General features: G+C 46.8%; 3 protein-coding genes across 4 annotated transcripts; all 3 read right to left on the bottom strand.

The window, feature by feature from the left end:
• Positions 1–716: 716 nt before the first annotated feature.
• On the bottom strand, positions 717–13451 carry TMEM275 (transmembrane protein 275). 2 transcript variants are annotated; one of them, XM_049775093.1, is made up of 2 exons: positions 13103–13451; positions 717–1789 (listed from the first exon to the last, which is right to left on the bottom strand). In XM_049775093.1, the coding sequence occupies exon 2, from the start codon at positions 1714–1716 to the stop codon at positions 1246–1248; it is 471 nt and encodes a 156-aa protein (XP_049631050.1). In that variant the 5' UTR covers positions 1717–1789; positions 13103–13451; the 3' UTR covers positions 717–1245. The 2 variants fall into 2 exon arrangements, with proteins under 2 accessions (XP_049631050.1, XP_049631049.1); XM_049775092.1 differs by lacking the exon at positions 13103–13451 and adding an exon at positions 12590–13066.
• A 3068-nt stretch (positions 13452–16519) lies between these two features.
• KNCN (kinocilin) lies at positions 16520–19387 on the bottom strand. Its single transcript, XM_049775127.1, has 4 exons — positions 19237–19387; positions 18443–18511; positions 17187–17261; positions 16520–16599 (listed from the first exon to the last, which is right to left on the bottom strand). Exons 1-4 carry the CDS (start codon positions 19385–19387, stop codon positions 16520–16522), a joined length of 375 nt encoding a protein of 124 aa, XP_049631084.1.
• Positions 19388–29470: 10083 nt separating this feature from the next.
• Positions 29471–61417, bottom strand: MKNK1 (MAPK interacting serine/threonine kinase 1). The gene is made up of 11 exons (XM_049774871.1): positions 61088–61417; positions 58996–59093; positions 53566–53645; positions 51705–51778; positions 47189–47293; positions 41536–41591; positions 35618–35713; positions 33009–33203; positions 32292–32456; positions 31142–31185; positions 29471–29783 (listed from the first exon to the last, which is right to left on the bottom strand). The coding sequence occupies exons 1-11, from the start codon at positions 61185–61187 to the stop codon at positions 29549–29551; spliced, it is 1248 nt and encodes a 415-aa protein (XP_049630828.1). The 5' UTR covers positions 61188–61417; the 3' UTR covers positions 29471–29548.
• Positions 61418–70541: the final 9124 nt, after the last annotated feature.

Here is a 70541-nt window from a genome sequence, read left to right as displayed (position 1 = left end):
TAAGATCCTCCCTCAGGACCAGGATTCCAGGGCTGGAGCTTAATATCCCTCTGGGGGAAGAAGGAGGAGAAGCTGGTGAACTTATTGTAGAGGAGCAGGAGCTGGGCTGGGCCTCACTCTCCACTGCTACAATTTGGGGGTGTCTCCTGAGGAGAGGGTGGTCATGCCCCTGCTCACCTCCTCCTCAGCCAGGTTAGCAGGTGATCTGAAGCTGCAGACCTATAACCCAGAAGAGGGAGCTGGGAAAAGGAGCTGCCTTTCTCACATACACATGTACACACACATTAATACACATGTATACACATATAAAATGGATGCACAAACATGCATACATGCAGGTACATGCATTTACACCACATGGATCAGAAAAGGGACCCAGTCTTGATTCTCCTTGCAAGGCAACTGCCTGGCCTACTTGGCCAGACCCAGGTAGAGTTCAGGCTCCACCAGTCGGGCCAGTCCAGTAGAAAGAATGGTCCAGGCTTCACATGGGCCTGGAGAGCATCCCCTCACCTTCCTTCTCCTCACTTCCACATCAGGCATGAAGGCAGACACAAAGGAAGACATGAAGGGAGCATTCCAGTGCCCCCCCTCCCAGTCCAACCCACAGGCACCCCCACCTCTGTCAAAGGTCTCATCTAGCATGATCCACTGGGCCACAAGTTGGTGCTTCCAGAAGGAGAATATTGAGCCCCCAACACCACTGCAGAGACTTCACTTTATTGAAGAGCACAACGGGGTATACGAAGAGGGTCACAGCAGAGAGACATCAGGGCTGGAGAAGCCCCCTTGCCAGCACTCACCCCTCCAGGGGTCCCACTTCAGTTCCACTGTTCACACTTTCTAAAGGTCACCATGGGATGTAGAAGGGGTTGGGGGCGGTGTGGAGGACAGAAGAAGAACTGGTGAACTGATGATCTTTCCTGGGATTTGTAGTGCCTTTTTTTTTCACCCTGCCTTTCCTCCCATTCTGGGAGTGCAGCCTCGCTGGACTTAAGACTGAGGGTTTTCAGAGCCCCATAAAGGTGAGGCGCTTGGGCTGCAACTTCAGGGCCCAATTTCATCAGGTTTGAAGTAAAGGTAGGGTGAACTTCTGTACTGTCACCTCACCCACCTACCAATATTCCCCAGAGGCAACCTAGGAGGGGTCCTACTACTAGTCCTTCTTTTCTCCTCCACCACCTTTGTCCCCCAGACTCCAGGTAGTGGGAGTGTCCGGAGTAGTGGCAGCTGGGATTGCTGAGTCTAGGGGGTTCTCTGTTCCTGGGGCAGATGGAGTGGGGGCCCTGGGGCGCTTGGAGCAAAGCCCTGAGCAGGCGCTGGGACGTCCAGGATGAAGGGGCTGGGGCTGGAGGCGGGGCTGAGCTGCAGGGCCATGGTGTCCTGCGCTGTGGCTGTGCGTTCGGGGCTCTCCAGCTCCAGCGCCACTGGCCCTGAGCTGCCGCCCTGGTCCGCTTCAGCCGCTGCCCTGCGTCGGGCCGCAGAGTTTTGGTTACACAGGCACCAGCCGGTGAGGAAGCCCAGGGACACCATCACCATCGATGGCCCCACGACGAGCGACGCACTGAGCCCGGGCAGGAAAGGCCAGAAGGTGCCCGCCAGAGTCAGGTTCACGCCCGCCACCAGCACGCACAGGCCGAAGGCGCAGCACAGAACCCGCGGAGTCAGGCAGGACGCCTTAGCCGCGGGGACTCCGGGCTTCTCCAGGGCCTCCATGATTTGGCCACCAACGCTGGTCACCCCGCTTGCTCCTGCCGCCGGCCCAGCGCATCCCCCTTGCCCAGGTTTCCTGTGAGCACAGAAGAGTGGAAGAGGTGAGTGGGCCCCAGTCCCACCCATATCTTCAGTGTCCCCCAGGCTGGTCTTGGCCAGTCTCGCTTTTCCAATAGGGAACCAGCTACCCTGGTTCCCACCCAGATCCCCAAGTTCCTGATCAGATCAGGGATTGATTTTGCCATGTCCTTCCCCACTTCCTCTCAGCCTGTAGCCCCTCTCCTCCAGGAAGCCTTCTTGGGCTTGTAAAATGGAGAAAATGGCTGTAATGTGTGTCTGGATGCCAATGAAATGATCTTCATCGTTATTTGAAGTCCTTTCAGAGAGCAGTAGTAGGGGAGGAATTTAGAGAGTTCCTAGTTCTCCAAGTGGGAGAGAGGCCTGGACCCTGTCCCTTCTTCTTCTTCTTCTTTTTTTTTTTTTGGGGGGGGGGCCACACCCGGCAGTGCTCAGGTGTTACTCCTGGCTGTCTGCTCAGAAATAGCTCCTGGCAGGCACGGGGGACCATATGGGACACCGGGATTCGAACCAACTACCTTAGGTTCTGGATCGGCTGCTTGCAAGGCAAGCACCACTGTGCTATCTCTCTGGGCCCCCTTCTTTTTTTTTATGGGGGACACACCCGGAGGTGCTCAGGGGTTTCTCCTGGCTCTGTGCTCAGAAATCATTCCTGACAGGCTCAGGGGACCATATGGGATGCCGGGGATTGAACCTGGCTCCTTCCCAGGTCAGAAGCATGCACAACGAACACCCTACTGTTGTGCTATAGCTCCAGCCCCATGTCCCTTCTTGTTTAGAGGAAGAACACTCCAAAAAGGTTTAGTGGATTTGGGGCTGGAATGATAGCTCAGCAGGTAGGGTGTTTGCCTTGCATGTGGCCAACCCAGGTTCAATCCTCAGTATCCTATACAGTCCTCCGAGACTGTCAGGAGTAACTTTTGAGCACAGAATCAGGAGTAACCCCTGAGTGCTGCCAGTTGTGGCCCCAAAACAAAACGAACAAACAACAACAAAAGGCAAAAAGGTTTAGTGGATTCACAAAGTGGAAACAAATCAAATGTCTGAGAACAGATGAGGAAATAAAGAAACACTGGCACATCTACACAATGGAATACTACACGGCTGTTAGAAAAGATGAAGTCATGAAATTTACTTATACATGGATGGATATGGAGGGTATCATGCTGAGTGAAATGAGTCAGAGGGAGAGGGAAAGGGACAGACATGATCATACTCATTTGTGAGATATATATAAAAAATACCCAACACAGTATGAGAATAATACCCAAAGACAATAAAAATGAGGGAGTACAGTTAGGGCAAAGAAGGAACCACAATACAATGATGGTTGGAAATGATCACTCTGGACATGAGCTGAGAACTAAAAGGATGTAAAGGGATAATATGCATGATAATCCTTCAACAACAGTATAGCAAACCAAGGTTCCTAAAAGAAAGAAGAGAGGCAGGAAAGAGAGAGAGAGAGAGACAGACAGACAGACAGACAGACAGACAGAGAGAGACAGACAGAGACAGAGACAGAGACAGACAGAGACAGAGACAGACAAAGAGAGAAGAAAAGTGTCTGCCAGAGAGGCAGGTTGGGGCGGTGTTGAGAAGGAAACTGGGGAAACTGATGGTGGGAAATGAACACTGGTGAAGGGATAGGTGTTGGAACATTGTATGAGTGAAATTCAACCATCAACAACTTAAAGTTCTTTTTTGTTTTGTTTTTGGGTCACACTCAGTGGTGCTCAGGTGTTACTCCTGGCTCTGTCCTCAGAAACCACTCCAGGTAGGCACGGGGACCATATGGGATGCTGGGATTTGAACCATCATCCATTCTGGATTGGCTGCGGGCAAGGCAAACACCCCACTGCTGTGCTATCTCTCTGGCCCTTAAAAAAGATATTTTAATTAAATTACTGTGAGATACAGAGTTAAATTTTGTTGATAGTTGAGTATTAAAAAACTGGAGAAGGGGGAAGCAAAAAAAAAAAAAAACAAACTGGAGAAGGGGCCAGAGCAATAGCATAGCTGTAGGGCATTTGCCTTGCATGCGGCCAACACAGGACAGACCCCGGTTTGAATCCCAGCATCCCATATGATCTCCTCCCTTCTCTGCCCGCCCCCCATGCCTGCCAGGAGCAATTTCTGAGCACAGAGCCAGGAGTAACCTGAGCGCTGCCGGGTGTGACTCAAAAACCAAAAATAAATAAATAAATAAATAAAAATAAAATAAAACAATCCAATCCCCTCAAAAAAACTGAAGAAACAAGCTTCCCTCTCTTTGAAGCCCTACATTCCTGTTTTAGTTTCCTAACTATGCCCGTTGCCCCTTGCCAACTGGAAAATGTCTTTTTTTTTTCCAAAGATTTTTTTGGGGGCCACACCTGGCGGCACTCAGGGGTTACTCCCATCGCTGTGCTCAGAAATCACTCCTGGCAGACTCGGGGGGACCATATGGGATACCGAGAATCAAACTTAGGTCTGCCCCAGTGCAAGGCAAACGCCCTACTACTGCGTTATCTCTCTGGCCCCTGGAAAAAGTCTTAAGAGGGAAATGAAAGAAATACTACTTCTCTCCAAAAACCTGATTCCTCTTACATAAGTATTGCTTTGGATCTCCCCCAATCCTTTAAGCATATTTGTTAATTTTGGGGAGAAGCGATGCCAAGGATTGAACTCAGGACTTCACACATGCCAGGCAAGTGTTCTGCTGAGTTCCATCCCTCTCCCCTTAATCTCCTTACATATTTAATCCACTCTTTTCAGCTCTCCAAAGTGAGTTGGTCTGAAATAAATTACCCTGTTTCAGCTAGGAAAAAAAATCTAGGTGAGAATTTGAATTAGCACTTTGAATGCTAGATTAACCTGTACTTCTTGATACTCTGCAATAGTATCTAGTTGAATTTTCGCAAGAGATTAAGTATTACTGTTAGTATCCCTATTTTTCAGATGAGAATGCTGAGGCACATGGACTGGTAAAATGTAGTTTAATGGGCTGAGCATTGTTTTGCATGTGGGAGGCCCAGATTTGTTTTCCCACAACATGGTCCCCTCCTCACCCATGTATTTCTGCAAAAGATTGAATGTGGGAAAGAAGAAAGAAAGAAAGAAAGGAAGGAAGGAAGGAAGGAAGGAAGGAAGGAAGGAAGGAAGGAAGGAAGGAAGGAAGGAAGGAAGGAAGGAAGGAAGGAAGGAAGGAAGGAAGGAAGGAAGGAAGGAAGGAAAGAAGAAAGAAGAAAAAAGAAAAGAAAAAAGAGAGATAAAGAAATGAGAGAGGGAGGGAGAGTAGAGAAGAGAGAGAGAAAGTGAGAGAGAGAGAGAGAGAGAGAGAGAGATTGAGTTGAGATAGTGAAGACAAGACCACTGAGTGCAGTTGTGGGCCTATAATTTTCAGCTCAGTGTCCTGCTGAGCCTGGCCCAGTGTCTGGTGGACAGAGCAGAGCGCAGGCCAGGCCCTACAGGTGCAGGTTTCCTTCAAGCCCTGTGTAAGATCCTGTAATTAGCAGATAAACTAGGGTGTGTGTTCGTGTCTTTCAAGGAAGGCAACTGGAGTCTTGGCTCAGCTCACCTCATTTTAACAGCAGTAAATCTCTGCCCAAGGGCTGAGCTTCCTTCCCAGTGCTAATTGCCAATAAGATTCTATCTGCTGCTGCAGGTAAAACTACTAGACATTTCCACCCTGATAAAAGCAGGGCAAAGTGCAGCTAGGGTGCCAGACTGTTTCTAGAAACTCCTCTACCTTGGTTCATTGGGATAAGGGGCACATCTGAGTGTTTTGTCAGTGGTACCACTGCCACCTGGTGAGAATGTCACAGTACCAGCTCCTGTTGTGTTGTGGCTGCTCAGCTGGCTCTGTTAGGGGTGTCACTGGTGCTGTTCACAACATTTTTCCATTTTATCCACTTTTTGGGAACACATTAAAATTGCATTTCCTGGCCAACCTGTGATTAGGGTTCAGTAATAAACTGTCTAGTAATGAATCCTGCTATTCTGTGTTCTAGGTTGGGGCATTTGCTTTTGAAAGCAGGACTCTCCATATATATATATATATATATATATATATATTTGGGTCACACCAGGCAGCACTCAGGGATTACTCCTGAGATTACTCCTGCTCTATGCTCAGAAATCACTCCTGGCAGGCTCAGGGGATGTCTGGATTCGAACCATCGTCCTTCTGCATGCAAGGCAAACAAATGCCTTACCTCCATACTATCTCTCCACCCCCACCCCTATTGATGGCATTGTTCTCCCAACTTCTTGTTTTTGTTTTTGTTTTTTGGGCCACACCTGGCGATGCTCAGGGGTTACTCCTGACTATCTGCTCAGAAATAGCTCCTGGCAGGCACGGGGGACCATATGGGACACCGGGATTTGAACCAACCACCTTTGGTCCTGGATCGGCTGCTTGCAAGGCAAACACCGCTGTGCTATCTCTCCGGGCCCAGTTCTCCCAACTTCTTTAAGCCCTTTATCTTTCATGCCTGAATTCACTGCCTGAGAAGGAGCAAAGGCTCAGAGCTCTTGACTGCATTGTGGGGCTGGAGCTGACCTTCTCTTTAGTGAAGAGAAGAAGCCTAGAGCAGAAGAGACTCCATTTTGTCAAACCAATGTTAATTTTCCATTTAAGGCTAATAAGGTGAAGTTTCTATTTAAGGGCTAAGTTTCTATCTCAACAGTAATGACATAGATCCTATGACCCTATAAACCACAATATATCACCCTAGACATTTAGCCATAAAAGAACACGATGTAAAAAAAAAAAAAAAAAAGAACATGATGAAACACTCTAACAACAGTCAATCAACTTAAAAGTCAAGACTTCCTGCTTCAAGCCCTATTTAATCTGGTTTGTGACTCCTGAGCCCTGACCAGTCAGTTTGTAGCTTGTTGGCTCACAGAATAAAGCTTTGCTTTTGCTTTGCTTTATTTTAACTGTGTGGCCTTGTCCTTTGCCCTAACTTTGGCACTCCAAGCCTCTGGGATGTGACGATGTGAAGATAACCTGGTTCAATCCACCAGATGGAGGAAACTGAGGGTGGGGAAAGGTCATGAAGGGAGGCGGCCAGCCCAGCCCAGAACCAGGCCAGGCCTTTGCTCCTGCAGCAATGCTCTATGCATTGCTGTGCAGACATGCAGGTACCCTTTCTTCCTGTCTTTGGCCAGAGAGGGCTCTGGTTTCTATTTGAGGAGTTGACCAGTAGCATCTGGCCACCAGGCTTCAGAGGACAGAGACCCCTAGTTTGGTCCTTTTGAGTAATATGGGGGGCCAGAGGCCCTCTCTGAGTCCCCACAGTCTATTGGGCAGCTGGAATGTATCAGGAAGGTTTATCTGAGTCATTGTCTTTGAATGTGTCCACTTATGTCTCCACCTTCACCGTGAACCTATTCTGAAAATATTATTAAGAAATTATTGATTCTCGGGGCCGGTGAGATGGCGCTAGAGGTAAGATGTCTGCCTTGCAAGCACTAGGCAAGGATCAGGACCGCGGTTCAATCCCCTGGCGTCCCCTATGGTCCCCCCAAGCCAGGGGCAATTTCTGAGCCTTAGCCAGGAGTAATCCCTGAGCATCAAACGGGTGTGGCCCGAAAAACCAAAAAAAAAAAAAAAAAGAAATCATTGACTCTCATGAAAGTGGGACATTTTTCTGTTCTATTTTTGTTTTCTTTATTTCAGGGCCCAGTTGTTTTCAGGGGTTCTGTGCTCAGGAATCACTCCTGGCAGGATTGGGGAACCATATGGGATGCCCAGAATTTAACGAGGGTTGGACCCATGCAAGGCAAGAGTCCTCCCTCTCCGCAGTACTATCTCTCTGGCCCTGAAAAATGTACTTTTTTTCCCTGTGACATGCTGCTCTTGGCATTGACAGAGGGTTAAGTCATTTTCCTAAGAAGTCATTTGCACTGACTGTGAGGTGAGGATCCCCACTGTATCTATACCTCTTGCTCAACACGTTCCTTTTTTAGTTGGGCTGTCACTAAGCCATGCTATAGGAAGGGAAGTTCAGAGGTGAAACAGGCTCAGAGGTGAAGGTGTTGTGTGTCCAGTTGTGAAAGGTATGCCCAGTTGTGAAAGTGTGCCACCAACATAGATGCAAGGCACACACACACACACACACACACACACACACACACACACAGAGATAGGCAGGACATCAGAAGACTTCTCCCTGCCAGGGGTGCCTCAGAGTACTTTGAGGAAGAGGGAAGGAAGCCATGGGAGAGGTGATGAATGGTAAGTGGAGGTGATTGAGGGATCTGTGGGTTTCTTGGAAGTTCGGACAAGGCGGGTCAGACTGGAAAGCCCACGTGGCTTTTGCAACACCTGAATTTCCACTTCCTGGAAAGGAAGGTGCTGATGCTCGGCTACTTCTCAAAAGCATGTACTTGACCCTTCTATCCAGTCAACCATGGCTGCACTTTGGGCTCAGAGACCAGCACTCAGAGGTGGGGGTCAACTGAAACCCCTTCCAGCCGCCTTGCCCACCCCCAGGCAGCCCTATCCTGGAATGTCGGTGCTTACAAGATGCTTCCTGTTCCCCAGGCCCAAGAGTTTGAGGCCATGCAGGCGCTAGCTCTGACCCAAGTCCTAGCTCCAGGACACGGGGCATAGATCCCACATTGGCATGCTTGTGTCTCACCAGGACTCCTGAGCCTCTCTGGTCCCCTTCAGGATTCTGCTCCTGGAGTTCAGGTCAGCCTTGCCCCTGTCCCTGCCTGCCTGCAGGGCTCTGCCCCTTCCTGCTCCATTCCACCCCATTCCCAGGGAACCACCCACATCACTCTTACTCACTGCTGCTGTTTGCTACCCTGGAAGTTCTTGGCTCTGCCAACTAAACATCTCCCCGGGGCCATAAGAATCAATCACACACAGACACACACAGATACACACAGATTCACAAATAAACATACAGATACAGGCACACAAAGACAAACACACACAGATACACAAGCAGACAGACACACAACACAGACACAAGGCACAGGCAGACAGGACAGACAGACAGACAGACAGACAGGGGGGACTTCTATAGACTTCTCCCTGCCAGGAGTGCTACAGAGTACTTTGAGAAGGAGGAAAGGAAGATGTGGGAGAGGTGATGGATGGTAAGTGGAGGTGGTTGAGGTTTTTGTGGGTTTCATGTCCCTGGAGGCAGGCACCATGGTTCTCTTGACTGGGTTTTGCTCCTGGTAATATGGGAAATGGTGTCTGTGAGCTTGTGGGTTTTGACTTCCTGAACTCCTGACCTAGATGCCCAGCCTCACTTCAACTTCTGCTGCCATGCCTGATGCAGGGGTGCCAGTGGGGACGGGCTGCCATGAGCAGCTACAGAAGTTATAGCATGCTTGGTTTAACATTGTCCCCACCCCAGTGCCTCCTGCTGGCGCCTTACCTCCTGTACCAGGTCCTCTGCCCTCGCAACCTAGGCAGGGACCCCATAACCCCATAACCTTTGGCACAGACTTCCTCCTGAAAAAGCCTACTGTCCACTCTGGCCTGTGGTTTCTAAACTAGAAACTTTCCAAGAGCAGCTACTAATGCTCAACACTGTGCAGAGCTCCGTGTTTTTAGTGTGTGTGTGTGTGTGTGTGTGTGTGTCACTTGGGACCACTGCTCAGGGCTTATTCTTTTTTTTGTTTTGTTTTGTTTTGTTTTTGGGCCACACCCGGTGGTGTTCAGGGGTTATTCCTGGCTATCTGCTCAGAAATAGCTCCTGGGGGACCGGAGAGATAGCATGGAGGTAAGGTGTTTGTCTTTCATGCAGAAGGTCATTGGTTCGAATCCCCGCATCCCATATGATCCCCCGAGCCTGCCAGGAGCGATTTCTGAGCGTGGAGCCAGGAGTAACCCCTGAGCGCTGCCAGGTGTGACCCAAAAACCAAAAAAAAAGAAAAGAAAAGAAAAGAAAAGAAAAGAAAAGAAAAGAAAAGAAAGAAATAGCTCCTGGCAGGCACGGGGGACCATATGGGATGCTGGGATTTCAACCAACCACCTTAGGTCCTCGGTCGGCTGCTTGCAAGGCAAACGTCACTCTACTATCTCTCCGGCCCCATCAGGGCTTATTCTTGGCTCTGTGCCCAGGGATCACTCCATATGCAGTGCCAGATGTAATGCCACTCTGAATCAATACTTAGCGTAAGTTCCTCCATCTTAAGATATTAGCCATGGGCCCGGAGAGATAGCACAGCGGCATTTGCCTTGCAAGCAGCCGATCCAGGACCTAAGGTGGTTGGTTCGAATCCCGGTGTCCCATATGGGCCCCATGCCTGCCAGGAGCTATTTCTGAGCAGATAGCCAGGAGTAACCCCTGAGCACCGCTGGGTGTGGCCCAAAAACCAAAAAAAAAAAAAAAAAAAAAAAAAAGATATTATCCATTTTCTGATACCAACAATAGCTAAAGTGCGAAAAAGTTTCACCAGGACCACGGAGAATGACTTGGGTTGGACAGACTGGTATGCCTGGAATCCAGAGTTTGTCTTATGCCAATAAACTTCTGGGGTGAGGCCCTTTTGTAATCAGGTCAAGAATTTTGTTTTCCATTTTTCCCATTTTTCTGGGTCTATGCAAACAACGGCGATTGCCACTACTATCACACCTTTACTATGTTTTTTACTCTTATCCTTTAAGGAAAAAAAATACAATTTACTGAACTTAAAAACAAGTAACTGTAGTAGAATGCCTGTCTCGAATACAGGCAGGGGATGGGTAGGGGGGAGGGGGTAACGTTACACTGGTGAAGGGGGTTGTTCTGTTTATGACTGTAACCCAACTATGATCATGTTACTTAAATAAAAAATATATTAAAAAAAGATATTAGCCATTTTATACATACTGGCTGACCTCTCAATCACCTCCCTACCATGTCCTGTGTTGTGTATGTAAATATTTTGGGGGATTACTATGTTACTTACCCTAAACTGATTGGTGATTGTGCCCTACCCTAGGGTGTGACCTGGCATTCTGCCCCCACCCTAGGGTAGGACCTGATTCTGCTTTCACCATTGGTTGGTATCTGATCCCACCATTGGGTGGTACCTGACTCTGGAGTATAAAAACAGGGGTCTGTGGAAGGCCGGGGCTTTTGGCTGGCTGGAACTGAATCTGAGTCTTTGGACTTCAGTTTTGTCCATCCGAATAAAGCAAATATCTCCACGAGCCTGACTGTCTGCGAGCTGTTTACCCGCCGTTTCACCTCAGAACCGTGGGCTAGACAGGGTGGCAGACGTGTGCTCCGAGCTGGAAGAAAAAGGCCTCATTCTCCATCCCACCATCAGTCAACCTCTTCAGGGGCTGATTTGCTACAGTCCTGCAACCCTCCCCTCTCTGGAATGAGGCCCTGTGCAAGCAGACAGGGTGAGCTGACCTAACAGTTACCTCCCAACCAAGTCTAGAACCTCCCAACCATTTCCTGGACAAAGTGCCATCCATCAAAAAGAAGGAGGATACTGGTGGTCTGACAGTTCCCAAGGATATGTGGACACTATACTCTCTAAGGAATCTAAGCAATCATTGTGAAGGACATAAGGAAATTGTGAGTTGTGGTTTTAGAGCATAAAAAAAAGCCCCTTATCCAAGGTCAGTGTCATTTCCCTAAAGGGAAATGCCCTGACAGGTCAGCTTCAGAACTCAACACTTGCTTGACTTGTGATTTGTGCATAATAAAATCCTTTACTACAAAGCTCATTGCTGGGGCTTGAGCAATAGCACAGCGGTGGGGTGTTTGCCATGCATGTGGCAGATCCAGGATGAACCTGGTTCGATCCCTGGCATCCCATATGGTCCCCCAAGCCAGGAGTGATTTCTGAGCGCATAGCCAGGAATAACCCCTGATTGTCACAGGGTGTGGCCCCCCTCAACCCCCCCAAAAAAAAAAAACAAAGATCATTGCTTTGTATTAGGGTCTTTCGGATACCAGACCCTAATCCCAGGGATACAGCCAGGGTTTGCCCCATAGAAGGTCAGTCAATGTTTGACCACTCTAAGACCCCTCTGGCCTATGCCCTCATGGATGTAGGAGATCCACTGCTGTCACCTGTGGGCAGGACACTGGCTCAGAGATCTTGACTGAGAAACATGGAATAGGTTGGGCCTTGATCTGGGGTGGAGGGCTCCTTTAAGGCCCTGGTTCCCGGAGGGCTGAGACCTGACACAATCCTGGAATTCTCCATGTTTACCCAGAGAGCAGGGGAGCCTCTGTGACTCCACCACATTAAGTAGAAGACTTCAGTCTTCTCCAGCAATTCACAACAGGCACCACCAACTGTTGCTCTGTCTTCTGCAGAGCAAGCTTCAGCCTCCTCAGAAAGCCTCCCACCTCCCCACCCCAGTTCCCTCCCTACTCTGCTCACTGAGCCCCCTAGGAAAACCTTCCATTAGCCCTGATTGCCTCCTTCCAGCTTTCTTCCTTTGGTCCAGTCTACATTGCTACTTCACCTTCAATCCACGTCAGCCTGGCCTCTATCCACAGCCATCTGGGGTGACAGCTCACTCCAGCCAGTCTCCCGGATGCTGAGAGCACCCTGAGGTCCCGCCTTCTCTTCCCCCTCCTTCCATCTTCCCCTCACTATTCTCCTTCTACCTCCGTCCCCCCACTCCCACTCCTTTTCCCTCCCCTTTCATCTTTCCCTTCCCCCACACTCCAACTCCCACCCCGGCAGGCCCTGCTCCCTTCTCCTCCCTTGGGGTCTCCCCCACTCCCAGCCCAGTCATCTTCTCTTCAGGCTCTCTGCGCTCACCCTCTACCTCCTGGTGCACCCCCAACCCTGCTCCCCACGCCCCATCCTCCACCATGGGAGCTGAACTCACCTGGCCTGGCTCCTGAGCTCAAACCTGACCTTGGCTTGCTGCAGCCAGTGCAGTCAATGTCGGGGCTGTCAGCTTCCAGTGAATTCAATAAGGCTCCAGTCAGCCCCTGACCCTGGTGTCCAGGCCTGATGCCCCAAGAGGCTTCTTGAGAACCAGGACAACTGTCAGGGGAGCCTGGGAGTCCAGCACTCCCCCCCACCCCCAATTTGTGGGGAGCTGAGTCCAGGGGCAGAGGTGTGGAGGTCTGGAGCACAGGGTCCAGGAACAACCCCTGGATGCAGTGTGTCCTCTTCTCTCCGTCCCTCCTCTGGACTCCCCCGTTAGAGCCACAAGTCCCCCTTCTCAGAGCCACAGGTGTGGCCTCCGGTCAGCTTACTCGGCCTGGGGGGGGGGAGCAGCACCCCCTTATTCTGAAGACCAGCCTTCCCATCCCTGCTCTGTGCTCACGCCTCCTTCCACCCCAACCCCAGCGCAGGGCTGGTCCAGCCCCCACCCCATCCGCCCCTCACTCACCGCTGGGCAGGGGAGTCTAGGCCTGGTTGTGTGGGTGCCAGAGCCCCCCTCTCGCGGCCCTCTGCTCCCGACAATCCCCGGGAGCAGCGTGGTTCTCTCCAGTGCGCCCACTCCCCTTCCTCCTGCTGCTTGGCGTTTCCAGCTCCACTGAACCCCTCTCCGCCCACTCCGTGGTGTGTGTGTGGGGGCTCTCAGGAGACCGGATGGAAGCTTTGCTCCCCACTGCCGGAAGGACCCCCAATTTCGCTGGTAGGGGGCGGGGGGAGTTGCTGTCCTTGGCCCTTCCCCAGGCTGCCCCCTCCTGTCCGCAGCACTGAGGAAGGGGCGGAGGAAGGGGCAGGAGGGCTGAGGACTGAGGGTAGAGCTTTGCAGTGGGGAATGCTCCCCCCTTCCCTGTTGGGGTGATGAGTGGGGAGCAAGCCTGGGCTCACGCTTGTCTTGTGGCCCCACCCCCTTCATGCAGTGGGGCTCCTCTTAGCCCCCATTCTCCAGGTCTCAGCCCTCCTGCAGGGGGGCATAAATTGGGGTCCCTAGCATTAAGGTGGGGGCACTGCCTGGAAGGGTGTCTGAACAGGGTGGGGACACAGAGCCCCCTCTACGTTGGAACCTGCTCTAGGTTTGACTGGTCCAGCACCTGCTCTGACTGCTTAGCCCAAGCCCCTGCCTCCAAATCATAATTGGTGTCACCCTGGTGATGGGGGTGTAGGATGGGGTGCATTGGGGTGTTGTATCCAAATACCACAATCAGCTATCTTCTGGATTGGGGTAAAGGCCACCTCCGAAGCACAAGACCAAGGAGATAAACCGAGATACTGAGAATACTCACCAGTTTCAATGGTCTTTGGACCTGTGCCTCTTTCTTCCCCATCACCCCAGCATTTGCCTTTTGGTGGACTCATTAATTCATTTATTTTTCTCTAGTCCTCCCAGCCCCTCTGGGACAGGCCCTGCCCAGAACCACGGGCTTCATGTGGGTGGGATGAATGAGGGAGAGGGGCTTGACCTCTCTGGCTTTGGGAAATCCTGTCCACACCTCCAGGAAACAACCCCATGGAAACATTGGGCACTGAGCTTGCTCCAGATGTGATCCCTGTGGTCTGAGGAGTGTGGAGAGAGAGGTCCCCAGTTCTTTCCCCTCATACAGTTGAATGGTCTCCCCCATTTTCAGCTAGTTTTCCAATACCTGGGGGGTACTTTGTGACTTCTGGCCCTCTGCCATACTTTTTTGGGGGGCCACACCCAGCGAAGTTCAGGGGTTACTCCTGGCTCTGTGCTTAGAAATCGCTCCTGGCTGGCTTGGGGGACCATATGGAATGCTGGGATTCAAACCACCATCCTGGATCCGCTGTGTGCTAGGCAGACACCCTACCTGAGCTATATCTTTGGCTCTTTTTTTTGGTTTATTTTTGAGCCACACCAATGGTGCTTAGGCTTTACTCCCAGCTCTCTGCTCAAGGAGGTGCTCAGGACACCATATGTGGCATCGGGGATTGAATCCAAGTTGACTGTGTCCAAGACAAATGCTCTACTCAAATTATTTATTATTATTATTATTATTATTATTATTATTATTATTATTTATTATTGGTCTTTTGGATCACACCTGGCAGCGCTCAGGGTTTACTCCTAGATCTACACTCAGAAATCACTTGTGGCAGGCTTGGGGGACCATATTGGATGCCGGGATTCGAACCACCATCTTTCTGCATATAAGGCAAATGCCCTACCTCCATGCTATCTCTCTGGCCCCATCTACCCAATTTCTTTTTTCTTTCTTTCTTTTTTTTTTTTTTTTTTTGGTGTTTGGTCATACTCGGCAGGGCTCAGGGGTTACTCCTGGCTCTACGCTCAGAAATTGCCCCCGGCAGGCTTGGGGAACCACATGGGATGCTGGGATTTGAACCACCATCCTTTTGCATGCAAGGCAAAAACGTCTTACCTCCATGCTATCTCTCCCACCCCTCTACCCAAATTCTTGATGGGGGATGGATACATCTCCCTGAGTGATGGGAGCAGTGATAGACAAAAATCAACAAAACACAGAGAATTCCAGGGAGGTGTCTAGGATGAGGTGTCATATGATCAGAGGACGATACTCTTCCTGGCTGACCTTCTGCTTCCGGAACCAGGAAGTAGATTTTGTTTTTTTTTTTTTTTTTTTTTGGTTTTTGGGCCACACCCGTTTGACGCTCAGGGGTTACTCCTGGCTATGTGCTCAGAAATCGCCCCTGGCTTGGGGGGACCATATGGGACGCCGGGGGATCGAACCTCGGTCCTTCCTTGGCTAGCGCTTGCAAGGCAGACACCTTACCTCCAGCGCCACCTACCCGGCCCCAGGAAGTAGATTTTCAAGTAGACTTAGACCTTTAACATGATTGAGCACCCACTGTGTGCCTGATCACATTGAGGCCAGAAAGACTGAAACTGCCTAAGCTGTTCAATAAAGATGAACCTACCCCTTGTAACAGAGCTGTGGTAGGGAGCATGTGTTATGTAGAGGAGATGAATTTTCTGAGCCCTAAAATCAGGAAGTTGTTTTTGCTTTATTATTTTTTTTACAGTGCCAGGAATTGAACCCAGGGCTTCACACAGACAAGCCAAGCACTTTCGTGCCGAGCCAATCCCTTGGCCCAAAGGCAGGTGTTTTGATAGGTTGAAGGGAGAGGGGCCACCAGGAGACATGAAATACGTCAGATAAGATGGTGTTTTCATGGTTGGGAGGCAGAAGATGGAAAGGGAAGGGAAGGCAGCAGAGTTGTGAAGAGCCGGATTACCCCAATTCTTGAATGGTGGAGTTAGGCCAAAGTGCAGGACAGGGAAGTTTTCAGGTTTGGCCCACCACCAGCACAGTTAGAACCCTCTTGTTTGTCAAGAACCAGGAGCCTTCAGAGGACACAGTTCTGCTCCCAGCTGCTGTGCTGTCTGGAGGAGAGGCCTGGGTTGCTGTTGGAAATTTCGTCTGTCTGACCAGGCAGTGAGTTTGAAACCAGAGCTAGACTTGAGGGACCAGGGGCTCAGCCAGGACCCTTATCTAGTTCCTGTGGGCCTGTAGTTCTCTTTTTGGTGAAGCAAAGGGCTGGATTATCCCTGGACCCCAAATTCTAGTAAAGTAAATCAGTCAATAAAAAGGGAAGTAGAGCTGCAACCCAGGAAGAAAATCCAGGTTGAGAAGCTGATACTGGGGCGTTGGGTGGGATGCCAGGGGCACCATGATCCAGACCCTTCCCCGAGCCACCTGGAAGCCATTTTGAAGGATGCCTGAGGGAGGGAGGGAGGGAGGGAGGGAGTGTGTGTGTGTGTGGGGGGGGAATAGGCAGGTCCAGTGTTTGCAGACCTGGCTCACCTCAGATCTGGCCCCATCAGTTCGGAGGTGGTGGGAGCCGTGGGGAAAGAGGGCAGGGACCCTCCTCACCCATCTCAGCCCTCCCCAGTCCCGCGGCCCCCTGGCTTCAGCTTCTCCAGGGTCCTGCTCACGGTGGATAGGCTGCTGCGGCCTCCTGGAGGAGAGGACAGAGCTGTCTGAGAAGACAGGACCAAGACAGGGTGCGAGAACACAGGAAAGGGGAGTCCCTGGGCGCGAGAACACAGGGAGAGAGGTCCCAGGGCAGAGCTATGGATGGGCCACTGGCTCTTCAACAGGATCACAGTAGGACTGGTGACTAGAGGCCAAACTGGCAGCTCTTCCCTATCAGTCACTCAAGCTCCTTAGGCCTCCATGGCTCCACTCAAAAGTGGGGCTAATTCTAGTCCCTGTTCTGGGGGTCATTCTGATAGTAAGGGGACATGCTGACACATGGAAGTAGCTTGACCAGTGTCTGAAAAGGGCCCAGTGCTGAGCAGAAGGCCACAGATACGGCTGTGCACTGAGCCTCTGACACACCTGCCTGGAATTTTCCAGCATCAGGGCAGGAGCAGGAGGGCACCCAGTGGCAGTGACTGGCCCTGAGCTGGATTCTGAGGAGGAGAGGGAGGGCCTGGGCCTGGGAAGGGCCAATCAGTGACCTTTGACACTGTGTTCACTTCTTGTTGGTCCCCCCGGGGGCCCACAGAGCTGCTTAGCTGGGCTGGGGGATTCTGAACTTACCCTCTTTGCTGCCATTGGCGCTGGACTGGCCCTCCCCGCGATCTGGCGCTGGGTTCGGGTGAATGCGAAGGCTGCCTATGGAAGACCAGCCGGGTTCTTAGCAAGGAAGACTGGCCCCCACCAGTTCGTCCCTGTATCCCCCCTGATCCACACAAACCTTTAGTCTCCCCTCAATCTACACTGATGTAGGAAAATCAGAAGGAACAGACCCTCAGAGAATGCCACAGATTTCTAAGTGGGGGATTCTGGGAAGGAGTTGAAACAGGAAACAGGAGCAAGAACATGAGGGTTTCAATGAAAGATGGGGGATTCAGGATAGCACAGTGGGGTGTTTTCCCCAGCATCCCATATGCTACCCTGAGCCCACTAGGAATGATTTCTGATCACAGAACCAGGAAGTAACCCCTAGTGGTTACACACCTTATGGTCCAGGGTGGTCCCAAAATCAAACCAACCAACCAAACAAACAAACAAACAAACAAATAAAAGCCAGTCTAAAAAAAAAGAAAGGGGAACTGCTTAGGAGTCCTGGTGGGAGCTCAGGGAGGAAGTAGGATTATCTGGCTGTTTGGGCAGATGGGAACCCCAGGTAGTTGAAGCTCTCAGGCACCCCTGCAGTGGAGTGATCAGGCTGAGTTGCTTGCACTGAGTCACGTCAAGCCTGCACACACACATACAACACACCACACACTATCCACATATCACACACCCACACATTGCACCATACACGCAAACCACACACATCCACACTAAACCCCTACCACTAAACCCCACGCCCCTACCGCCACACCACCCACACCACACATATCCATTCCACATTCACCAAATATACCACATAGACAACATACATAACCATACCATAACATGCATACCGCACATAGCACACACCACACAATCCCAAATCACACATACCACCCACTACACACACGCCACATATACATACAAGCCACATGCAAACACACCACATAGATGGGCCGGAGAGATAGCATGGAGGTAAGGCGTTTGCCTTGCGTGCAGAATGTCGGTGGTTCGAATCCCGGCATCACATATGGTCCCTCGTGCCTGCCAGGGGCGATTTCTGAGCGTAGAGCCAGGAGGAACCCCTGAGCGTTGCCGGGTGTGACCCAAAAACCAAAACAAACAAAAAAAAACTCACAAAAAAAAAACCACATCACATAGACACACCATATACATTATACATGCCTACAGAGTGAGGTCCTGAATGGTGGGTCATGGACTTACACACAAGCACTTACCTAGCGCAGGCAGGATATGGTCCAAGTTGAACCGTGCCTTCAGAAAGGGGTAGGCCAAGAGGATGAGTCCTAAGACAGGGAGGGCCAACTTTGAGGTGGTGGGGAAGCCTGGGGTGTGGGCTGGCTCCCCACCAGTACAGCCCAGCCGGGGCGGCAGGGGAAAAGCCTACATTCTTGCCTCCTGTCCCCTTAACGGGGCACATTAGGCTTCTTCTTTCTCAGCTGCTGGTCACTACACCACTCTCCTCTCTTCTGAGTCCCCTCCCCAGGTTCCTCCAGAACAGGACTGGAGGCTTCTCTCCACTCAGACCTTGGGGGTCCTGCCCTGCCCACCCTACTTCATCACAGACAAAGGGTCAGGGCTTTGGTGGGACCTGGCATGTTCCAGGGCCCAGAACTCCTCAGTGCTGCTTCTGACTCTACTTTCAGTGAGGGAGATGATGGAGATTGGGAAAATTCTCAACAGTAGCCAGAGCCCAGACAGACTGAGGTGGGTGGCGAGGGAAAGAATCCCCTTTGTCAGATCTGGTGCCGTCATGGCTCAAGGAGAGCCCCCTGAGAAGTCTGCTCTCCTCCTGAGCCCCAGATACCGCCTAACCCCAAAAACCAAGACTTGGACTGGAGAGTGAGGGGTTGCAGAGAGTCACTTGAAAGGCTGCCTTCTCCTCCACCTCCTCCAAGGCCCGACAGCCTCCCCTGCCACTGACACAGTTCCCCTATGGCACATCCATTTTCCACTGGCCATGCCATCCTGTTCCCTGCCCAGCTCCCCTCTGAGCCCAGCACCTGCTCACCCAGACCCGCAGCGCCCATAAAGATCCCGCCCAGAGCAGCTGCAGCTTTGGACACAGACACGCCGATGATGATGCTGCCGGCCACCAAGCCCAGGGCCGCACAGGCCAACTGCAGGCATCGGAAGTCCCGGCTGCTAATGGGACCGTCCATGCAGCCAGCAGACCCGGCCCCAGAAACGATCTGGTCTTCTGGGATGGCCCCCTGGTCTGCGGCTCCACCTTCAGGGTGGGGGTTTCTGGATGGAAGATTCTAGGATCCTTGGGTTTCTCTGCAACCTTATCCCATAGCCCCCCAGCACACCGTGACCTGGAACCTGGCCAGGTCAGCCCAGCTGGCTTTGTCCCTCAGGGGCCTGCAAGGCTAGAGATTATACCCCAAGTCCTGCTCAGGCGCCCCAGCCTTGTGGAGGACTGGGCTTCTCCCCCCAGGACCTCTCCTGTGCCTTTTCTCAGGGGAGCTCTACCTGGGCTCCCCCACCTCGGACATTCTGCCCCACTCCCTGTCCCAGCAGCTCCACCCCCCCACCCCATCACCCAGCCTATTAAAGTTTAAAGCCACAACAGGAGCTGGTCAGGACTCAGTCCCTCCTTCTACTCCGTGCTGAGTTATTCATAAGGTTGCAATGTGAGCTGCTGCCATGAGCCAGGGCCCAAAGGGAGCTTGGCCTGAGTTCTACTGAGGGCTCCTGGGAGTGTGGGTACAGGTGGGCTGGCATTGCTGGGGTTCTCAGGAGTCCACGGAGCTGGAGACTTGCCAGGCACATGCTCAGGACCACAGAGCCATCCTTTGCCCTTTGGCTTGGATGTGCTCTTGAGCTTCTGCTTGAGACCTCAGAGACAGGAGAGAACAGAGACTGCAGGTGGCACCAGGAAAGGGCCCCCTGGGCTGAACAGATAGTACAGTGGGTAGGGTGCTTGCCTTGCATGTGGCCAACCAGGTTGGATCCTTAGCATTCCATTTAGTTCTACATGTACTGCCAGGAATAATTCCTAAGCACACAGTCAGGAGTAACCCCTGAGCAATGCCAGGTATGGCCCAAACAGGGGGAAAAAAAAGAAAGAAAAAGAACAATAAAGAGGGTCCCCCCCACCCAGTTCATTTTCTACTCCTAACCTGCCATCTCTTTCCTGCTCCCCTCATCTGGGCTCCTAGGCAGGACTGAGGATCTCAGGGGACCTTCTTCTCATGTAGACATGAGTACCAAGTATCCCCCTTTTAACTGCTGGAGAATTGCGGTGCCCTGTTGACCCCTTGGGGTTCAAATTTGCAGTGGAAATTGCTTTCCTGCTGCATATCAATCTGGGCTTTTCTGATCTCCGAGAATAGATCTGACCTCAGAGCAGGACCCCTAGTGTTTGGATCCTCCATTTCTCCCTGTCACATCTGCTGTCCTACACAGCCAGGTCATCCACCTTTGTGCTATGCCCTGCCTTCCACCTGCTCTGCTGCCTGTCTGGCAGCTGTGCCATCTGGAGAACTCCTCCTCCTGCAAAACCCAGTCTGGTCTGGTCCTGCTCGGAGAAGTCCTTTCTGATGAACTTGAGTGGGTTGCACTGCTTCCCCTGGGGTTGCCACATCTCCGTGCTAAAGTGCCCACCTGCTGCCCAAAGCCTTTTTTTGCAGATGCTCCAGATGCCATAATGCCAGGCTAGAGGGACCTGTGTCTGCTTGGCACAATGACAGAACCCAGATTGTGGGTACTAAGGAGGACTGTGGGCATACGAGGAAATTTTTTTCACTTCTTGGGTGGAGGGTGGGGAGTACAGGATCCCCCAAGCTGAGAGGGCATTGAGGGTACTCACTGTTAGAATGGGAGAGGCCAGGTGTGTAAAGAGGAAGATGTTGAGGAGGGGGAGGAGGAAGGAAGTGGAGGATGAGGGAGAAGAAAATGGAAAGGGGGAGCAAAGAGGGGAAAAGGGGGAAGAGTGAGGGCAGAAAGTTGGAAGGGGAAGAAGAGGGTGTTGGCAGCCACTGTTCTATGTGCATCTAGGAAGGGATCTCATTAACCCTGTAATTAAATGACAGCTCCCATCTCAGTCCATCTGATTGACCCCCTTCTAAATAATTTTGGAAGGAACACCACAAAATTGTGGAAATGTGTTCAAAGATGTCCAGTGTTGAGAATCTGAAGCCCTCGCACATGGCCTACAGGTGTTTGCTCTGAGTTGTGCCCCCTGGGTGCCCAGGCTTCACGATTTGCTTATCTGGCAAATGGTGAGGCAGAAGTGGAGGAGGAGACCTGTGCCTTGGCATTGTCAAACACTAGAACCCCCTTCTCTATCCAGCCTCCTCAAACGGAGACCTAATTCTGAATTTGAGCTTTTCTTTCTTTTTTGGAGGGCACACCCGGTGCTCAGATATTACTCCTGGCTCTGTGCTCAGAAATCATTATTGGCAGGTTTAGAGGACCTATGGGATGCCAGGGATTGAACCTTGGTCGGCTGCATGCAAGGTGAACGCCCTCCCCACTGTGCTATTGCTCCAGCCCTTTTCTTTTTTTGACTTAGTTTTTTTTTTTTGGGGGGGGGTCACACCTGGCAGCGTTCAGGGGTTACTCCTGGCTCTGTGCTCAGAAATCGCTCCTGGCAGGCACAGGAGACCATATGAAATGCCAGGATTTGAACTACCGTCAATCCTGGGTCGGCTGCTTGCAAGAAAAATGACCCCTCCCCCCAAAAAAGAACAAAAGGGGCCGGCGAGGTGGCGCTAGAGGTAAGGTGTTTGCCTTGCAAGCACTAGCCAAGGAAAGGACCGCGGTTAGATCCTCCAGCGTCCCATATGGTCCCCCCAAGCCAGGGGCAATTTCTGAGCGCTTAGCCAGGAGTAACCCCTGAGCATCAAATGGGTGTGGCCCGAAACACCCCCCCCCAAAAAAAAAAAAGAAAGAAAGAAAAATGACCTACCGCTGTGCTACCACTCTGGTCCATTCTTTTTCAAAAATTAAATCACTTAACTAAATCACCATGAAATACAAAGTTACAAAGTTGTTTATGATTGAGTTTCTGTCATACAATGTCCAAACACCCATCACCAGTGCACATTTCCCAACACTAATGTCCCCAGTTACTTTCCTGTCCTCTCCCCTTCTATCCCTCCTTCTTTCATCTGGGGCAGCCATCATTTTTCTTCTCTCTCGTTCTCTTTTTTTATTTTTTCACTGTGGTCTGCAATACTGTTACTAAAGGGGTATCATGCATTGCAATATCAATTTGTCTCCTTTCAGCACCAAGTTCTTGTCCAGAGTGATCATTTCCAACTATCATTGTCATACTGGTCCCTTCTCTGCCCTAACTCCTCCCCGTCTCTTGTCTCTTTGTGGCAAGCTTCTTTGTACATGAACTAGTGCTCCCAGCCCTTGTCTCTATTGTCTTTGGATATTATTACCACACTATCCTTTATTTTCTTTCTTTCTTTCTTTCTTTCTTTCTTTCTTTCTTTCTTTCTTTCTTTCTTTCTTTCTTTCTTTCTTTCTTTCTTTCTTTCTTTCTTTCTTTCTTTCTTTCTTTCTTTCTTTCTTTCTTTCTTTCTTTCTTCCTTCCTTCCTTCCTTCCTTCTTCCTTCCTTCTTCCTTCCTTCCTTCCTTCCTTCCTTCCTTCCTTCCTTCCTTCCTTCCTTCCTTCCTTCCTTCCTTCCTTCCTTCCTTCCTTCTTTCTTTCTTTCTTTCTTTCTTTCTTTCTTTCTTTCTTTCTTTCTTTCTTTCTTTCTTTCTTTCTTTCTTTCTTTCTTTCTTTTTGTGGTTTTGGGCCACAACCTGGCAATGCTCAGGGGTTACTCCTGGCTCTGTACTCAGAAATTGCTCCTGACAAGCTTGGGGGACCATATGGGATGCCAGGAATTGAACCAGGCTCCATCCGGTGTTGGCCATGTGCAAAGCAAATGCCCTACTACTGTGCTATTGCTCCAGTCCCTACACTATCCTTTTTTTTTTTTAATATACATATCCCACAAGAGTGCGATCATTCTATCTGTGTCCCTCTAATTTTGTTTTTTGTTTGTTTGTTTGGTTTGTTTTTTTTGTTTTTTTTTTTGGTCACATCCAGCAGCACTCAGGGGTTACTCCTGGCTCTATGCTCAAAAATCGCTCCTGGCTTGGGGGACCATATGGGCCGCTGGGGGATCGAACCGTGGTCCGTCCTAGGCTAGCGCTGGCAAGGCAGACACCTTACCTCTAGCGCTTCCGCGCCGGCCCGTTTTTTTGTTTTTGTTTTTTTTTATTTTTGGGTCACACCCGGCAGTGCTCAGGGGTTACTCCTGGCTCTATGCTCAGAAATTGCTCCTGGCAGGCTCGGGGGACCAAATGGGATACTGGGATTCGAACCCCCGTCCATGCTATCTCTCTGGCCCCTCTATCTAATTTTGAACCTGAACTTTTCTTGGATGTTGAAAATCCCTCAGGTCAGAGTGAGAGAAGGAAGTAGAGGAAAGACTCATCAAAAACTCATAATCAGGGCTGAAGAGATAGCACAGTGATAGGGCATTTGTGTTGCACACAGCCGATCCAGGATGGACAATGGTTCGAATCCCGGCATCCCATTAGCCAGGAGCTATTTCTGAGCCCAGAGCCAGGAGTAACCCCTGAGTGCCGCTGGGTGTGACCAAAACAAAACAAAACGAAACAAAACAAAAAACTCATTATCATTTACAAGCTCATCAGATCACAGACCTATCCCAGTTCATCCTAGAGTGCGTGGGTAAACTGAGTCCAGGGAGGTGGAAGCTTTAGCCCAGAGATCCTACTGGCCTTGGTGCGACTCCCTGCTCAGCTGTGAAACCTCTGGCCAGTGTTTCCAATGAGTTTCTAAATTGTCTTCCTGAGGTGGGAGGAACTAGCAGCCTCATCATGAGAGGAAGACATTGTGTGTTCAAAGAAATGTTCCAGGCCTCCTCTTTTCTCTCGTGAATGGAGTGTGTCATGAAATGTTACCTGACATGTTGGTTGTCAAGTCCTTCCCCAGTGTGGGCTACATGGAAATAGCCTGCCTGGGCTTGGCTGCTGTGCCTGTCCCAGGATGTAACAGTGACAGAAACCTGTTTTGTGGGTTCCACTGAAGTGGACAGTCAATGCCCACCTGTCCTCTCTCCAAATCTCAGAGCCCCCTGTGTATGAAGTCTCTGTCTCTTGGTGAAGCCAGGCTGGAGAGTAGCTCTGGTGCTCTTCCTTCCCAGAAGCACCTTGTGCAGGGGTAGGGGAAGTAGAGGGGACAAAAAGGCCCCAGCTTGGCATAATTCTGTTTGTTTTCCTTAAGGGGTGAGGACCCTGGGAAAAAGCATGATTAATTTGTGAAACCCCTGGGGGCCAGGCAGCTTTCCAGACTTCTTCGGAAGCTGAAGTCAGAAAACAGCTTCCAAGGCAACTGCTACCATGGCAACCAGAGTGTCAGCTTTGGGGGGCCTGGTTTTCCATACCTAAGCAGCTGGAACTGGTGCAGGGGACTACAGCACTGCTGGTTCGGATCTGAGACTGCAGAGGAAGGAAGGTCCCTCCATCCCCAGAGTTTAGGCAGATGGAAACTCAGAGTATATCCCTATGTCTGGGCCTGCAGAATGGAGGCTTGGACAGGAGAACTGGGTATGCTGGAACTAGGTTGGGCTGAGGCCAAGACCCAATAACAGGATTAAAGGCAAGAGGCCTGATGTTGCAGATGAGCCAGTGCAGTGGGCCCAACTCTCTCCTAAGGCCTAAGGCCTAGCCCAGTGGGAGCCCTGGAACTGCCAGAGTTCCAGGTGCCAGATCAGTATCATCTGCCCAGTAGAAAGAGGGCACAACAGAGGCCTCTTGGCCCGGCTTAGGGTAGGGGGGCCCCCCCCGACCTGGGTCACCCGACCCCCCTCTTCCTCTTTCCTCCGGATCTCCAGGTGGGTTCCTGGGAGGACCTGATGGGGCACCCTGGGTTTTCCCCACTTCCAGGCCGGCTCCAGAGATTGGCTTAGGGGGTGGAATCTGATCTGGGGGTGGCAGATAGCTGCTCAGCTATACTCAGGCTGTCACTGGCAATTTCATACCAGTGTACATGTTGCAAACTGAACATATACTCCTCCCAACCATCAGTACCCCAGATTTACTCTTCTTAACTTAAGTAACACACAGTTCTAATCTCAGAGCAAAGACATACAGTGGATCTAACAATCCCAGAACTATTTAGAAGGACATAAATTGAACACATATTGAACACATATATCTTTTGAATATTTTATGTGTATTTTCTTTAACAGCTATAACTCTCTCTCTATATTCTTCTACCATGATGTTTGTATCCACTTTTCATCTTGTCTTTTCTTTGTAAGCTGTTCAGTAAGGATTGTTGGTGGAACTGTCCCTCCCTCAGTTTAATGCCTATGATTGAACTATGTCAAGGAAATTGCTGGTCTTGTTCTTATTGCCTCCAGATGTGCCGATAACGCTACATGGCATTGATCCTTGTTTGCATAGACACATTAAAATGGGAAAACACTATACATAAAGATAAGTTCTTATCTAATAGAGGTAGGAACACACAAATCTCAGTACAATGTACCTTACACTCTGAACATTGATATAATGACCTGGCACAGGCCTCAGAAGAATGGGTATCCTCCATTCATGCCGGAACCTGGCAAGCTATCTACGAAACATCCAAGGTCTTTTATAGCAACAGCTGGAAGCAATCCTCTACCAGGAAAGACACTACGAAGGGTCTGACATTGACCTCCTAAAAAGAGACTTCCGTTTACACTGAGAAGACTTGACAACAATGACCTGCTCTACAGGACATGGTTCTCTCTATTGCCCCTTAAGTGTGAGGTGAAACAAGAGGATGCTCTGCACCATCCTGACTGCAATATGGGATATGCAGACTCCAGGATCTTTAATACAGAAGCATGATACCAACAACAGAGACTATGTGAGGAATGGAGGTGTATTGCCACTACAGGCGATGACTTGGATTGGACAAACTAGTTTGCCTAGAGCCTAGAGTCGGTCCTGTGCCAGGAAACTTCAGGGGTAGGGTCTCCTTGTATTTAGGCCATAATTTTTCTTTCCATGTCCCTTATATTTTGGTGGGCCTATTTAAACAAATGCCACTCTAACACCGTTTTTTACTATGTTCCCTTGACTCCAATCCTTAAGAAAACAACCCACTAAAACTTTTGAGGTTAACTTAAATTAGTAAGCATGTGCATGGAACTAGATAAATGTACTTTGCCCTCAATGTTTAAGGAGTTACGTAAGTCTAATGTCTTTAGATTATATTGTGTGCTGCTAAGAAATAGTATGTACTACAACTGGGGATTTGAGGGACAAAGTAATTGTATTGTACATGGGTTCAGTTTTGTTTTTCTTAATGTTCTTTGGCTGAAAGTTCAAGGCTGCGATATCATCGATGGGACTACCGAGAATTCTGTTTATGGGTGATTGTGCTTCCACTGTAACTTTACCCTGTCCTCTTTCTTTGCATCTTTGTTGTCATAATTAAAATAAAATAAAATAAAATAAAATAAAAAGAAAGAGGGCACAACTGGTTCTCAGGACAGATCTGTGGGTGGCCAAGGAATCCAACTTTAGGCTCTTCCTTAGCCACCAAAGCTGCCCAGGACAGGGACTGTAGCTCAGAGTGGCCTGTCAGTAGGAGGAGACTCAAAGGTTCGGCAGCCAGGCTGAAGGAAGGCAGGTCTGTCTCCACCACACAAACCCTTCCTGAGAGGACCGAGCTAAGAGAGGGGTGCTCATCCAAGGCACTGGGTCTCAGTGACAGTGAGACACTGGTGTCTCAGCTGACAGCCATAACCATCTAGTGAGCTCTTCTGCACACTGTTCTCATGTGTCATGATCTACGAACTCAGAACTTTCACAGCACCCTGAGCTGAACCTTTGCCCCCATTTATAGTGGAATAGATTCACTATAGAGGTCGATTTGCAAAAAGCCCCAAAGCCCACAGGTGGCAAGCCAGGGATTGGCACAGACAGGCTTTTCCTTCACCCCAGAGGAAACCTGGCACATCCATTTTTTGCTGAGCAGCCGCTGCAGGCTGTTCTCCCTTCTCTGTCTGGATGCTCATACTAAGTGAGATGAAATAGTAGTCCAGAGCACTACTGTGACAAATGAACAGGCTGGGACTGAAGTCCTGAGTCCAAACTCCTATCCTACTCCTCAATCCCTGACTAGGAGGCCTGATGTCAAGGCTTAAGCTTCAAGGGACTATTTTTCCAGTCACCCATTCACATCTGGTAGGTGAAGACAGACAGGAGTAGGGGTGGGAATGGTCACAATACAGGGAAGATGGACAACAGAATGAGCATGTTATTCTCAACACGGAGGAAATCATGGCACAGAAGGCCCATAACCTGCTCCTGGAGCAAGGAGCCCTTCATCTCATCTCTCCCCGAGGCAAGCTGCCAACAGCATCCAGTCTGCTGCCTCATGCTTTTACTTCCTAACCACCTCCTTCAAGCTGAGAAAGGTCTGTCCCACGCTAACCTGCTGCAGTCTGGGGTCTGAGACTGACACAGCATAAGGGAGTCCTTGCCCGCTAGCACAGAGCTATGCTCAGAATCATGTACCAGTTTACCTGGCAGGGTAAACACAGTCTCACAGAATGGAACCTTGAAGACAACTGGCTCTGAACAGAGGGGCATTTAGTCCCTGAACGAGCAGGAGTGTCAGCAGGGCACAGAGCACAGCTGTTTGGGCCCTTTTTGGAAGCCAGCTGGAGTGATAGTTGCCATCATGGCCTCTTCCACTTGAAAGTGAAATGGGAAATGCAGAAGCAGTTCCTTATGCAGCCCTGTATATGTGTCTTAGACACATAACCAGAGATGGCTGCATATTTGGTACATTTCATTTCCTTACCTAAAACAATAGTAAACCAATTAAAAGGACAATAGCACAGTGGGTAAAGCGATTGCCTTGCAAATGGCTGACCCAGGTTCAATTTCCAGCATCCCATATGGAACCCTGGGCCAGGAGTAATTGCTGAGTGCAGAGTCAGGAGCATCCCTTGAGCATTGCTGGGTATGCTCTACCTTGTTTTACCTAACCAGTAAGGTGCTAAACTTAGAGGTCCTGGCAGGAGCACGTGTTCCCTCCAGCCCCTTTCCTCAAGGCCTGTCTCTTTGCTGGGGAAGAAAGGATCACCAGAAAAGCCACAGGTAAAATTTAAAATTATTTTTATTAAAACAAGCACAATTTACAATAGCAAAGAGGTGCACCACGGATGTCTGGCACGTGCAAAGCCCTTTTTCTCAGGCTTGTGGTCACTCAGGTCCTGCTCTGGCAGTGGGTGCTGTGTTGCTTAGAGCAGGGCAGCCCGGGGCCACCTCTGACCAGGCTCCATTTCAAGCTGCCTGCCCAGCGCTGCCCTTCACACCAGGCAGCAGGGGCACAGCACACATGCCAAGCGGCTCATCATCTTAACTGATTAAAATAACAGAAGCACCGCATTAAAATGACCACACACAAGGGGCTGTCATGCAGTTAAACGGCATGGCAAAACCTGTGTGCCAAGTGAGTAAAACTCTGGGTTCTCCAAATAAAATCCTGTTAAATAATTAAAACCTCCAAACAACAAACATTTGTGAAAGAAGAGTGAGCTATTTTATGCTCAGGAAAGTCCACCATGGGTTTGCAGTAGGAGTTTAAAGCCCCATGTTGGCTCGAAGAGCCTGGATTTAAAAAAAAAAAAAAAAAAAACTTCTTAAAAAAGGAATAATACTGATTTTAGCAGCAATCCCAAACAAGGGAGAGGATGATAAATGAGGGACACATTTTGGTCATGGCAAAGAAAGATTATGTGCGTCTCTGTGCTCCAGCCTGGAAGACTGAGCTAGCATCAGAAAGGCAGAAGGTGCCCTGCCCGGACCAGAATTGAGGGGCTGGCTTTGCTCAGCCAGTGGGGAGGACATCCGGAGGACAGAGGAAGGTGGAAGGACTGCGAGAGGGGGGTGACAGTGCAGAGGGAAGCAGCTTCTGTCAGCGGATGCTTCTCAAGCTTGGCTCCCTGAAGGCTGCAGCCCCAGCTGCCGCCTGGCTGGCTGCGGTGAGCTCAGGCAGGATCTGGGATCTGCAGGCAGGAGGGTGAGCAGGTGGGCACGAGCCTCGCAAAGAGATGTCCCTGCCGCAGGCGATTATGCAAAGTGACAAGTGATTGCTTTCCTTCATAAAGATAACCCCTTTGCAAAACACTTTTTCCTTGAGGACTCCTGGGAATTGGGGTGGGGGGAGGTTGGGTGGGAACCTCAGGGCCTTTGTGGCTACAAAAGCAGGTCCTTTCCCTGCTTGGCACAAGTGGGTCACAAGACTTCCAGAGGGGACACTCCTGACAGGCTAAAGGGGCTCAAGGTGCTGTGGGTGCTGGGCATGGAGTTGTGTCCGCACTGCGGCCTGTTTGGGCAAGTGCTCTCCGTCGGGCCAGGCGAGACTTGGCAGGAGGGGAAAGCTTCACAGAGCACATAGCCTCTGCCAGCGCCTCCGGCTTCTCGGACAGTTCACTCTCCTCATGCTCTGACAGCTGGCGGTTCAGGGCGATGGCCTCAGCCGCGAAGAGGGTAAGGTCCAAGGTGCTGCTATTTCTGTAGGAGCAAGAAAGGCACAGGAGACAGGGGTCGGGCTGGGTGGGCTCAGCCGGACCAGCGGCTGCATTTGTGTTCCTTCCAGTCTGTCCGAGCCAGTTCTTGTCCAGTAGCAGGAAGACTGCCCCACTATGCGGCATTCCCCCTTTGCACCCTCATGACCCTTCTGCACAGAAAATGGTCTAGGCTAGGATATACACCACGTTCCCCTCCCTGTCAGGGGAAGGGGCTGCAGAGCAAGGCCGTGCCTTTGGGTCTGTCTCCAGAACTTGGCTTATGACCAGCATGGAAAAGACATTCTGGATTTCCTGAAGACACTGAGTTTTGGGGCCTCAAGACAACTGGATGCTGCTCTGGAGATTCGGGTGGGAATTTAAGCCGGGTACTATCATCCTGCTCAAATGAACTGGGACTAGAGAGGGCTTCCCTCTCTAGGAGGGCTTCCCTAACGCATTAGTCCTAGTCAAATACACAGGGGTTCCCAATGCTTTCGCCCTGGTCATTGGGGTTTAGGACAATGCACCTACAGTACAAGCTCATATGAAAAGGTATAGACTCTAGTTAAAGTTGGATTCCCAGGCTGGATGTGTAGTCTCTAGTTAGGGAGCTCTCTCCAGTCCTGGTTTTTTATCCACTGGAGTAAGGAGAACACCCTTCTCTGAACAGTCAGAAGATGTGGCTACAATATCTGCAGCCACAGCACTGGTGTCTCACCTGTGGGAAGTCTTCATTAAGCAACGGTGCCAGTAGTGCATCGGACACAGTCCTGTACTTTACTGTGTGTCCCTGATTCCCACTCCTGTAACCAACCACCACAGCTGAAGGAAGCCACTGGCAATGCCCACAGAGAAGCCATGGCTTGTGAACTGTGAATAGTTAGAGTTCATGTGGATATGCAGAACAGGTAAACAGGGTTCCTCTGGAAAACAGTACCTGGAGAGGCATCCACAGTAATGGAGGGCACCATCCAGGTGACAGAAAAGAATACGGGAGCTAAATTTTGTTTTGTTTTGTTTTTGGGTCACACCCGGCAGCGCTCAGAGGTTACTCCTGGCTCTATGCTCAGAAATCGCTCCTGGCAGGCTCGGGCGATCATATGGGATGCCGGGATTTGAAACACCGTCCTTCTGCATGCAAGGCAAACGCCTTACCTCCATGCTATCTCTCTGGCCCCTGGAGCTAAATTTTCTGTCAAGGAACCAGAGAGTGCAGAAGAGCAAGTGGGAAGAAGATAGGGCAGGGAGCCTCTTTGGATAAAGAGGTCTGAGCAGTGGGGGGAGACCCTCTGTCTGCCACAGGTGAGAGCTGAAGGGGAAGTCAAGTGGAAGAGAGAAGAGAGCTAGAGTGGGGGCATTTACCTCTGGAGGACTTGCGGCGTGGGAAGTCCCTTTTCTGGAGCTTGCTAGAAGGGGAAGGATAGACGTGAGGATCAGTATGGCTCCCCTATGGGTAGTGGTCGTTAACCCCACCCAGCCAGTACAGGTGCACGAAGAGCTGCAGGTCATGGCCCAGCATGAGAGTGTGGCCATGACTGCCTGCAAGTCAGCCCGGCCAGCAGAGCGTGACCCAGGGACAGCTCTTCTCCCACTGCCTCTGTGAAGAGAGCCCTTCTCTTTGCCTGGCCAAGTCCTAGTACTCTTCCAAGACCAGCTCCAAGGTCACTTCCCCTTCCGCCTGCCTTCTTCCCTTGTCCCCAGCAGAGACAGATCCTGGTCCTGTGATCCCTCAGCACTCCTGAGTGCATCTGTGGCCAGCCTGTCCTTTTTTTCCCCTGTCTCCCTCTCCTCATTAGGTCAGGAAGACAGGAACTGGGTCTTGCCCGTCTGGTATTGCTAAGCTCTAGCATGTGTTCAGCAAAGATGAAATTCCTGGGGTGGCTGGGAATTTGGCATACCTAATTAGGGACTCTTGGCTGGATACTGGGATGGCAATATTGGCTCTTTCCTCTGGCAGGGCTGCTGCACTGCTTCAGGCCTGACCCACCAAAGAGGCAAGGAAACTCTGCCAGACCCCATGGATGAAGGATGATAGCTGAAGAATTTTTCCGATGATGACTGGGATCCTTAGCGTGGGGGAACACTATGTCTTTTAGGCTATCAGAACCCAGGCTCACGAGAACCTTAGTGCACACAGGGCAGCCTTACAGCACAATGGCAGCAAGGCTCAGCTAATGGTATTTGTATGAGGGTGGCCCTACAGGCCTGAATGATAATACCAAGCCATTTCCTCGTGCCCCTGCCAAGAGAGGGCTGCTCCTGCTGACTGCCCGGTGCCCTCTATTCTCCTCCACAGAGCTCGGGTCAGAGCCACAAGGCCAGAGTCTGGCCTGTCAAAGGCTCAGCCTAAGGCTAGGTCAGGGGTCAGCTCCCTCTGCAGGGATTGAAGCATGGGTAGACCCTGAGGGCAGAGGAGCCCCTGAAGCTACGACTGACGCTGCCAGGTAAGAGAGCTTGCTCAAGCCTGCCACCGTCTTGAGTGGGGGAAAAACCCTCTCCTTGAGTCACTCACCCCCTGCACCCATGGGTGCTGCAGAACCTGGGCCGCACTCAGTCTCTGCTTTGCATCTCGAACCAGGAGCCTGGTGATGAGGTCCTTGGCCTCTTGGGAGATGTGTGCCCAGTCCTTGTCGGGAAACTCATACTTTCCTTCCTGGATGCTTTCAAACAACTTGTTCTAGATAAAGAAGATTCCTTCTGAAGGTGCCACAGACAGGGCTACTTCCGGGGAGCCTCTGTCCTGTACCCTGCTCCCCTCCTGCCCTCCCTTAAACCCTCTACCACAAACATGAGCTGGCTATGCCAGGAAGCACATGTTGCTTGTAGGCTAGTTGGGTGATGGTGAGGAATACCAGCTAGAGAACAAAGTCCAGATCCTGTGGCCAGCATGTAGGGCCTGCTATCCTCTGTCAAACTTTTCTCCAGTCACCCTGTTCCAGAGCCCCTCTCCACCCTCCACACATGTAGCTGGTCCACATCTCCTTGAGTTTGCTGGTGTCGCTTGTCTTGCTTACTCCCTCCCATTAGCTCAGATATGATCTCTAAGAACCATCCTCCCTGACTTCCAGGATGAGTGCCCAATGACCTCCACTTCTCATGATTGCCCTTAAACAGGGAAAGGATGTGATATCCAACCTCCTTCAGATCTGGAACCCCACTTTCCACGCCAACCCACCTCTGACTAGTTCTGGATCCCATCCATTGCAATGAGTCCTGGAGCTGTGCTCACCTGGCACACCCTGCAGACCTCACCCCTGTCCCAGCCACAGTCAGCCCCGCAGTGGCCTACAAAGGGAGGGTAGCCACTCAGCATGATGTACAGGACCACGCCCAAGCTCCACAGGTCACAGCGCTTGTCGTAAAAAGTAGCCTCGTCCCTGAAGACCTCCACCACCTCTGGGGCCATGTATTCTGCAGAACCGCACTGTGAGGATGAGTGGGAAGAAAAGAGAGGCTTAGGGGCCGGAGAGATAGCATGGAGGTAAGGTGTTTGCCTTGCATGCAGAAGGTCTGTGGTTCGAATCCTGGTGTCCCATATGGTCCCCCGTGCCTGCCAGGAGCTATTTCTGAGCAGACAGCCAGGAGTAACCCCTGAGCACTGCTGGGTGTGACCCAAAAACCAAAAAAAAAAAAAAAAAGAAAAGAAAAAGAAAAGAAAAGAGAGGCTTAGTTTCTGAGACAGATCATGACAGAGACTAGAATATAAATGAGACAAAGGGCAAGCATATGTGTTTCACAGCAAAAAGTTGTCAGGAGAGCCAGCCAGTCATGACAAAAAGTTGTCATAGTGTCCCTCTATCACCAAAGGGTTCAGTTTGAGAAATGGGGTCAGTTGGTCACGTGCAAACTGAAGTCTTTTTTTTTTTTTTTTTTTTGGTTTTGGGCAATATCAACAATGCTCAAGGTTTACCCCTGGCTCTGCACTCAGGAATTACTCCTGGTGGGCTCGGGGAGACTGTAAGGGATGCTGAGCAAACTCAGCCATGCCCTATGCTATTGCTCCAGCCCAAACTAAGGCCTTTCATTTCCCACTGAGCAACATGAACAGGTCCGGGTCTCCTTATCCCCTTTTCTCCAGTATGAAGAACCTTATTGTCAAGAAGCTCGCTGCTTTACTTCCCTGCAAACAGGTATTTACTATACAGGTACCAAGAACAAAGCACTCAGAGGGAAACTGGGGAGACCCAATTCTATAAAACCAGGTTTTCTTAGAGTGAAATCTCAGGCTTTCCTGAAACATAAGCACATAGAACTGTGAGGCCGGAGAGATAGCACAGTGGGTAGGGTGTTTGCCTTGCAAGCAGCCAATCCAGGACGGGCAGTGGTTCAAACCCTGGCATTCCATATGGTCCCCTGAGCTAGCCAGGAGCAATTTCTGAGTGCAGAGCAAAGAGTAACCCCTGAGTGCCACTAGGTGTGATCCAAAAACCAAAAAACAAAACAAAACAAAAGAATGTAGAACTGAAAGACCACCCAGGAAAGCGAGGTCTATGCTTCACCCACCCCTCCCAGTTTACAGATGAGGCAATCAAGGACTAGATGAAACAGATTTACTCAAGCATGTAAGTGGCAGATCCAGGGTGAGAATCAAGATCCCCTCCTCCCGTGCTTCTAGAGAAAACTGCTGAGAAGAAAAAAAAAAAAACAATTCTTTTTCCTCCCCTCTTCATTAAGTTAGGGTCACCTAGAGACAACCACTGTTCCCTCCCATCCCCCTTGATGCAAGTAACTAATTTGATGGGAAGAAGATAAGAGGGAAAAGGGTATTTTCTTTGTTATTAGCAATTAAAGTTAATGACTTCGGGCCGGGCAGTGGCGCTGGAGGTAAGGTGCCTGCCTTACCTGCGCTAGCCTAGGAGACGGACCGCGGTTCGATCCCCCGGCGTCCCATATGGTCCCCCAAGCCAGGAGCGACTTCTGAGCGCATAGCCAGGAGTAACCCCTGAGCGTTACCGGGTGTGGCCCAAAAACCAAAAAAAAAAAAAAGTTAATGACTTCAGGAACAAGGTAGCTTAGTGTAGTAGAAATGAATATAGAGACATTTCTAATAATTTTGCTCCGAATAAGATGCAATATGAGCATTTTATAATGCGTGTCTTAAGAAAAGGTTATTGGGAAAAATCACTTATGAAGCATGCAAATCTCAACAGAATCATAATTAAAGGAAACTTAATGTGTATAAGAGATAATTTAGGATGAAGAAACTCCCAGCAGCTCCATCTGGGCAAGAAATGTGAAGTCCCACAACAAGAGGAATACTCAGCCAAACAACACAGAGAAGAGAGGAAGCTCAGGTCTCAACAGAGAGAATTTATCCTTCATCCCAAATGGGAATAGGACCCTCAGAGCCACCTGCATCTCCTGGGAATAGGTCTACATTAAGCAGGGTCAGGAGTCAGGGTTTAACCTGTTCTTTTGTTGGTTTTGAGGTCACATCTGGCAATGATCAAGTGTTACTTCTGACTCTGAGATCAGGAATTACTCCTGGCAGTGCTTGGGGATCATATTGGAGGCCAAAGATAGAACCCAGGTTGGCCAAGGGCAAGGCAAATACCTTACTTACTGTATTCCAGCCCCAGAGAATTAACCTGTACTACAGGTGCAATTTGTTTTGACATCAGCAGAAAAGTATTACCTCCTTCCCTCCACCTCTTTACCAGCCCCAAAGCTATAACAGTTTCATTAGCACCTAAGCACTTGAGGGAAGATGTTTATCAACACATAAGTCAAATAACTCGGCAGAAGGAAGCAATGGAGGCACACTTTGGTCAGGTCTTGGGGAGCTCCAAACTACAGGAACCCCTAAGGAGGCAACCCAGAGAGCCCGGCCATACATACAGGTGTAGTCAGCTCTGGCGTGGTTATAGGGGTGCAGGAATTGTTCAGTTTCACACCACTGCCCAAGTCAAAGTCACAAATTTTCACTGGAGACACCTGAAATGGAGAGTTGGAAGCAAAGGTACATCAATGTTAGAAACTAGAGGGCTTGAGTGACCAGAGGCTCTAGGGACGCAAAACTGGCTGCCACACCAAAGCTCAGAATTTTGGTTTTGCTTTTTGCATCACACTCAGTGCTGTTCAGAGAAGCATGCGGTGCTAGAAATCAAACTGATGGCCTCACACATGAAAAGCAAATGCTCTGCCACTGAGAAACATCTTGGTAAAAGCCTTGAAATCTGGATCTGTTGGTCAGGTCTTGTTTATACTTTGTGGAGTGTCTAGAAATGACTTGAGAGTTTTATCTTCTTCCTCACACTCTTTTTACTTCCCAGCTAAAAGAAATAGAGCATCAGACTATTGTGAATTTAGAATCGAACAGAAAACATCTGGAACTCTAGTCAAATGATGGTAAAGGTCACGATACAGAAGTCAGAGAGATTAATGCATGTTTTTGAAAATGTAAGCCCATTTAGCAAAGGGCTAAGAAGTTTTGATTAACCCCATCACCACCACCACTACCACCACCTTAACTGGCTTAGGGTGCCCAACTTGACCTGATTTTGCTTGCTTGGACTTAATGTAAGAACTGATAGATCTGACAGGGAACCCATCAGCCTCAGGCAGACTGGAATGGTGGGTCAATGCTGTCCAGAGTGATGGGATGGTTGGTCACTCTGGATGGCAGTGACCCAGCAGGACCAGCAGACAGTGACAGCATGAGCCATCTCTAGAGCCAAATAGCAAGGTGGTTTGTGGGCACACATGTAGGGTGGACTCAGCACAGAAAGTGAGTCTGCCCAGACATTTCTCTGCTGGGGAAGCTGGGCCACATCTTCTATCTACACTTCCTTCCTTCCTTCCCTACCTTCTTATTCTTCCTTCTTTTTCTTCGTATGTAGCCTCTAATTTTTACTCTGGCCTCCTAGCAGCGCTGTGCTTTGACTTTTTCTGAGTGTCCACACAGATGTGAGGTTGCTGAGCTCTAGTGTAATTCTGTGCAGGAACGGCCACACTGTCTCAACAGGCTACACCATCTTATGGTCCTGCCTCCACTTCCTCAACACTTGCCTGTTATTTTGTTTGTTCTGATGCCACACCCAGTGGCTCTCAGGGTTACTCCCGGATCTGAGCTCAGAAAACGCTCCTGGCAGGCTTGGGGACCATATGGGATGCTAAATTGAACCTGGGTTGGCTGCGTGCACTGCAAATCCCCTACCTGCTGTGCTATCGCTCAGGCCCTTGCCTATTATTTTTATTTCTTAATTTTTTTTGTTTTTTGGGTCACATCTAGCAGCGCTCAGGGGTCACTTCTGGCTTTAAGCTTAGAAATTGCTCCAGGCGATTTATTTTTATTTCTGCTATTTGTTGTGATTGTTTTGAAACTATAGTTATCCTCTTAGGGTGTGGTAGTATCCTGTGGCTTAGATTTGCATTTCCCTATTGATTAAGGAGGCTGAGCACCTTTTTATGTGATAAGTGGTTCTCTATAGCTTATTCTGAGAAATGTCTACTTAGGCCCTTAACCCATTTTTATGTTTTTTGTTTGTTTGTTTGTTTTTTAGTTTTGGGGCCACACCCATTTGACGCTCAGGGGTTACTCCTGGCTATGCGCTCAGAAATCGCTCCTGGCTTGGGGGGACCATATGAGATGCTGGGGGATCGAACCGAGGTCTGTCCTACCCTAGCGCTTGCCTTACCTCTAGTGCCACCTTCCCGGCCCCTTGTTTTTGTTTTTGTCTTTGGGCCATACCCAGTGACACTCAGGGATTACTCCTGGCTATGCGCTCAGAAATCACTCCTGGTTTGCCGGACCATATGAGGCTCGGGGCGGGGGGTGGGGTGGGTTTGAACTGTGATCCATCCTAGGCTAGCACGGGCAAGGCAGATGCCTTACTGCTTGCACCACCACTTTGGCCCCCCCAACCCAATTTTTTAACCCATATTTAAATTGAGTTGTTTGTCTTTCAGATGTTGAGTCTTAGACAACTTTTGTGTTTTGGATAGTAAATCTTTGTTAAATATATGATTTGTATGTATTTCCTCACCTCCTATGGGTTATCTTTTTATTTTACTTTTTTAATAAAGCCCTTTGTTACTCAGTCTTTTTTCTTTTCTTTTAGGTTTGGGGGTCTTATTTGGCCGTGCTCAGGGCTTATTCCTGGCACTGTACTCATGGATTACTCTTGGTGGGGCTTAGGGGACCATATAATAGGATATCGGAGATTGAAGTTAGCCACATGCAAAGCAAGTGTCTTACCTACTGCACTATTTTTCTGGCCCAATACTTAGTCTTTTTTTTTTTTGGTGGGGGGGGGCTTTTGGGTCACACCCGGCAGTGCTCAGGGGTTACTCCTGGCTCCATGCTCAGAAATTGCTCCTGGCAGGCATGGGGGACCATATGGGATGCCAGGATTTGAACCGATGACCTTCTGCATGAAAGGCAAACGCCTTACCTCCATGCTATCTCTCCAGCCCCAATACTTAGTCTTTTTTAATTTTTTTTCAACCATTGAAAAGAAGTAATAAACTTGAGTCATTAGTAGCAAATAAAACAATAGGCAAGAAAATACTTTATAGAGTTAGGGAGATAGCTAACCGTGGTGGCATGTAGAATCTTGCCGTGTGAGACTCTGACACTACATGGCTTCACAAAGATTGCTGGATGTAGTCCAAATGATCCTCAATACTGCAGGCCTAAGCAGCACTGCCTTGTTGAGCTTAAATTCACTGGAAAAGGCCCTAAATTGCTAAACACTGGTAGGAGGGTCCAAAAAAAGTAGTTCTGAGAGCTCATGGAACACTGAGATCACATACTTTATTTTAATTATTATTTAAAACTTTAAAAATTTTTTGTTGTTTTGGGTCACACCTATGTGCTTCTGGGGATACAACCAGGATTACTCCTGGCTCTGTGTTCAGGTATAACTCCTGATGGTTCTGCAGACTGAACTTGGGTCAGCCATGTCCAATATGGTCCAATAGGTAAGACAAGATTGAGCTATTTTTATCTACTTACTATATCTCCAGCTCCCATAATCTTAAGGTCTTTAAATTAATTTCTGTGAATTGAGAGATACAAATCCAATTTCACAATTTTTTTTTGGTTTTGTTTTTTTTGGGCCACACCCGATGATGCTCAGGGGTTACTCCTGGCTATGCACTCAGATATCGCTCCTGGCTTGGGGTACCATATGGGATGCCAGGATCAAACCCAGGTCCATTCTGGGTCAGGTGCATGCAAGGCAAATGCCCTACCGCTGTGCTATCACATCAGTCCCCCAATTTCATATTTTTACAAGATACCTTAATTGTGATGGGAGGAGGTCTTAGTCACACCTGACAGTACTCAGGGGTTCTCCTTGTGGAGCTTAGGGGACCACATGTGATAAAACTGGACAAGGCAAATACCTTAAGCCCTGTTATACCTTTTCAGTCCTCAGGATACCTTGATTTTTTTTTTTTTTTTTTTTTGGTTTTTGGGCCACACCTGGCGATACTCAGGGGTTACTCCTGGCTGTCTGCTCAGAAATAGCTCCTGGCAGGCACAGGGGACCATATGGGACACTGGGATTAGAACCAACCACCTTTAGGTCCTGGACCGGCTGCTTGCAAGGCAAACGCCGCTGTGCTATCTCTCCAGGCCCAGGATACCTTAATTTTAATCTATATTTTACTACTCACCACTAAGTAACTTTGGGCACATTTATTAATCTACATGAGCTATTCCTCATCTATAAACTGAAAATAATGTTCTCTACCTCCTAAGACTTATAGTCCTAAATAGAGTAGGTATCTGGCACATTTTAAGCATTCAAGAAATGTAAGCTTATATAGTTGCTAATAATCATAATAATGTTAGCTCAAAGTTGTACGATAGATCCACTGATAGGAAATATAGATATTATTTGAGCTAACATATTACAATGCCTCATAAAAGAATTATAAGTAGCAGATAACACATTCATTCATACCCATTTCTTACTCATAAGTTATTATTTAATATAGACCAAGATGTGTGTCTTTGCTCAGATACACGTATATGTACAGATATATGTATATGTAGAAGTTGATGAATGTGGTCCCTCAAAACCACCAGGGCCTAACAAACAACTAATCTGTCAACTTTATGCATTCTTGGAAAATGCTGAGGCTGGGTAAATGAGTCAAAGGCTGGGTGCATACTTTGCACAGGAAAGCCCTGAGTTCAGTCTCCAGCACTGCAAGATTTCTTGAGCACTATCCATAGTGGCCCTTGTGCATAACTGGGTATACAATCCTATTAAAAAAATGAGATCTGGGGCTGGCGAGGTGGCGCTAGAGGTAAGGTGTCTGCCTTGCAAGCGCTAGCCAAGGAAGGACCACAGTTTGATCCCCCAGCATCCCATATGGTTCCCCCCAAGCCAGGGGCAATTTCTGAATTTCTGAGCGCTTAGCCAGGAGTAACCCCTGAGCATCAAACGGGTGTGGCCCGAAAAAATAAAAAATGAGGTCTGGGACAGGAGCAATAGTACAAAGAGGAGGGTGCTTGCTTTGTATGTACCTGGGTTCAATCCCAGTACCCCATACGGTCCTCTGAGCACCACCAGGAATGATTCCTGAGTGAGAGACAGGAGTAACCCCAGGGTACTACTGAATACTTTTCTCCCTTCACCCTGTCCCCAATAACTGTAAAAGCATTTTTTTGTTTTTGATTTTTGGGCCACATCCAGTGATTCTCAGGGGTTACTCCTGGCTATGTGCTCAGAAATCACTCCTGGCTTGGGGGACCATATGGGAGGCCAGGAGATCAAACCGCAATCCTTCGTAGGTCAGTGAGTGCAAGGCAAATGCCCTACCGCTTGCACCACCACTCCACCTCCCTCCTTCTTTTTGGTAACTGTAAAAGCATTTTAAAAGCTTGAAATGTCAGGGTCAAAAAAAAAAAAAGAAATGTCAGGGTCAGAGAAATAATACATATCTGTGCTCACATAATATGGACCTGAGTTTGGTCACAGCACCTTATATGGTCCCTTGTGTACTGTCAGGAGAGATCTCTGGAAGAGCCAGAAGTAAGTCCTGAGCACTGCAGATGTGGCTCAAAAACAAAGACCCACGGATGTAGTTCAGTGATAGAATGCATGCACTGCAATATGAATGACCTGTGTTCCATCCTAGCATGAAGGAAGGAAGAAAGGAAGGAAGGAAAGAAGGAAGGAAGGAAGGAAGGAAGGAAGGAAGGAAGGAAGGAAGGAAGGAAGGAAGGAAGGAAGGAAGAGAGGGAGGGAGGAAGGGAAGGAGGGAGGGAAGGAGGGAGGGAGAGAAGAAGGAAGGAAGGAGGGAGAGAGGAAGGAAGGAAGGAGGGAGAGGGGAAGGGAGGGAGGGAGAGGGGGAGGGAGGGAGAGGGGGAGAGAGGGAGGGAGGGAGGAAGGACGGGAGGCAAGGAAAGAAGGAAGGAAAGTTGATAGACACTTTCATGAATTAGTTTACTAGTAACTAAAATTTAGAATAATTTGTATTTGTTCAATACCAAGTATAAATTTCACCTTTTTATAAAAATGAAGTATTTATTTTTTAGTGGGAATCCACATCCAGAGGTACTCAGGGGCTGCTCCTAGCTTGGATAACCTTGTGGTCCCAGGGATCAAATCTGAATCTCCTATATGCAAAGCAGTTAGTAGAGTATCGCATACATTGAGAATAATATCCTCACATATTCATAAAGTGTTTAACTTGGTAACTGAGGCCAAGAGAACTGCTAAGGATCTACACTGACAGAAAGGAAGGCTGCCTTCCCTGCCTTAGTGTAAACTGTGACATCCCCATCAGGCGCTAAGTACCTTTTCTGGAGATTCACACAGTATATTTTCTGGCTTCAGATCACGATGAGCAATGCCTGAAATAAGCCAAGAGCCAAGAAATGGTTAACACATGTACATAATTATCAAACATTCCACACACAATTAATTTTTTCCAAATGCTGTTGTTCGCAGATTAATTCCCAATTATGGTACATTAAAAAATCAACGAGCTGCAGGAGGCTGAAGTAACCAGAGACCAACAAAAAGCACAGTTGATTCTGCAAGTTCTTTAAAGCGGAAGCTTGGCCAGTCTGGCAGGGATAAGAGAGGCTAAATGAATTCCAGCCACTCTACTTTCAGCACTGCGATGACAACGAGAATAAGAAAGCCTAATATGATGACGCAGAGCAAAGAGCTCTGCAAATGGCAATTCTTGGAAGAGCAATGCAGAAATAATTAGTGCCTTGTTTAAGAACCTCTCTGGGGGCTGAGACTGCTCTACCTCATTTCTTCTTGTGTGGTCGATTTAAAAAAAAAAAAGAGATTTCTGGGGCTGAGGATGTGACTCCAGTAATGGAGCATATGCCCAGCATGTGCGACGCCCTGAGTTAGATCCTTGGCCTAGTGGTTCTTGAACACCACTGGAAGTAGATGTCAGACTTTCCCCCCTTTTTTGGGGGGTGCTGGGCTTCAACCCAGGACCTCACACATGAGAGATGTTCTATCAATGAGTCATATCCTCAGCCCAATATACATTGTTTTAAATTAAAGAACAACTCCTTCAGTAGGAATACCCAATTATTCAGAAAATTGAATGTAATTTAAAGTTTGTTTTATTTCCATGTCACCTTCTCTGAATGACCAAGAAAGTCCTGCAAAAAACTAGGCATGGGGGCCGGAGCGGTGGCTAGAGGTAAGGCATCTGCCTTGCAAACGCTGGCCTAGGACGGACCGCGGTTCGACATCCCCCTCCACCGGCGTCCCATATGGTTCCCCCAAGCCAGGAGCGATTTCCGAGCACATATCCAGGAGTAACCCATAATCGTCAAACAAAAACAAAGAGAAAAAAGAAACTAGGCATGGACTGCTTATGTTACAGTTCCTTTTTTTTTTTTTTTTTGGTTTTCAGGTCACACCGGTGGCGCTCATGGGTTACTCCTGGCTCTGAGCTCAGAAGTCGCTCCTGGCACGCACGGGGAACCATATGGGATGCGGGATTCGAACCAGGGTCTGTCCCAGGCCAGCACTTGTAAGGTAGACGCCTTACCTCTAGTGTCACCGCTCCAGTCCCCATGCCTAGTCCTGGTTTGGCCGCGTGCAAGGCAAATACCCTACTGCTGTGCTATCTCTCCAGCCTCTAAAGGTACTGTTCTTATGAGAAATCTTCTGTATTCTGGCCAGACTCCTGAAGGAGACTGAAACTGCAGCTTATTATAAAAGGTGTTAAAAGCTGCTGACCTGGACAAGAAAGCAGGTGAAGAAAAATGACCTTTTAAAAAATATTGTGGGGGTTGGGAGTGTTTGGGGGTCACATTCGGTGATGCTCTGGAATTACTTCTGGCTCTGTACTCAGGAGTTAATCCTGGTGGGTTCAGGTAAACAGTATAGAATGCTAACAATCGAATTCAGGTCTGCTAAGTGCAAGTCAAATGCCTTACCCACTGTACTATCACTCCAGCCCCAGAAAATGACCTTTTAGCCCAAGACAGGGTCAAAGAGCCAAGCAATAGGGCCACTGTAATTTAGAGAGCTGAGAAGCCTTTCACCCTCTTCCATCCTGTACTATACAGAGATAGAAGGGCTTGAAAGGCAAGCAAAAGCTCAAGTTACTTCTTGCAAGTATGGAGATGCAGCAGTTCTTGGAGGTAGCTGGGAGAGCAGAATCTGCTTTATGAAAACTTTCGTGATGGTCAAGAAAACTTCTGAGGCAGTTCTCTGATTCCTTAGCAGGAGGGAGAGGCCCAGCCCACCAGAGGCACTTCACGAGAGAGGAAAAACCTGAGCTCCAGCAGCTAAGTAACTTCATCAGTCACCTAATTGAATGAGAGAACCCAGAGCAACTCAGCCCCGGCTGCACAAATTGAGTCGGGCAATAGCCCGCTGCACTAAAAGTGAAAGCTATTTTCCATTACAGCAAGTGCTCCCACAGAAGGATCATGAGCCACACATGGAGCCTTACTCTCCAAATAGGTGGCAATGGCCCAGTTGTCCCCCAGCCTGAGAACCGAGAGCCACGCTGTAATAATGGCCCTGCCTTGTGAGCACACCGGCCATCGAGCTGCCGTGGTTCATTTCCCAGAGGTTCCGCTGCAGTGTGTCCAGTATTTAAGAGTATGGAACTTGTTTCAGGGCTGACCCATTCTTGCCCAATTCATCTTCCCAGAGTGAAGTTATTTAGAAAACAGGCAAGTTCAGCTGGAAATCGTTTTTCATCCCTCCAACTTCTAGTCACATGGGCAGCTGGCCAGCTAGATGTTAACAAGAGCTTCAGAACTCCTAAGACACCAACAGCCACAGTCCCCTTTAGAGTGTTCTTGTAAAATAAATAAATAAATAAATAAATAAATAAATAAATAAATAAAAAAATAAAATCGCCTTTACCCCCCTCCAAGGTATAGATCTTGTAAAAAGCATGACCCAGTTTTGCAATCTACAGAGGCAGCTTGGGGAGCAGTTGTAAATCTTTGTCAAGCAGGTGTTACCTACATACACCCCAGCTTTCAGAAACAGCACCGCTGCTATTCATCATGCTGGCACCCCCTTCTAGGAATTTGCATCCCGTGTGCAAGTCAGGGCCCCAACCTGGACACTGCCAGTGTGGCGATCTCTTTACAGGCACTGGAGGAAACAAGGTGGAGTCCATGAACCTAAACCTTGGGCACACATGCCTCACCAGCCTGCATCACATAGCTGGCACCAGATGCCATGGGGGAATATGTGCTTGAAATTGCTACTGAGCACTCACAAGACCAATATCCACCACAATAATGGAGCAGAGTGAAGTCACAAATTATTGGTTCCACCTCCAGCCCCATCATGGAGAATGCTTTGCTTTAAGGAAATTATTTATATTGGAAATAAAAACTGTTTGGGTATGTGGTTCTTGAGCATGTGTCACCTGCATCTCCCTTCTTGAGATGTGAACTTTCCTACTTTCATGCTGGGTTGTATACTAGGGCTTTCTCCACCTCTGGAGAAGCCTATGCTCTCTTGAGTGTGTTAGTCGTTATTCTCTGTCTGTCTGTCTGTCTGTCTGTCTGTCTGTCTGTCTGTCTGTCAGCACTTGCCTTGCATGTAGTCAACCTGATTCAATTCTTGGCATGCAATATGGTCCTCTGAATATTGTCAGAAATAACTCCTGACTGCAGAACCAGGAGTAATCCCTGGGCATCACAGGGTGTGGCCCCAAAACAAAACAAACAAACAAAAGAAACCAAAAAAAAACTTTTGCTGCCTGCTGAGGCAAGAGTGGCATTACTGGCAAACACCACTGTGTAGCATGCTACATAATATAGGGGCCAACGCAGTGGTGCAGCGTTAGAGTGTTTGCTTTGCACTTGGCTGACCTAGGACGACCGCAGTTCAATCCCCCAGCATCCTGTATGGTCCCCCAAGCCAGGAGCCATTTCTGAGCGCATAGCCAGGAATAACCCCTGAGTGTCACTGGACGTGACCCCAAAACAAAAACAAAAAAAACCCAAGCACGCTACACAATATAGACAATAATGCATACAATGATGATCACTGAGTTAATATGTAGGACACTGCTCAGCACATCATCAAGACATCTAAGATGCTTACTCCTGTTGATGTTATCATTATCTCCTAGTTTCACCATAATTCTATGGAATAGGCATCATTAAAGAAAAAATGCACAGCTGGTCAAAACAGGAAGCCATGATATTTTTTCCATTACCTAGTGTTCAGCAAACATTTTTTTTTTGCAGTTTGGGGGGAAACACTAGCTGTGCTCAGGATTTATTCTTGGCTCTATGTTCAGTGATCACTTCTGGCAAAAAACAGGGTACCATATGTGGTGCTGTGGGGATCAAACCCACATGTAAGGCAAGCACTTAATCTACTGTAGTATCTCTTTAGTCTGGTTCTGCAAACTTTTGAATGCATAAAGTTGTCATGTATGTAAGAGCAAAATACCTTTTAAGAATGATTTAAATTGGGGGCGGAGAGATAGCATGTAGGTAAGGCATTTGCCTTTCATGCAGAAGGACAGTGGTTTGAATCCCGGCATGCATATGGTTTCCCAGGCTTGCCAGGAGCGAGTTCTGAGCGTAAAGCCAGGAGTGACCTCTGAGTGCTGCTGGGTGTGACCCAAAACCAAAAAAAAAAAAAAAAAAAAAAGGATTGATTTAAATAGGGGCTGGAGAAATAGCACACCAGTAGGGTGTTTGCCTTGCACGCAGCTGATTTGAACAGATGGTGGTTCAAATCCTGGTATCCCATATGAACCCCCATTTCTGAGTGCAGAGCCAGGAGTAACCCCTGAGCACTGCTGGACATGGCCCAAAAACAAACAAACAAATAAAAAAAGAATCATTTATATAATCCACCCTACATGAAAGACTGCAATATAATTCAAAAAATAGTATATGATCTTTAACAGAGACCTCAAATTTACTATGTTAATGGAAAAATAAGTCTATATATTTGAAACATATAAATCATACATAATACGTTATAACATAAATATTTATAATTACATAATATATGTAATTAATATATGAATATATTATATAATAATATTATAAATATATATATATATTTTGTTTTTTGGGTCACACCCAGTAGTGCTGAGGGGTTACTCCTGGCTCTGTATTCAGAAATCGCTCCTGGCAGGCTGGGGGTACCATATGGAATGCCGGGACTTGAACCACTGTCCTGGGTCAGCTGCATTTAAGGCAAATGCTCTATTGGCTGTGCTATCTCTCCAGCTCCTATATTATAAATCTATAATATAATTTGTTGTTTTTGGGACATTCCTGGAGGTGCTCAGAGGTTACTCCTGGCTCTGTACTCAGGAATCACTCCTAGCGGGTTCAGGAGATTGAACCCAAGTTGGCCACATGTAAAGGCAAGTGCCCTACCCACTGTACTATTGCTCTGGTCCCCATAATATAATATAAATTTATAATATATTATAAAGATATATTTTTAAAGATATAAATCATGTATAAAATCTTATGTGAAGTTATGAAAAGGGAATCTATTTTGAGAGACTAGACAGAATTTAACACCCAGAGGGGGCGGGAGCAATAGCACAGTGGTAGGGCATTTGCCTTGTACACGCCAACCCAGGATCAACCCGGCTTTGATCATCAGCATCCCATATGGTCCCCCAAGCCTGACAGGAGCTATTTCTGAGTGCCTCCAGGGATGTCCCAAAAACAAACAAACAAAACAAAAAAAGCCACCCAGGTCTCTTTTCTAGAGGGGGCATATGCCTTTATTGAAAAGGCACACATACCTTATTCAACATGAAATGTGGAATGCATTCTTTTCCTCCTTGCTCACTTTCCTATATCCCTATCTTGTTTACTAGTTCCACATCTATTCACTAGCCACACCAGAAACCCAGGAGCCTAACCCTTTACCCTCATGGGTGACTTGCCCCTCTCCTCAGGTCCCCAGATGAAGACCAGCTCCATCCACCCACTAAGGCACAGGCATGACTCACCTTTGGTGTGTAGAAAGTCAAGGGCAGTGGCGATATCTCTCACTACATGGCTGGCTTCCCGCTCATTGAAGTGTTTCCGCTTCTGGATGTGGGCTAAGATGGAACCTGGAGAGGAGAGACACAGGAATGCTATCCCATGCTCTAGTAAGAATAACTTCTCAGGGCCTGAGAAGTAGTAAATGAGTAGGGTTTTTGCCTTGCACCTGGCCACCCCAGGTTCGATCCCAGGCATCATTTGGTCCCTTCAGCTGGCTAGAAGTGATTACTAAGCACAGAGCCAACAGTAACCTTTGAGCACTGCTGGGTGTGGCCCAAATCCACCACCACCACCAAAAAAAAAAAAAAAAAAAAAAAAAGAACAACTTCTCAGAGGTCATGGTCTCACAGTTTGAGGTGGACACATAGCTTGTCACAATCTATCCGACATTAGGTATAAACTTTAAGGTAGCACAAAAGAGGTATCACCAACAAAGTTAGATTGAATTAAACTGGGTTGTACCCCTTTATGATGAACACAGAAGGGAAACAACTATATAAGTGACCGAAATATTAATGCTAATGGCACATATTTGGCCTCTGAAGCAGAGAACAAGTAAAGGTGAATCCTTATAGAGCGGGAGCCACCTGAAGAAACTTTTCCTCCTCTGCATCTAATCTCAGATCCAAACAACAGTGCAAACTTTGAATGGCAATGTCCAGACTCATTGCATATACAAAGGTTTAGAAAAAGGGGGAGTTCTTTTTCCCCTGAATTATTCATTTATTCAATTTTAAAAATATTTCTTGTTTTTCTTGAGTCATACAAGGCGATGCTCAAAAATTACTCCCTGGTTCTGTGCTCAGGAGATCATATAGGATGCTGAGGATTGAATTTGGGTTAGCCACATGGAAGGCAAGTGCCCTACTGTACTATCTCTCCAATCCTAAACTATTCCATAAAAAAAACAAACAAACAAAAAAACAAACAAACAAAAAAAAACAACCAGCATTATTACATTGCTAAAAGAGCTAACAACTATGCAGTATTTATAACTATGTGGCAATCATTATTTAAATCTCTAACTGGTTTATCTTACTTTCAATACAATTTATATAATGTAAAAACATACCTCCTTTTTGCAGAGGGGGACCCTAAAGTCAAGAATGGCTAAATAACTTGTTCATGATCACACACCAGAGCATCAAAACGAAGTCCAATGTCTGGCCTCAGAGTTCTGCTTTTTTGTTTGTTTGTTTGCAGTTGGTTTTGGGGCCACACCTAGTGAAGCTCAGAGGTATTCCTGGCTCTATATTCAGGAATCATTACTGGTAGTGTTCAGGGAAACATATGAGCTACTGGGGAATCAAACTTAGTTCTGGCCTCAGAGTTGGGATGGTTTTACCCTCACAGGGCTTGTGTACCCTGAACTTGATCCACTGGTCCTGATTCAAGTGAACTGTCCTCTAGGATATACAATTAGAGAGGAATCAGCTGCACATGGCATTTCAAACATAATTCATGGTCCTAGTGTTGGCAGGGTGGGGGCAGACACTGACAGGAACACACGGCTCATCCATACAGTTTGCACTCACTACTAGAAGCCAGAAATTCTGGGTCAAAGGTGTCATCGCAGTTCTAAAAACAGAATATTTACTTATTACCTCTGTTTCTGGCATGGGGAGAGAATAAAACCTTTTCATTTGTCATTTACACAAGGGACCCCAACACACTAGGAACCATTCTGAGAAAACTAATTCCTGGTGAAGTTTGGGATTACTCCAGTGAGTTTCCAGTTATCAAAATTATTAAAAGGGGAGGTTGTGGGTCGGAGAGATAGCATGGAGGTAGGTCATTTGCCTTTGATGCAGAAGGACAGTGGTTTGAATCCCGGCATCCCATATGGTCTCCTGAGCCTTTCCAGGAGCGATTTCTGAGCGTAGAGCCAGGAGTAACCTCTGAGCGCTGCCGGGTGTGACCCAAAAACAAAAACAAAAAAAAAAAAAAAGGAGAGGTTGGAAGTTAATTCCATGACAGTATACTTCAAGGGTGGAGAAACTCTGTATCTCCTAGGCCAAGGGAATTCCCTCTCTAATGCCCCCAATACTTACTGTGCCTATACAGGAAAAAAAATAAGGCACAAAACAATCTTTTTCATCTATTTATCCATTTATTTATTTTTTTTCTTTCTTTGACTTCCTTGTTTTGGTGTAGACATTGAAGCTGATGTGTCCGATTTTATATTTTATTTTATTTTATCTTTCTTTTTGCACTCTGGCATGGTTTTATTTCAGGACCGACTCTAGTATGTGGTGCTTGTCTTTATTGCTGTAGTGCTCACTGGATATTTTATATGATATTTCTTTTCGTATTGGTATGGTGTTTCTATTCCTTTTTTCCTGTCCTCTCTCAAACTGAGGTTGAGAGCCTCTAGAAGGGCTCCTCCCATTTTCAGCTTATTTGATTTTTACCCTATCTTATTGCTTTTCTTTTCTTCAAACAAAACCATATAACGTGAACTATCTAGTTCCGCCTCTCAAATAGAGGGAGGGTACCAAGACTAAACAGATATATGATCACTAAGTAGTAAGCTAGACACAGAGGGGACCACTTATTCTAGCAGCTGGGGGGGGTGAGGGTGGGGGATATAGGATGCAAGATCGGAATGGGGGTGGAGGGAGGACAAATTTGGTGATGGGAATTCCCCTGATTCAATGTTAATATGTACCTAAAATACTACTGTGAAAGATATGCAAGCCAATTTGGTCAAAATAAAAATTATAAAAAAAAGGGGGGGGGTTTGGACAGACTGGAAAGATAAGGTTGGTGGTTAAGGCACTTGCCTTGCATAAAGCCAAGCCTGTCCTGATTTGATCCCCTGTACCATATATGGTGCCTTGAACATAGAGACAGAAGTAAATCCTTGGCATAATTGGGCATGGCCTAAAAACAAACAAAAAATGTGGGATCACACACACACACACACATAAAAGGGAAGGGGGAAGGGGAGGTAAGAGGTTAATATTAAACATGCTTCCAAGATAGCCCTGTGGATCTGATTGTTTAAACCAGGGTTTCTCAACTGGGGCCATAGGGCCTCCTGTAGACCTCAGGATATTCCATGTGGTGACAGGTGAAAATCACATAAGTGTGATGCCACAGCATGAGACTACAGGGTCAGATGGTAGGATCCAAGGGGCCACATGAACAAAGGAAGGTTGGATAAGTGCCAAGGTTGGGAAAAGGCTGAGAAATTCTACTTTTTTTTTTTTGCCCCCCCACCCCCGAGAAATTCTGCTTTAAATAATATTAAGAGTTGATAGTATTGAACTCTTAGTTATACTTACTGGGATCTATATGAGTTTCAGAGGAGTGATCTTATTTAGGAGCTATAATGATTTCTACCATTCTGTCAGCTATCTATCCTTGAACACAGGTGACCTGGGTTAGATCCCAGGCACAACATATAGTTCCCAGAGCTCCATAAGAAGTGATTCCTGAATGCAGAGCCAAGAGTAAGCCCCGAGCATCTCCAGGTGTGGACCAAAACTAAAAAGAAAAACACTGACAGAGGAAGTTGATATGGTCATTATCCCAATTTTACAAATGAAAATATTGTTTATAAAGCCTACACAAATGAGGCCAGAGAGATAGTGCAGTGGGTAGAATACTTGACTTGCACACAGCTGACTGAGGTTCTCTCATCTGTACCTCATATGGTACAGCAGTGATCCCTGAGTTTGGAGCCATAAGAAAGCCCTGAGCACCATTAGGTCTGGCCCAGAAACAACAACAAAAAAAAACTACATGATTTACTTAAGGTCATTCAGCTGGGGTTAGATTTAGACTTGGTTTTGCTGGTTCCTAAAGAACATACTTTTAACGACCAAGTTTGGAGTGGTCTACCACTCCATTCCAGACACATTCTCTTTCTCTCATCTTACAAACACAACCAAGGGCTAAGAAAATGATGGAAAGAAAAGGTCTACTCTATCCCCTTCTCTATACCAGAAATACAAGGTCAATATCCATGCCAATGATTATAAGATTACATGAGTGGCTGATGTCACAATGCTGATGGTCAAGACTAACATCTTTCCCTCAAAAAGATGGCACCTTCTCAGAAGGCCTCCTCTCTATCTTGGCTCTGTGTTGTAAACCCTCCTCTGTGCAACCCCTCCTCACCTATAATGAGACTTTACAGTGTCTGTAAGAGTTTCTACTGCACAGTTAATTTAAATAGTGAACATGTCAAAAACAATGAATTGATAAATTGGTATTAAAATATATCTATACATGAATCCCATTAAAATGAGAAGGTATTTAGAGAGAATGCCCACACAGGTAATAGTCTAAGCTTTGCAAAATGCTAATTATCATCCTACCCTCCGGCCTCCCTTCTCCCAAATCAAGGGCAGTTTTAAGTCCTTCATCCTTTTTATTAGCTTGACTTGTTTTAGAAGTCTCTGGGATTCATGATGGATGATCACCACCTCCAGTCTTAATCAGAAGTCCAAACACATACTCAACAGTAAGTACCTCCTTGTAGTTTCTCAAAGACCAAGTAAAAGCGTGTGTCATCTTCAAAGAACTCAATCAGCTCCAAAATGTTTCTTAAATAAGAAATATAAGAGGAAAAGGGAGGGGGAGAGAAATGATATTGTATGTTAAAACCCCACTTACAATTATGCAATAGCAACAAAAATACAATGCCCTGTAGCAGGGCAGAAATCAACTTGAAATCAGAATGCTTATTAAAGACCCATGTTTGAGAAGTAGCCAATGGTGTTAGCAAGATTCAGGTCACCTTATCTTTCCATAATGTTTGGTCTCTGGTGTTTTCACCAAGTCGGGGCTGTCAAACCCCAACCCTAAAACCCACTAGGTAGAGTTATAAAAAAGTCCCGGTCACATTAAACTGAATAAAATCTGCAGCCGACTGGAAGCAATTGCGCCTAATAACACTGAATAGTAGGTGTGTGTCCTGAAGGCAAGCAGCAAATAATTACTTGCCCTCCCTCTTGCCCATAAATCAAGGGGCAGTATTTACATTGCCTGGAGAAAATGGAAACATCTGTCAAATAGACTTGGGGCCTAACGTGGGCACCGCTAGACCCTAACTGCTAAGCGCTGCTTAATGAAATGGCCTCGTTCCCGGCCACCATAGCACTTGTGGCCTTCCCCGGTGAGCACTCTCTGACTGCCTGAGTATTACAGTGCTCTGCCAACAAGGTCGTCTTGTAACTCAGTGGGGAAGCCACCAGCCTGGATATCGGAGGTGTTGGGGGCTTTTTTCTTTTAAAGTACGAAATAAACCAAGTCAAGTCTCTAATGCTGAACTCAGAGGCTGCAGGGCTGAAAATGAAAATCTGTCCCTCATAAAAAAAAAAAATGCTGACCACTTTGGGAGATGCCAGGCTTTTATTAGTGTGAAGGCGTCCAAATAAGATGGCCAAAATAGCCTAATTTGAAAGAAGATTGTAGAGGCAGTGCCTGGAGTTAAATCAACAGCAGCCCCCATCCTCCAAGCTTAATGACAAAGCCATCAATACAGGACAGAGCCACTGGCTCCCTGCTGACCTGCCAAGGGAAAAGGAGAGGGGGAAGCAGAATCTTAGAGGTGACCCTGATTTAAAGCCACAGTGGGAGAACCATTCATTTTGGCACTGGTGGAGAGCAGACTAAGATGGGTAGACACTGCCTGGGCCACTTATTCAGTAACGGGTAGTAGTTAAGATTTCTAGACCCTTAGCATAGCTGCACATAAATACATAGGCTAGGAATAGGAAACTGCAGCAAATATTCTCATTATCCTCATCCATTAATTAAAGCAGGCACCAAAAGATAAGAGGCAGCACTCAGCCCACCTCAGGTCCACAGGCACTTGAAAGAACTAGAACTCCATCTCACTTCCCCTCCCCAGTGCCCAAATAACTACTGATTCAGATTACTCACTCTCATTTATTTGAATTACTAATATTTACAGTAGCCTAAAAGAAGAGTTTCTTTGCTGCTGCTGCTTCTCTTCTCTTTCTTTCCTTTTCAAATGTTGAAAGATAAAAAAGGTCATAAGCAGTTACATGAGGAAGGAGTGAGAGTGAGCTGTGGGGGTCGGGAGATAGTAAACAATAACTTTTTCTTGGGGCCGAAGCAATAGTGCAGTGGTTTGGCCACTTGCCTTGCATTTGATTAAACTTGATTCCTGGCACCATATATGGTCCCCCAAGTCCCACCAAAAGTGATCCCACAGCATAGAGCCAGTAGTAAGGACTTAGAACTGCCATGTATGGCCCCCAAACCAAGTAAACAAAATTTAAAAAAAATAATAAGTTTTTCTTCATAAAAGCACTCCCTCTACCTCCACCCAGAGAAACACCTAGTAACCCACCAGTATACTCACTTGCTTCCTTGACACTGATAAAGAGTTTCCACCTCTCGAAATACTCTGCTCCGACTATGCCCTGCTTGTTTTTCAATGATCTGTGGGAAGAATAAAATCTTTTAGACACGACCTGTGTATTCTCAAAACACCCCTTAGCAGGACAAGCCCCAGAAGGGCCAAATTCAACCCAAATCCAGTTTTAAGTACAAGGTATTCCTTAGTGACACAGATGTTGTGGTTTTGTTGAAAAAGCAACAGCTTAGCCCAGGGCTTCTCTGCCAACCAGGCATTCCACTTTGGCCACTCAGCACCCCAAAGAAAGAACTGTGTGGGGTCTCCCACTTGAGACTGAAGCAATCTGCAACCAAGAGTCACACTCAGCTCCTGCCCGAGGGTAGCTCTTTACGATGGGAGAGTTCTTAGGAGAAATTCTGATAAGCTTACAGGACTTCCTAGTGCTGAATGGAGAGCACAAGAATGAAGGACAAAGACCTTCAGCTCTGAAGTCCATCTCAAATTCCACCTCTACAGTTCCTCTGAAAACTGCCCCTTTGCAAGCACTGCTGAAGTCCTTTAGCTACAGATTCTCCTTAAACATGATCCTAAAAGGCATTGGTAAAACATTCTGCCTCTAATTTGAATAAGTTTATAGTGCTTAAACTCAAGAACAGCTTCCAAAGCCATTGCTGTCTTGCATTATGTCATGCTTATGTCTTGCATAGCTTCTCTTGGAGTAACTAGAGGTTTTGTTTTTCCTATGCGACTATGTATCTTCCCCTTCAATATTGAAGGTGTCTGACCAGTTCTGACTTGTAATGGGTCAGCCCACAGATGAATAGTTGGTTTAGACAGCAGGGACTGGATGAGTTTGAACATATCCAGGGCTGATCCACACCATAAGTCATTGCAAGTAGAGTCTAGGGCAGCTTCTGGATTGCCTTATGAAGCAGAAGGGAAGCCCAGACTATGACATTCTGTTCTTTTATTCCAACACTGCTCTAACTTCTACAGTATGACTCAGACAAATATCCGTGAATAAGTGTACTTTTCAAAATTTCCACATCTTAGGGAAGCTCTGTTGAGAGGAATCAGAGAGGTGCAGAAGCTTTCCAACTCATTCAGTCAACAACTTTCCAGATCAAAGTTAGGAAGAACTTTCTATGAGGCAAGATGGTCAGCAATGGTGTATTTTCTTTGAGGTGATAATAGATCCCTACTTCTAGAGATGGGGGAGCAAAAATGGACAGACACGTCAGAGAAATTTCTAGATGAGATTCTATCCGAATCCTGAGACTGTAGAATTTATTAGTTGGATGCCTAGATATTAGCTCTAATATAACAAAGTAATGGGGAGTCATGCAACAAATAGCCCATTTTGAGGCCGAAGTGATAGCATAGTGGTAGGGAGTTTCCTTGCATGCACTGACCTGGGACGAACTCAGGTTCGATCCCTGGCACCTCTTATGGTCCCTTGAGATTGCTAGGAACGATTTCTGAGTGCAGAGCCAAGAGTAACCCCTGAGTGTCACTGGGTGGCTCAAAACCCAAAAATAAATAAATAAATGAATAGCCCATTTCTAGGAAGCTGTCAAAAACTAGGCATGATATGGATATAATTACTGGATTCAAACAGCGTGTCATGGTCCAGTCTTGTCCAAAGATATCAGGGAGCATAAAGGAGAAGCCAAATTTTCTTCTTTTTTGGGGGGCATACCCAAAAATACTCAGGCATCACTCCTGGCAATGCTCAGAAAATCATATGGTGGGGCCAGAGAGATAGCACAGTGGTAGGGCTTTTGCCTTGCATGTAGCTAATCCAGGATGGACGGTGGTTCGAATCCCGGCATCACATATGGTCCCCTGTGCTTGCCAGGAGTGATTTCTGAGCACAGAGCCAGGAGTAACCCCTGAATGCCGCTGGGTGTGACCCCCCCCAAAATCATATTCGGGGCCAGAGCAGTGGCGCAAGTGATAGGGCATTTGCATTGTATGCGTTAGCCGAAGATGGACTGTGGTTCAATCCTCCGGCATCTCATATGGCCCCCCAAGTCAGGAGCGATTTCTGAGTGATTAGCCTGGAGTAACCCCTGAGCATCATCGGGTGTGGCCCAAAAAGCAAAAAACAAAATTAAATTAAATTAAAATAAAATAAATCATATGGGATGCTGGGGATTGAATCCAGGTCTGCTACATCCAAGGCAAAAATCCTCTTGTGATCTGATAAGAAACTCAATGGCTGATGCACATGTTTTGCATTCAGGATTGGGTTTGATCCCTGGCACTACGTAAAAATCAATTTAAGGAAACGCAAGATAGTTGAGGTACATACTTGGCATATGCCTGACCCAGGTATAGCTTCCATCACTACATGTTCCCCTAAAAACTATGAGATGTGGCCTGAGAGTGGTTGGGCTCACCAGGATAGCTTGGGGTAGCCCTGACACCTCAGGACCTAAGTTATGCAGCATCCTTTGGCCCAAGCACTAAACCACTGGACTTGCCAGTGGAGATGAAATGTCCTGAGCAACACTTAGGAGACTCCTCACTCCCCACAAAGAAAACAATTTAGGGGCTGGAAGGATAGCACAGTGGTAGGGCATTTGCCTTGAATGCAGCTGAGCAGAGACGAACTGGGGTTCGATCCCTGGCATCTTATATGGTCCCCTGAGCCTGGCAGGTGCTATTTTTTTTTTTTTTTGATTTTTGGTTTTTGGGCAGTGCTCAGGGGTTACTCCTGGCTGTCTTCTCAGAAATAGCTCCTGGCAGGCACGGGGACCATATGGGATGCCGGGATCTGAACCAACCACGTTAGGTCCTGGATCGGCTGCTTGCAAGGCAAACACTGCTGTGCTATCTTTCCAGGCCCCCAGGTGCTATTTCTTTTTTTTTTTTTTTTTGGTTTTTGGGCCACACCCTGTGACGCTCAGGGGTTACTCCTGGCTATGCGCTCAGAAGTTGCTCCTGGCTTCTTGGGGGACCATATGGGATGCCGGGGGATCGAACCGCGGTCCGTCCTAGGCTAGCGCAGGCAAGGCAGGCACCTTACCTCCAGCGCCACCGCCCGGCCCCTCCCAGGTGCTATTTCTAAGCACAGAGCCAGAGTAATCCATGAGCGCCACGGGTTTTTTGGTTTTTCCCCAAAAAAGGGGAAACAATTTATATCTGTGCTTCTTATTTTTTGTTTTATTTTATTTACATAAAATTAAACATGTAATTAGTTTTAGAATTTACAATCTTATTTATACTAGTCTGGTTCCAAAAAGAAATCAAGGGAGAAAAAAAAAAAGAAGAAATCAAGGGAGAACTTTTGTTGCTATGTTAAGTAATACTCTAATAAAAAGGAACAAGGATTTACGGAAGTATTCTATTTAAGGCACAGTTGGGACCAGAACCAGTTAGTTAAAGGAAGAGCAATCTTTCTTTCAAGAGCCAGCATTTACCAGGTTTCCCTATGAGGCAGCATTTAGACCTCGTGGCTCAGATGGATGACTGAAATGACTAGAATTGCCCCTCTGAAAAAAAAAAAAAAGAACTGCCCCTCTTTTTTTTTGTTTTTGTTTTTGTTTTTGGGTCACACCCGGCAATGCTCAGGGGTTACTCCTGGCTCTACACCCAGAAATTGCTCCTGGTAGGCTCGGGGGACCATATGTGATGTCGGGATTTGAACCACCATCCTTCTGCATGCAAGGCAAATGCCTTACCTCCATGCTATCTCTCCGGCCCCCAGAACTGCCCCTCTTGAATTAATTAAAACTTGTTTCTAGGGCCCGGAGAGATAGCACAGCGGCGTTTGCCTTGCAAGCAGCCAATCCAGGACCAAAGGTGGTTGGTTCGAATCCCGGTGTCCCATATGGTCCCCCGTGCCTGCCAGGAGCTATTTCTGAGCAGACAGCCAGGAGTAACCCCTGAGCACCGCCGGGTGTGACCCAAAAAACAAAAAAAAAAAACAAAAAAAAAACCAACCAAACAAAAAAAAAAACACCAAAAAACTTGTTTCTAGTTTTTTGTTGTTGTTATTGTTGTTTTGTTTTTGGGTCACACCTGGCAGCACTCAGAGGCAACTCTTGGCTCTACACTCAGAAATCGCTCCTGGCAGGCACAGGAGGACCATATGGGATGCTGGGATTTGAACCACCGTCTTTCTGCATGAAAGACAAATGCCCTACCTCCATGCTATCTCTCCAGCCCTGTTTCTAGTTTTATGGTTTTCAAACTTTGGTAGAGTATCAAAATCATTGGGAGATCTAAGTTAAAAACAGACACCCAACCTTGCCTATACCAAGAAATCTTGAGGCTGGAAATACTTTATGTAAAGTAAAGTATGTAAGGATACGTTACATAATTTTGTATATATATCACTAAGTAGCTTTTTGTAATTTGTAGTATTTCTACTTCTATGCATTTAATTCTCTTTGCATCTTCAACTACTCTGTGAGAAAGGAAGGGCAGGTTTCAGTATCTTTATTTCAGAGAGGTGGCAACTGAAGCTTAAAGAGTTCAATGACTTGCCCAAAGTAAAAAAGCAGTGATTTGTCAAAACAAAGTCAAGTAGGCATTCTAATTCCACATCTGGCTATCTCTTCCTTGAGAAGGTACTTTTTTGTCAGGAAATGAAGCAGCAGGGACCAGAGAAACAGTACAGAGAACGGGGTGCTTGCCATGCATGTGACCTACCTGGGTTTGATCTCATATGGTTCCCTGAGTCTGCTAGGAGTGATCCCTGAGTACAGAGCCAGGAATAAGCCCTGAGCACAGGCAGGTGTACCCCAATTCCTCAGAAAACAATAACAACCAACAAAATAAAAGAAATAGGGGCCAGAGAGATAGCACAGTGGTAGGGCATTTGCCTTGCATGTGGCTGATCCAGGGTGGTTCGAATCCAGGCATCCCATATGGTCTCCCGAGCCTGCCAAGAGTGATTTCTGAGCACAGAGCCAGGAGTAATCCCTAGCACCACTGGGTTAAAATAACAAACAAAAATGGAAATAAGGGGCCGGGAAGGTGGCGCTAGAAGTAAGGTGTCTGCCTTGCAAGCGCTAGCATAGGACGGACAGTGGTTCGATCCCCCGGCGTCCCATATGGTCCCCCCAAGCCAGGGGCGATTTCTGAGCGCAAAACCCAGGAGTACCCCTGAATGTCAAATGGGTGTGGCCCAAAAACCAAAAAAAAAAAAAAAAAGGAAATAAGCTGCAGCTTATTATAAGTCAAGTATTGTTCTAAACACTTTATACACATTAAGATTCTTTATCCTCACAGCCATACTATATGGGTTCTGATGAAGAAACTGAAGGACAGAGAGGTTAAGGTATACAGGAAGTAAGCAAAGAAACAAAGATGGAATCTGGTGAATCCAGCTCCAGAGGGTGGAATGCAGAACTTATTCTCTTTAGGACAAGCTCAAACTGACAGTTCTAAAAGAAAAGCCTGGCATCCAGATGAGACACTCACTTTGACAGCATACTCTTTGCCATTCTGCACGCTCACGGCACCTTGAACTTTGGCATAGGCTCCCTCTCCAAGTAATTCAGAGGTCAGCTTGTACATATCTAAAGGTGAAATGGATGAGAGAAATAATAAGATGAGCTGCAAAGAATTCTGCTCCGTCAGTTTGCCTCGTCTGACAAACAGGCACAAGATGAGCCCAGTGCACTCAGACACAAGGAAGGCCATGAGCACACCTGGTCCTCCCAGGACTCAGCTTCTCATCAGTGGACCACACGGCAGGCATTCTGTTCTTCACTTCTGAGATGAGGTCAGTGCAAGCGTTTCAATTTGACACATACCTGCTGAGCTCCTAATTGTGGGCCAGACAGAATATGACCAAAACAGAATGAGGAATAAAATATATTCCCTGCCTTTGAGAATCACAGTGCAATGTGGAAGACAGACATTCACTGGTGACCCAGAATAAGCCAGGGTAATAATGCAGTGGTAAGAGAACTAAGACACAGTAAAATCCAGGTTAAATCTATTCAGGGAATCTTTGAGTTCTCTGAGAAAGGATGTGATTTGAATGGACATTATCTGTTCATTTACTCATTAACTGGGCATCTATGACGTCCCAAGTTTTTTCCTAGGAAGTGGTGATCCAAAGTGGAACAAAGTACTGTTTTACTGAGGAAGACAGTGGAGATTTTGCAAGAGGTCTGCAGATGTCACCCACAGGAAACGAAGACAGGGGTAGGATGCAAACAGATGCTTTGAGGTTTTAGGGTACTGAGTCAGAGTGGTTGATGGGTCTTGGTTAAAAGAACATTAGGTAATTTTCCCAAGCTAACAAGCACAAGCTCTTTAAGTATCTTCCAAAGTAGACTCAGTCAAGCTGACTTTGACCTTTGACCAAGTCCTTTGACCAAGGACTCATTTTTCTTTAGAGGTGACCTAGTATTTAACCCACAGATGGAGATATGCTTTAACCATAAAATTATCATTTATTTATTTATCATTCTTTCTCATTAGATACCTCTTAATTACACCAAATGTCCTTGAATAACAAGGAGCTATTCTCATATTTATAAAAAAAAATAACAAGGCTATTGATTAGGAAAGTATTTTTCAAATTTTGGAACTTAAAAACACTTATTTTTGTTTTGTTTGGGTCTACACCTGGTGGTGCTTGGAGGAGGCTATTTCCATGTCTATGCTTGGGAGTCACCTTCAATGGTACTCTGGGACCATGCCCTGCTAGGGACTGTTAGGGACCTTGGCCTTCTGTATGCAAAACATGTGCTCAAGCCCTTTGAGCTAGCTCTCTAGACATAAGATCTACCTTTAATTCAAATAGTAAAGGGGATAGGAAGGGAAAAATGTCCTGAGATCTTATGGTTGGCCCTGTGCTATCCCATCAATGTTTGATGACCCAACATAATGTCCCTTGAACAAAAGATGTACGCTTAAATTGGAGTCAAATAGTTTAAACAGGAATAGCTGTAATCTCTAGAAGTCAAATTCCCTGCTTATAGAAGGTTGAAGTTCCTTTCAGATAATTTTTTCTCTTGAAAACAAACAAACAAACAAAACTGAGGCCAAGGAGATAACTCAAAAATTCAGGCACTGCATGAGGAAGTCTTGGGTCAGATCCCCAGCACCACAAAGTCCTCTGAGCACCACTGAGAGTGCTGTCGCGATGCCAAGTTTCATTTATACCATGGCCCTAGGCTTTCCCTCTTCATCTTAGATGGTTATTGTAGTCTCTCCAGAACAGCTCAGTAGAATTTGAAAAGGAGTTGAAACAGACCAATCAATCTCATTCCATGTCTAACTCTAAGGACTGGTCTTTCTCTCCCCAGATAAAGGGCTTGAGCTGTTAAAGGTTTGAGCCATCTGAGAGTCTTTCCCATGCCTGCTCTCTGTGCCACTCCTGGTGCAAACTCTCAACTCCAGCACAGATTACCACATAAACTCTCTTAACCCTATCACACAGATTACCATGAGCTATCTCAGGGATGGTGCATTTGGTAATGTAGACCCATGGACTTCCAGAATGTTCCCAACACTTGGGGAGCTACAGGTCTAGATAAAAGAGAGCTGTGTAACCAACCTTCAAATTTTCCTGGGATGGAGTCAGTAGCCCGGGCTTTCCGCTTCTTCTTCCTTTTCTTGTCACTTTCCACAATTGGAAGGGGTTCACTGCTGCCCATCTCTGGGAGAATAAAGGAGTTGTAAGGGGAATACCATTGTACTGGTTAAGCTGTAAATTCATCCACAAGGAGAAAAAAAAGAAGGTGGATGACTCGGGAGTTTCACACTGATGGTTTTTAAATATCTGAAGACTATTGGCTTGCTTTGACCCAGAAGGCAAAACTAAAGGCAAAACCATTATAGATCATTAACTGTAGAAAGGAACTCAGACAGACAAGCTAGATTAAAAGAAGACCGTAGAGCCTACTTTCACCAAGCTCATTTGCACATGGATTTAGACCTATCACCAGCCAAACTATAGTCCCAAGGAGACCATAAATCCATATGCAGAATCTTACCTTGTGACATTGTCCAGCCTTGATACTAGAAAGGCAGGATCCATGGAGATAAGAAAAAGGGGTGTAGGGGCAGACGTGGGTCCAAGTTAATGATACTACATGCTTAGAAACAATCCCCTGGATGTACACAGAGATTCAGAAGGCCTTCAGAAGAGAAAACCTCTGAAAAAGTACAATATGTCAAGGGATGGGTTGGAAACAGCCCTAAATTACTTCCTATGCAAAAGCGTAGATCTAAGGAGTCAGAACATAACTCCCTTTCTCAGCTCCATATTTGATATGATACAGGCAGGCCCATTCAGAGTTTGCAGTGAACAGGCTTACAGTAGATCACTGGTTAAGGTCATTTACTAGGAAAATATTTTCTCTCACTTGGCAAGCACCTTATTACAATGTTAAAGGAAAGAGAGGTGAGGCAGGAATTCAGATATTGAACAAACTAGGGAGAAAAAGATAAGGAGAACACGAACAAACAGGAAAGTGAGAGTGGAAAGAGAAATAAGGGCAAAATGAACCTAAACCCAATCATAGTACTGTTCCTAAGACACTCTACTAAGGGCTTTCCCCTGTTAAAGATAAATTACCTAAAGAACATGTCATGCCCCTGATCCAGAGTGGAGCCTTAATACTCTTTGCCTGCAGTTAGAAATAATAAGATTTCTCTGAAGTCTCTGTGTCTAAATCCCCACCAGGGTGATTAAACCTTTACATCCTTCTAAAATAGAGGCACTCGAGTGCTGATGGGGCATACGATGTGAGAGTCTTTTAGACCACTCTTCAATAAACACAGGCTCTGGATTATTGGGAAAAATTTTTTTCTGAGAGATTTTAAAATGGAAGCTGGCTTTTTGCCCATTGAGGGGATAGGCCCACTCTCTTCTCAGAGGACCTGGCTGAACACGATCAGAAAAATGGCAAGTCTGTTCAGGAAGATTGATTAGAGCCAGTGCACGCCTGTACAGTGTTCTCAGAAGCAGGTACACAACAGCCATTAGGAGAAAGCACAGAGAACAGTCCTTTCCACACCACAGTCCCGAAAGCACAGTTAGGTAGCCACGCATCTGCAGTTCTATTTAGCTACCGTCTTCCTTCCATTTCTGCAATATGATGACAGCAGATTTTCAATTATACTTCAGGGAACAGGTAAACATACAGATGAAAAAGAATCCACAGAGCACCTCCAAATATCACTCTAGTCAACAGCTTCAAGCACAAGTTGTATTTGGGGACTGTGACATGCAAAGAATTCAAAAATTAAATATCAGCACCTAATGACCCACTACAAGGTAAAAGGAAAAAAGCTACCCAACATAATAAAAAAAAATTCTACAGAAATGAAACACAAGGTCATTCATCTTCAGGAGCTCAGGCTAAGGTCATTGGGACAGCAGACTAAGGAGGTCCTGCTGAGGAGGAATGTCCACCTGCCCGCACACTGGACAGTCTTAGGTCAGCTCTCATCCCCATCTTCTTCCTCACCAGAACTATAAATCAAGTGCAGAGTGCAAGGATTTTGAACTCCCTTCTCCCCCCCACTTTCCCACATTGATGGAGGTTCTAAGGACAAGCAGAACACCCAACAGAGAGGCGAAGTTGAGAAGCAGCAAGTGAGCTGGCGGCATTCTAGTTCACAGGGGATGCTCAGACATACTTATAGCTCTAGCTAGAAAACCCTGTTAGCAGCAATTTATACTTGGTTTTTACCACAGCAGAGCTGAGGGAGCCTCTTGTGGAAGAAGCATACCTCCAAGCAGCGCCACATACTCTATATTAGATTTTATAGCTTTGCACACAAAAGATGGAATACCTGGTCTATTCTGCATGGCTTTCAGTGGAAGAGGGTATGCCAGAGGGGACAAATGGTTAAGATTTTCCTTGGAAACGACTTGTTGAAGGAGAGTTGCTTTTGAAACTAGGAAGGAAAAAAATGTAGGAAGACAGTAAAGTGAAATAAACATGCTTAACTTCTCTTTTTACTCTAGGGTGCAAGGAGGGCTTGATAGTTCACCACTGAGAGACTGGCTATCACGGACTATCCATTAGCAGTATGAGGAGGATCTTAATTCATTTATTTGCAGTCATTTAATAAACATTTCCATGGGTACAGGGCTTTTTTTTTTTTTTTTTTTTGGTTTTTGGGCCACACCGGGCATTGCTCAGGGGTTACTCCTGGCTGTCATTTCAGAAATAGCTCCTGGCAGGCACGGGGGACCATATGGGACACCGGGATTCGAACCAACCACCTTTGGTCCTGGATGGGCTGTTTGCAAGGCAAACACCGCTGTGCTATCTCTCCGGGCCCAGGTACAGAGCTTTTAATCAAACTGGTTCTTGACCCACCTTCTCTACTTGGACTAAAAGTTCCTCTCATCATAAAAACATATATCAAAAGTCCTTGTCCTCTCTGAAGCTCCCTAACAACCAACTGCAGATGACTTAAGGTTTGCGGAAATATTTTGAAAATTGGTTAGGCAATAAGCAAACAGATGGTACTGCACGGAACCAGTAGTTTCTATATAACCCTTTGTTCCCAAAAAACCCTACTGGAATCCTGATTTTACTTGGCCTAAGATAGTCTACTTAGTGTTCCTAAAGACTGAAACTGTTACCTCACACATCTTTGCATCTCCTGCAACCTGTGGCATAGTGTCAGACATATCAGGAACCACCAGAAAATAGGCAGTGATGGGGCTGGAGAGATAGCATGGAGGTAGGGCATTTGCCCTGCATGAAGAAGGACGGTGGTTCGAATCCCGGCATCCCATAAGGTCCCCCAAGCCTGCCAGGAGTGATATCTGAGTGTAGAGCCAGGAGTAACCCCTGAGCATTTCCGGGTGTGACCCAAACCACCCCCCAAAAAAAGGCAGTGACAGGAAAAACGCTGTACTATAATGCACATTCAGGTGATATGTAACACATTTCCTCCACAGCTGCTCCTGGCTCTGCATTCAGGGATCACTCCTGGTGGGCTTGAGAGGACCATATGGAGTGCTGAGAATTTAACCCAGACTAGCTGCATGCAAGGCAAATGCCTTTCTCAGTCAACTATCTCTTTAATCCACTTCTTTATAATTCTTTCATCAATAGAATCTACTACTTTTTGGGTTTTTTTTTTGACCACACCCAGTGATGTTCAGGGGTTACTCCTGGTGGTGTTTCGGTGACTATATGGTATGCCAGGGGCTGAATCTGGTAAAGTTTTTATTTGAAACAAACAAACCACAAACCTATTTTTTCACCAGTGAACACTGACATTTAAAATTTAAGCATAAGCGTCTTAAAAATCAGTATATAGGGGTACAGAGAGATAGTACAGTGAGTAGGGCACTTGCCTTGCATGCAGCTAACCCAGGTTTGATGCCTAGCAGCCCATATGGTTCCCTGAACCTGCCAGGAATGATTTCTGAATGCAGAACCAGGAGTAACATTTGAGCACTGCCAGTTGCGATCCAAAAACAAACAAAAGCCAATATCTGGATTTCTCATTATTGAAACTCAACCAACATTCAGTGAAAAAAACATTAGAGGAATACTGCTACTTTAAAGATATTACTTTTAGGGGCCGGAGTGATAGCATAGTGGTAGGGCATTTGCCTTGCAAGCGGCTGACTCAGGACAGATCTCCCAGTGTCCAATATGGTCCCCCAAGCCAAAAATTTATCACAGGCATAAAAAGCATGCACTCCGTCACACTGAGCTGAAGTGCCTCTTCTGCCTCTATATCCCAACATATTTTTCATGTTATTTATTTTTATCACAGCTGGTGGTGCTTAAGGGATATTCTGTCTCTGTGCTTGGAGTCATTCTTTTTTTTTGTTTGTTTTTGTTTTTGGGCCACACCCGGTGGTGCTCAGGGGTTACTCCTGGCTGTCTGCTCAGAAATAGCTCCTGGCAGGCACGGGGGACCACATGGGACACCGGGATTCGAACCAACCACCTTTGGTCCTGGATCGGCTGCTTGCAAGGCAAACGCCGCTGTGCTATCTCTCCGGGCCCTTGGAGTCATTCTTGACTATGCTAAAGGAACCATGCAGTACTACGTAGTGAACCTGTCTCTCCTGCACGCAAAGCATGTGCTCTGACTATTGAGCCACCTCTCTGGCCCTACATTTTTTTTTTAATCTTATTATTGGGGGCAGGAGAGATAGCACAGTGGTAGGGCATTTGCCTTGTACAAAGCTGATCCAGGATGGACGGTGGTTCGAATCCCGATGTCCCATATGGTCCCCTGAGCCTGTCAGGAGTGATTTCTGAGCACAGAGCCAGGAGTAATCCCTGAGAAATGCTGAGTGTGACCCCCCCCCAAAATAAGTAAAATAATAACAATAATGAATAATAAAAATGATAAATAAAAATGTATTTTTTGCCATATGCAATTTGTACTCAGGAGTCATTTCTAGCAGTACACGGGGGATCATATGCAGCACTAGGAATTAAACTGGAATAGAGGTCATATGCAAGACAAGAGTTTTTTTTTGTTTTTTGTTTATTTGTTTTTTGGTTTTTGGGTCACACCCAGCAGCGCTCAGGGGTCACTCCTGGCTCCATGCTCAGAACTCGGGGGACCATATGGGATGCCGGGATTCGAAACACCGTCCTTCTGCCTCTAAGGCAAACACCTTACCACTGTGCTATCTCTCCGGCCAAGACAAGAGTTTTAACTCTAATATCTCTCTAGCCCAAGAGCCCATTTTAAAGACTAAAAACTTTGAAAAAAAAATTAAAATACGGGGCCGGAGCAGTGGTGCAAGTGGTAGGGCGTTTGCCTTGCACGTGCTAACCTAGGACGGACTGCAAGTTCAATCTCCCAGCATCCCACAAGTTCCACCAAGTCAGGAGCGATTTCTTATTTCTGATTTCTGAGCATATAGCCAGGAGTAACCCCTGAGCGTCACCGGGTGTGGCCCAAAAACAAAACAAAGAAAATTAAAATAATATGATGCTGAACTTCCAAGCCCTAGAGAGATCAGTTTAAAGCCTGGCTCTCAGCTAGAGAGAGAACACAATAAAGATGGTGCTCCAGTACCGTATATACTTTAGTATAAGCCGAGTTTTTTGTTTTTTGGTTTTTTTTTTGGTTTTTGGGCCACACCCGGCGGTGCTCAGGGGTTACTCCTGGCTGTCTGCTCAGAAATAGCTCCTGGCAGGCACGGGGGACCATATGGGACACCGGGATTTGAACCAACCGCCTTTAGTCCTGGATCGGCTGCTTGCAAGGCAAACACCGCTGTGCTATCTCCCCGGGCCCAAACCGAGTTTTTTGGCACAAAATCCCGAACTCGGCTTACACAGGTTATTCGATTCCGAGCATGCGCACCAAATCACATGCGCGTAGTCCTCTTCTGCAGTCTGCTGTAGGGGCGGTGCTTAAGCTCCACCTACAAGTGCGGCAGAGCTGAAGAGGTGGGCGGCTGAACTATTTAACCACAATATTCAATGGCACATTTAATTTAATTCAATGGCAGTAAAGTCATGTAAATAACTGCTCATAAGTCCTGAATCCTTATAATCAGGGGTTTTGGAGTATAAGGATTCAGGATATATATATATATATATATATATACATTTACCATTTATTTACAATGCTTTACTGTGTTAAATGGTTTATTCACTTTATTAAAGTTGCCATTGAATACTAAGGGTTAATGTGGTATGCTAATGGTATACAGTATATCAAACAATCATGTATTGTAAATATAATCATGTATTTATTTACTTATTTATTTATTTACTGATTCCTTAATTATTGTAATTGTTTTGGGTATATATTTTTATTTTTGAAATTTACCAGTGGTTGCTGCATTTTCTTTTTTTCTTTTTTTTTTGGTTTTTGGGCCACACCCGGTAACGCTCAGGGGTTAACTGCTGGCTATGCGCTCAAAAGTCGCTCCTGGCTTGGGGGACCATATGGGACGCTGGGGGATCCCACGGTCCGTCCTAGGCTACTGCTGGCAAGGCAGACACCTTACCTTGAGCGCCACCACGCCAGCCCCTGTTGCTGCATTTTCAACCTTAGTTTATACTCAAGTCACTAAGTTTTCCCAGTTTTTGGTGTAAAATTTTGGGGTTGACTTATACTTGAGAATATACTACATATATATATATATATATATATATATATATATATATATATATATATATATATATATATATACACTCAGCTAGAATTCAATTCTTAGTAAAATTTTGGGGTTGACTTATACTTGAGAATATACTACATATATATACACACTCAGCTAGAATTCAATTCTTAGTACCTATGTAGTCCCCAAAGCCCCATCAGAAGTGATACCTGAGGGGCTGGAGAGATAGCATGGAGGTAAGGCGTTTGCCTTTCATGCAAGAGGTCATCGGTTCGAATCCCAGCGTCCCATATGGTCCCCCGTGCCTGCCAGGAGCAATTTCTGAGCATGGAGCCAGGAGTAACCCCTGAGCACTGCCGGGAGTGACCCAAAAACCACAAAAAAAAAAAAAAAAAAAAGAAGTGATACCTGAGAAGAGTCAGGAGTAAGGCTTGAATATTATTGAATATGGAAAACCAACCAAACAAAACATAACAAAAACCTGGCTCTCTACCACTGTGTTAATTTTGACACATTGCTTAGCTTCTTTGTATATTAGTTTCTTCATATACAAAATGAGGTCAGAGTAATGCTCGGACTGCTTATATCACAATAAGGCTAGCATGAAGAACAACTATAGAACCTGATATAAAAGTAATGCTAAGTTATGCAAAAGTAAAAAGTACTGTATTTACTGGATACACTTACTGGTTGTCCAGTGCTAATATATTTATTACAAGAACACAATCTCTGTTCTTATGGAATTTAAATCCACTACCATTACAATTGCAATGCAGGGGCTGGAGAGATAGCATGGAGGTAGGGTGTTTACTTTGCATGCAGAAGGACAGTGGTTTGAATCAAGGCATCCTATATAGTCCCCCCCTGAGTGCTGCTGGGTGTGACCCCCCAAAAAATAAACAATACAATTGCAATGCAATGTGACAAATGCAGTGGCAGGAATTAAGTATGTGATGCAGTGAGTAGAAGAGGATATGGTAACTAAAGAAAGGAGGAACTAAGCTGACCTCTGAGGGATGAGTGGAAACTAGTCAGAGTGGAAACTGGGGAGAGACAAAGAAAAAGCATGTGCTAAGAGAGACAGAGAGGCAGCATGGAGGATTATGAGGACAAAAATTCTTCAGACCAGAGGGAACATACAGTATGTGTGAAATGATGACAAATCAGATAAAAGGGTGAGCAAGAGCTGATCAGACAGCTCACATCATAGTACTGACATCACAATCAATGATATTAAGTGATAATAATATTTTTCTTATTTTCTCTATTAAAATAAAAGTGAGTTGGTTATAGAGATGCTCTGCAAGTAGGGGGCCTATATTCAATCTCTGGTATTTCAAGATCCTCTGAAAACTTCCGGGAATAGCTCCTAATCAATATTAAGTGTGAATCCCTTAGAACCTCAAACAAAAAAGAGTTTGGGTATGCATGCTCTTTTTTTGTTTGTTTTGTTATGTTTTGGGGGCCATACCCAGCAATGCCCTGAGGTTATTCCTGATGGCCTAGCAGGACCATATGGGATACCACAGATAGAATCTGGGTCAGCTGTGTGCAAGTGAACACAGTCCCCACTGTGCTATCTCTCTGGAACATATTCTTTCTTTTTAAATTATTTTTGTATCTTTGCTTTTGTTTTGGGGCCACAACCAGCAGTACTCAGGACTTACTCTTGGCTCTGTCTTCAGGAATCACTCCTGGTGGTTGAGAGGGACCATATGGGATACTGGGGATCAAACCAGGGTGTCAGCTGTGTGCAAGGCAAGAATGCTACCTGTTATACTATCACTCTGGGCCCCTTCTTTCCTTTCAAAACTGATTAGTAAATAAGTATTGATTATACTGGTATGTTACTCCACCCTGGATTTACGTGTAGCGACCTGAAACCCTCCCATTCCTGGGAGGGGTCTGGGAAATGTTAAATAAGGCTTGAACCAAGGGAATTCGGCCCTTTTGGCTCTTGGCCCTTTTTGCGCTGCTGTGCGCTCTGGCTTCTGGGTTTCTGTGTTCTGGTCTTTGACCAGCATGGAGCCCAAAGGGAAGATGGCTAACAGGAAATAAGATGCAGGGCTAGCAAAATATTGCTGTGCTTGAAAGGTTATGAATAGGCCACACACACGTGGTGGCTAGGGTTTGAATAAAGTTGTTGCTTCCTAACGCCTGACTGTGAGTGAGTGATTTCACCTGGGCCTGGGACTCGCCAACTGCATGGAGGTTGCAGAGCCACGTGCACTGGGATGGCACGGAGAAAAATCCACCGCCATCCAGCCTCATCGTTAATTATTTAATGCAACACTGGTAGTGTATTAATTGTTGAAGATATGGATTTAAGAACTGTTTTTTGAGGGTTGTGGGGGATGGGTAACATACTGCTGAGTGTATATCCCTGCCCCCAAGGAGGAAACTAAAGCCAGGACATTTACTTCTTTGAAGTTTAATAATAATACTTATAGTAATAACTACCACTATGAATTCTAATAGATACAAAGTTGTTGAGGCCACATCCAGCAGTGCTCAGGAGCTATTCCTAACTCTGTGCTTAGGAGCCATAATTTTGTACCAGATTTCAAATCTGGGTCAGTTGCATGCTGTTGGCTACCGTGACTGACTCAGTGGTTACTTTTGCAAAACTCCCTGCCATTTTTTCAGTGCTAAGTGCTGTTTGCTATAAGCCCATATACCAACAGGAAAAAGGCAATCTTCAAGTAATAAGTAACTTCTCAGCCTAGGGGAGGAAGACACTGCCTGATACCATGGAGCCAAGTCTCCCCTTAAACTACATTCCTGAGTTAAAAGCTAAATGCAACAAAAGCTTGCCCCACCATAAAAACTGCTGAGAGTTCCGGAAAGTGGGCTACAAACCCTACTTTAGGGTCATAGGGCAATTCCTTGAAAGCTGCTGACTTAGGAGTGATTGTAAAATTGTCACTGCTTC

This window comes from Suncus etruscus, chromosome 6, assembly GCF_024139225.1.
Source record: "Suncus etruscus isolate mSunEtr1 chromosome 6, mSunEtr1.pri.cur, whole genome shotgun sequence".
In the NCBI taxonomy this organism is placed as follows: Eukaryota; Metazoa; Chordata; class Mammalia; order Eulipotyphla; family Soricidae; genus Suncus; species Suncus etruscus.
Note: the sequence above shows the minus strand (reverse complement) of the source record. Positions and strands in the feature narration are given on the sequence as shown.

What these genes read in the sequence shown, in the direction of transcription:
- TMEM275 (XM_049775093.1), bottom strand. Translation starts at nt 1,716, where the DNA reads ATGGAGGCCCTGGAGAAGCCCGGAGTCCCCGCGGCTAAGGCGTCCTGC.
- KNCN (XM_049775127.1), bottom strand. Translation starts at nt 19,387, where the DNA reads ATGGACGGTCCCATTAGCAGCCGGGACTTCCGATGCCTGCAGTTGGCC. An exon ending in TATGGGCGCTGCGGGTCTGG is followed by an intron (nt 18,512 to 19,236) that starts GTGAGCAGGTGC and finishes TCCCTGTCTTAG; the next exon opens with GACTCATCCTCTTGGCCTAC. An exon ending in CGCCAATGGCAGCAAAGAGG is followed by an intron (nt 16,600 to 17,186) that starts GTAAGTTCAGAA and finishes CCTCTCCTCCAG; the next exon opens with GAGGCCGCAGCAGCCTATCC.
- MKNK1 (XM_049774871.1), bottom strand. Translation starts at nt 61,187, where the DNA reads ATGGGCAGCAGTGAACCCCTTCCAATTGTGGAAAGTGACAAGAAAAGG. An exon ending in CTTTGAGAAACTACAAGGAG is followed by an intron (nt 47,294 to 51,704) that starts GTACTTACTGTT and finishes TCTCCTCTCCAG; the next exon opens with GTTCCATCTTAGCCCACATC. An exon ending in AGGTCTGCAGGGTGTGCCAG is followed by an intron (nt 32,457 to 33,008) that starts GTGAGCACAGCT and finishes TTCTTTATCTAG; the next exon opens with AACAAGTTGTTTGAAAGCAT.